Source organism: Echinops telfairi, unplaced genomic scaffold, assembly GCF_000313985.2.
Source record: "Echinops telfairi isolate 266 unplaced genomic scaffold, ASM31398v2 ScPeMD7_70;HRSCAF=299, whole genome shotgun sequence".
In the NCBI taxonomy this organism is placed as follows: domain Eukaryota; kingdom Metazoa; phylum Chordata; class Mammalia; order Afrosoricida; family Tenrecidae; genus Echinops; species Echinops telfairi.
Genome location: NW_022103968.1, coordinates 32993705 through 33044825, shown reverse-complemented (window position 1 = coordinate 33044825; position 51121 = coordinate 32993705). Strand labels below are relative to the sequence as shown.

Sequence of the window (51121 nt, the reverse complement as noted above, 5' to 3'; positions counted from 1 at the left end):
CTGCCCTACCAGGTCTCCCACACCCACCTCCCCACCAATTTGGATCGCTTGTTGTTCCCTTGTCCCTGGGTTTGTTATCCCCTCTTCTTCCCTGAGGGGGCCCCTTTTGACGGGAGAGATTCAGCTTTTCTCCAAGCAAGTGGACCTAGGGCTGAACATGATCAGAAAGTCGCCAGGGAGGAGAATGTTTAGAATTATGTCTAAAGGATTGCAGGATTATCTGTAAGTTATCTTATATATGATCTGGGAATGACAAACTGAAGACAAGTGGCATCGCATTCATCTCTAAAAAGATCATTCCAAGATCTGCCTTGAAGTATAAGGTGGTCAGTGATAGGTTAATATCCCTATGTCTACAGGGAAGACCAGTCAATATGACTGTTATTCAAATTTATGTACCAACTAATGCCAAAGTTAAGAAAATTGATTATTTTAACCAACTTCTGCAGTCTGAAATTGATCAAACATGTAATCAAGATGCACTAATAAATACGCATTGGCATTCAAACATTGGAAACAGAAAAATCAGTAGTTGGAAAATGATGGCATTGACTATAAAAATGTGAAGGTTGCTTGAATCAATCTTGCAAGACCAAGGACTTGAAAACAACTTTTTTTCCCCAACAACATAGTGACTATACACATGGACCTTGCCAAATGGAATACACAAGAATCAAATCGATTTCATCACTGGGAAGAAGTGATGGAGAAGCTCAGTATCATCAGTCAGAGCAAAGTCAGGTGTTGACTTCAGAACAGACTTTTAATTACTCATACGCAAGTTCAAGTTGAAGCTGAAGAAAATTAATACAGGTCAATGAAAGCCAAAATAATGACCTTGAGTATATCACACCAGAATTTAGAGACAATATTAAAAAAAGATTTGACACCGAACATTAATGATTGAAGATCATATGACTTGCACGATGACATCTTATTTGACATCATACATGAAATGAAAGGTCATGTAAAAGAAAGGGAGGAAATAAAGTCCAAAATAAATGTCAGAAGAAATACAAAACTTGCAAAAAAATATGAAACTTGCTTTTGGGGGTATAGTAGCAAATAGAAGAAATGGTGAAATAATAGAGCTGAGCATCCAGGTAAATATACTCAAAGGGCAGCTTGAGAAGACAGAGTATTTTAATGAAACTCAGCAAAGACTTGGAGTTAGAAAACCAAAAGGGAAGAATAGGCTTAGCATTTCTCAAGCTGAGAGAACTGAAAGAAAAAAAATCAAGTCTAAAATTTTAATGCTGAAGAATTGATGAAATGGGCAAAACACTCAACAACACAGGAAGCATTAAAATCAATTGGAAAATACAGAATACCAAAAAGAATTAGGCAATGTTCAATAATTTCAGGAGACAGCATATGATCAAGAACTGATGGTATTTTAAAAAGAAGTCTAAAAGGTATTGGCAAAAACAAAAGGCTTTAGGCATTGGCAGAATGACAATTGAAATGTTTCAACCAACTAATGCAACACTGGAGGTGCTCACTTGTCTCTATCAAGAAATCTGGAAGACATCTACTTGGCTAGCAGACTATAAGAGCTCCACAATTGTGCCCTCCCTTTTAAAATTAATCATTTCATTGGGAGCTCCTATAGATATAACAATCCATAATTGAATTAGATCAAGCATAATTGTACAATTGCTACCACCATCAGTTTCAAAACTTTTTTCTTTCTTCTTGAACTCTTTGACATAAGTTCCCCTTTATCCCCTTCCCCCGCCCACCTTACCTCCCTGGAACTCTTAGTATTATATCATTTATTATTATTGTTATTATTATTTTGCCATACCTTACACCATCCAATGTATCCATTCACCTACAGTTTCTGTTATCCGTTCTCCTCAAATAGGGTTATACAGTCATCATTGCTATCAGCTCCCCTTTCCCCCCAATTATGCCCATTTGAAAAAAAAGGTGATCCAACAGAATGTGGAAATTTTCAAAAGCTATAATTAATATCACACGCCCAAGATTTTATTGAAGATACTTTAAAAAGTGATTCAGCACATCAACAGAGAGCTGCCATCAATCCACTCTTCTGAAGCGGACTCAGGATGAGTGATACCATTGCTGACATCAGATAGCGCTTAGCCCAAAGCAGAGAATTCCAGAAGATGTTTACTTGTGTTCTTTTTAACTATACAAAGGCATTCATGGGCTACACAGATCGAAACAAATTACAGGTAACATTGCAAAGAAAGGGACTTTCAGAACACTTAGTTGTGCTCACGTGCAACGTATACGCAGACCAAGAGGCAGCGGTTTACACAGAACAAAAGGATAGTGTGTGATTTCAAATCAAGAAAAATGTGTCTCAGAATTGTATCATTTCACTATGCTTACTTAACCTCTATGCTGACCCAGTATTCTAAGAAGCTGGATGTACGAAGAACTTGCCATCAGGATTGGAGGAAGGCTTGAAATACACAGATGACATAACTTTGCTTGTTGAAAGAGGATTTGGGGTATGTAATCAAGATGTGCCCGGAGGACATCAAACGTGGTAGAGTACGTGAAAAAGAGGAAGACTTAATGCGACAGATGGACACAGTGGCTGCAACACTGGGTTCAAGCACAGCAATGACGATGAGGGTGGTGCGGTCCTGGCCATGGGGCGCGCCCTTGTACAAAGGTCTGCTCTGAGTTGGAACTGATTCGACAGCACCTAACAAAGGACAATAAGCAAACGCCTTGAAACTGCTCACAAATTTTGACCTAGCAATTCTGCTCCTAAGACATTATCCAAGGGGGGGGATATCTAGCAATAGGGAACTAATTAGATTATAGTACATTTATAAACTAGAATATTGTGCAGTCATTGAAGATCTTATCCGACTTATATGTACTGTCACTGGAAAACATTCATGATCTATATTTAAGTAAAAAAATAGGGTACAAAATAGTGCATGTACTCTGTAATTCTATTTTTATGAAACAAAAAATATTTAGACATGTGCACTTAGGCAAAAAGTCTACACGCCTACATGCCAAAAATGTAACTGAAGTGAAAAAATAAGCACCTCTAGCTTTTATAATCAGAAAAGATTAAGTGATATTTGAAGAATATATTTGTTCTCCAAAAATAAGCACCCTGCTTATTGTACGTAGGAATGCTGTTTATGAATAGCTTCTCTTTATTAATTTGCTTAGCCTTTTCTGTTGTTAAGTACCACTGAGTCAGTTTTGACTCAGCAATCCTATACACAACAGAACAAACCACCATCCTGCACCGTCCTCACAATTGTTCTTAAGTTTCAGTGTATTGTTGCAGCCACAATGTCAATCCTTTCTTGTCTAAGGTCTTCCCCTTTTAAGACGCCCCTCTCCTTTACCAAGCACGATGTCCTTTTCCATCGACTCTTCTCTCCTGATAACATGTCCAAAGTATGTGACCTGAAGTCGTGCCATCATTATATCCAAGGAACATTCCGGCTGCACTTCCAAGACCGATCCAGGTACTTTCAACATTCCTCACGAGCACAATTATTCAAATACAGTGATTCTTCTTTCGTCTTCCTTATTAAATGTTCAACTTTGACATGCATGAGGTGATTGAAAATATCATGGTTAGGTGACCTTAGTCCTTAAAATAACATCCTGTTTCCCCACACTTTAAAGAGGTCTTATGTCGTAGATTTACCAAATTAAATGCATCATTTGATCTCTTTCTTGACTGCGGGTTCCATGAGTATTGATTGTGGATACAAGCAAGACAAACGTCTTGACAACTTCAATGGTTTCTGCTTATCATGATGTCCAGTTGGGAGGATTTTGATTTTCTTTACATTGACTTGTACTCCATTATGAAGGCTGCAATCCATCATCATCAGTAAGTACTTCAAGTCCTCCTCACATTCAGCAAGCAAGTAGGTTGTTTCATCTGCACAGGTTGTTAATAACCCTCCAGTCCTGCTGCTGCATCCTTCTTCATTAATTGATTCTCTGATTATTTGCTCCGCAGACACATGAAGTATGCCGAGAGACACAACCCTGATGTGCACCTTTCTTGATTTTAAACCGTGCGGTGTTCCCTTTCTTTTTGCACAACTGCTTCTTGATACGTGGGTAGGTTTTGCATGAGCACAAGTGTTCTGGACTTCCCGTTTTTCTCACGACTCCCATTCTTTATAGTTTGTTATTGTTTCATACTCCCACTGCATAGCCAACAAAGTAGACATCTTTCCAGTATTCTCTGCGTTCAGCCAAAGTTCCTCTGACATAAGCAATGATATCCCTTGTTCCATGTCCTTTTCTGAATTCAGACTGAATTTCTGGCCACTCCCTGTCAATGTGGTGCTGCCACTGCTGTTGGATGATCGTGTGGCATACATGGCGTTGTTTTATAATTTGGACATTCTGTTGGGTCACCTTTATTTGGAATGGGTAAAATATGGATCTCTTCCAGTCGGTGGGCCAGGTAGTTGTCTTCTGAATTTCTTGATATAGATGAATGTCTCTAGGCTTTCATCAGCTTGAGGAAACATTTCAATGGCTATTCCTTAAGTCCTGGCCCCTTGGTTTTGGCTAATGCTTTCAGTGCAGATCGGACTGTTTCCTTTAATACCGTTAGTTCTTGCTCGGATGCTACCTCATGAAATGGTTGAATGTCCTCTAATTATTCTTGGTACAGTGACTCTAATATTTACTCTATCTTCTTTTGATGCTTCTTGCATCATTCAATATCAGTATTTTCCCACAGAATCTTTAATGTTGCAACCAAGTTTTCAATTTTTTCTTGAATTCTTTCAACCTACGATATTCTGAGTGTGTTTTTCCTTTTTGGTTTTCTAACTTTAGGTCTTTGTACATTTCATTATACTATTTTACTTTGTCTTCTTCAGATGCCCTTTGAAAAAGTTTTTCAGCACTTTGGCTTCATCATTTCTTCCATTTACCTTAACTACCCTACAATTTTGTCTTTTCTGCCATCCACGTTGACCTCTTGCTTTCTTCATGTATGACGAGCTACAGTTAGTTCATGAAGTCTTCTGTCATTAGTGTTCAATGCACCAAATCTGTTTTTGAGATTTTCTCGAGATTCAGATAGGAGAGACTCAAGGTCATCTTTTGGCTCTGGTGGACTTGAACTTCTCCATTATCTCTTCTTACAGATATAGTCCATTTCTATCTGGAGAAGTCAATGTATATAATAGCTGTTGTGTTGAAAAAGGTATTGTGATGAAGTCATTGGTCTGGCAAAATTCTATCATGTGATCTCCAGCCTCATTTCTATCACCAAGACCATACTTTCCAACTACTGTTCATTCCTCTTTGTTTCCAACTTTTGCATTCCAATCCTTTCCAATTCTATTCTAGGCCTCTTTTTTATTTTTCAGGATTTGGGAAGTTCATAAGTTACTATAAATCAACATCAGAAAACATTAAGGATACAGTCCTGTCTACAGCAGTGTCTCTTTCCAGCTATGCCATTAGCACCTCTCTTTCTGGTCCTCAGCCCCTCAGCCATGCAGTCCCTTGGCCTCTTCCTTGCTTGGGCAAGTGCTACAAAGGCTCCTTAGCACTGATAGATGAGTAAAGCGCACCCCACTCTGCAAGCTAACTTCCTGCCTGAGGACACTCAGCTTGACTCTGGCTTCCTGGTCTTGGCCAATGGTGCTTCTGTTGCTCCTGCCATTTCATACAGGACTTCCTGTGGGCTCAGTTGCCCTCATTCTTGATGATCATGGGATTCTCTAAGAAATTATTTTATTGGGGGCTCTTACAGCTCTTTTAACAATCCATATATCAATTGAACCAAGCACATTTGTACATTCGCTGTCATCATTTCCAAAACATTTTTTCTACTTGAGCCCTTCGCATCAGCTTTTTCCCTCCCTCCCCCACCCACGTGAACCCTTGATAAATTATAATTTTCATCTCGTATGCCACCCGCTGTCTCCTTTCACCCATGTTTCTGTTTGTCCCCCTGGGTGTGTGTGTTGTACATCAATCATTGTGATCGGTTCCCTTTTTCCCATCTTCCTCTTACCCTCATTGTATCGCTACTCTCATTATTGGTCCTGAGGGGTTTATCTGTCCTGGATTCCCTGTCGAGAGCTCTTATCTCTACCAGTGTACATGCTCTGGTCTAGCTGGATTTGTACGGTAGAACTGGGGTCATGATAGTGGGGATGGGGGAAGCATTAAAGAACTAAGGAATGTTGTTTCATTGATGCTATACTGCACGCACCCTGGCTGACTTTTCCCTTCCTTGTAACCCTTCTGTGCAAGGATGTTCAATTGTCTACAGATGGGCTTTGGGTTTCCACTCCTACCCAACTTGTGCACACTGATATGTTTTGGGGGTTCTGATGCCCCATACGTGACACCTGTGATCATACAGGCTGGTGGGGATTCTTTTTGTTGTTAGATGCTGTCAATTTCAACTCCCAGTGAACCTGTGTAAACAGAACAAAAAAACCACACAATCGTGACGTCCTCACAACTGTCATGTTTGCGCCCATTGCTGCAGCCCCTGTGTCAATTAATCTCATCGAGGGGCACATGTACAGCAGTGGTTCCAAATGGGAGTCCACCTTGCAGGGGTTATAAAAATACTGATTCCAGAGATGATGACTCACTGGTAAAAGGAGGCCTGTGATGTGGGGGTGCTAAGAAACTATTATCTACTTAATGGTTCCGAGGTGCAGCCTGGTTTGTGAAACCATAGCACAATCCTACATATTGTTAGTGTCCATTGAATGGGCTCTGAGTCATGACAACTTTACCTATGGGAATGAAATTTTGCCCGTCCTGTGCCCTCTTCGTGACTGTTGGTTTGTACTGATTTTGTCAACTGAGGGTTTCCCATGTTTCCACTGTAACTGATTTCATTGAGGTGTTTTGCCCAATTATCAACTCATATAATATACCCACCTTCTCAGACTGCTCCCTTTTCTCTGAATTCCCATTGGTCAGAGCTCTGTGACGGTGTAGACTGGATCTCCCTGTTCACATTATCTGCGTGACTCTCCTCTCCCAGGCACAGCTGGCTGGATCAGAGTGGACACCTGACCCAAAGTAAGCCATTTAAGATCAGCTCACCCAGGGATTTGAACTGGGACCAAGATGAGCAGTCAGTCAGGTGGTGATGTTAGATGCCACCGACTTGGTTCCAACTCATACTGAACTTGCGTACAACAGAACAAAAACAAAATATTACTTGGCCCGGTGCCATCCTCACAATCACTGTTATGGCTGACGCCCACTGCTGAAGCCACTGTCAGGCCCTCTCATCGCAGGTCATCCGTCCTCCCTCTCACTGACCACGTTTACCCAAGCACTTCCTTCCCGTGACTGCTCCCTCCTGATGTGTCCAAAGTACGTGAGACAAAGCCCTGCTATCCTTATTCCAAAGAGCACGCGAACGCCTTCTTCTAAGACAGTCGTTTGTCGTCCTGGAAACGCCTGGTCTACTTAATATTCCTCACCAGTAAAACAATCCAAAGGCATCAATTCTTTGAGCTTCTTATTAACTGTGCAGCTTTTGCATGTTTATGTGGTAACTTGAAATACCATAGCTTGGATCAGACACACTTCTGTTTTCAATAGAGATCTTCGGCGGAATTCCCCAGTGTCAGTCATTAGATGTAACAGCTGCTTCCGTGGGTATTGAGCATGGATGCAAGCAAACCCCAAAATCTTCAGTTATATTATTGGTTTAGTTGGATTTTTGTTTCCTTGATGTTGAAGTATCATCCATATTGAAAACTGTAGTCCTTGTTTCTTTAATTAAGTACTTCAAGTCTGTTTTTTCCCCCAAACCATTTTATTGGGAAGTCTTACAGATACCATAGCATTCCATAGTTCATTCACATCCAGTCCTTTCTGCTTTCAGCAAGCCAAGTGTGCCACCTGCATATCTGCATTAGTAAGTCTTCCTCCAATCCTGGTGTGGTGCATGCATAATAAAGGAATACCACTCACTCGTAACTGAATTCTTGATACATGCCACAATACGAAATTTACATTATACTGAGTGCAATAAGCACTAAAAGACAAATACTGTATGCCTTCACTTACATAAAAGACAATATATGTATATTGTATAACGACCCAAATTTATTATTTGTGTTTACAGGAATGGGAGAAAAAAGGAGTGGTTTATTGCTCATGGAGTATCAAGTTTCAGATTGTGGTCACGCTAAAGTCATATTAAGGTAAAGCTACTTAGCCGTTAATGTACTTGCTGTCAGTAATTTGTATACCCGTGAAAACTTGAAAAGGCACAAGTTCTGTGATAACGACTAAAAGCAACAAGTAGTTGCTGAGGCTGCTTGTGTCCGACCAAATACCTGGTGACTTTATTCCTTGGCTTGGAAGTTTAGGTTTCATGGGACAAACCAGTTCGTTAGCCTAATAGTATGTTATGTTATTCTGTTCTTCCTCCTCCTCTGTTGCACAGTCCCAGGGGTCTTCAAGCACCCATCCAAGGCACAATATAATACAGGAAGGAGTTGGGAATAGGAGGAAATAGAGCCATAGAGGCTGCAGGGACCCCCAAAACTATTGCCCTGAGAGACTCCTAAATCTTAAAATCAGCTCCTAAAGTTTTCTCAAAAACAAGCAATCGTAAAAGGTCTTCCCAGAGCTCTGTGCGCTTTTAAGATCTGTCCATAGGGGATCAAAATGATGTGCAGCATTCTGCAAGATTAGCTAAGCACCTCAGGGGTCAGGGAGCTTAGGACAATGGAGGAACCACAACTTGGGAAAGTAGAGCAAGAACGGCTGTGTGACCTGAAGCAGGTGACCCATGTCGCTGCCTTGTCTGTGTAGCTGCTGTTGGATGGGGGTATGCTTGCTGTGTGCCTGCTCAGCAACAACAACCAAGGATTTCAAAAGATATACAATGAAAAACAGTGACTGGCTTCAATATGTACTCTACAGATACAGCTTTATTACCACAACACGGAAAACGATTCCCAGATAGGATTTATCCAGATATGTAGGGGTTAGGATTTATGACATATTTCGGAGCAACACAGCTCAATCCATAACCAGGCCTACATCTTTTTATACTTCCTGCTTTGCAATTTTTCTGTTTTATTTCCCAAACAATTCTTCTCTACAAAAGAATGACCATGGGAAAGTACCTTTTATAGTAGTTTGCTCTGCAAGGCAGACTCTCGGAATTGGTCAGGCAGGCAGGGCCTAACCATGCCTGCCTGCATTGCCCTTTGTAAATGAGTTTTATCTTATTTAAAAAAAAAAAAGTCTTGCTGAGCTTGCTAATTAATGTTAGTGCCATAAAGTTGAGGCCCTCGGTGTACTTCTCAGGAAAAGAACCTAGGTCCCCTGATGTTAATGTTACATTATACTTGATAAAAAAATTTCTTGAAGCCTCACAGATAGCAGAGGAATCACATGGCTGACCACATGGCGGCTGACCTCTGCTCTGCTCCTGCACTCAAAGTACAAAGCTCTCCCAGTGTTCTCTCTTGGCACAATGGAGCGGAGGAGAGGGCAGAACTGGTGGCAGAGTCATTTGCTAGTAGAAAAGAGGGCTGGGATTCTACTCCACATTTGTTTTGGAAACAGGAGAAAGAATTGCTTTTCCGACTCAAGCCTGGGCAAAGGGGGTGGCCCAAGGTGTGGGGAGGAATCAGACAAAATATCCAGCCAGCAGTTTTCAATTCTGAACAGTCAGCTCTCATGTCCAGAGGGAAGCTATTCCTGAGGTGACCCAGCCTGGCAGCATAGGCATGTTCCTTTTTGTCCTGGGCACAAGGGTGCCTGTGGATGAAGACCTTCCAAACCTTTAGTCAGGCACCACGCAACCGGAAGGGCTCCTTGTCCTCTCTGCCTGAGAATGTATACTGCGTCTGGTCGGCAGAGTCCCAAACAGAGAGATACGACGAATAAAGTACTTTCTTATTGCTTTTCTAAATATCTTCTCCAATGATTCCTTCCTTCTGATCTTCTGTTTCTTTAAATGTCCTCCTCAGGTAATGAATCTGGTAATGAGCAGGTGAGCATCTGTTTAGCCAGGATAAGTAGGCTGCCTGGGAGTTTCCCATAGGGAAAATTGAAGTCTGAATATTCCTCCTTTCTTCACTTAGGGCCTAGGCTGAGAACCCAAAGTAGTAAGAGACAGAGTGTTAGGACGGGAAAGATTGAGCCTTTTTGAAAGTCTACTCCTCGGCTGAATGCCACTTTGAAGGGAAAGAAGAAGTCAAATGGTAATTTCCAGTCCATTCTGGGCTGGCCCCTTGGAGGCTCTGGCTTCTGGGTAATGTCCACAAAGGTCACAAGAGTTGTCAAAGATACTCCTACTGGTAGTTGGGAGTCCTGCAGGAAAAAAAGTCAGCGACAGGTCAGTGTTTGGCACTCATTCAGAAAGCCCTCCACCCTGGCTCTTATTGTTACTATTTCTTTGAAGAAAGACCAAAACCAAATTGCTTTAAGTAGCTATACATTTTCCTCATACTGGTCCAACATAGGTCCATTTGATGAAGCACTGGGAATAGGAGTTTCTTAACAACAGTCCATGAGAACTGAAAACAGTTATGCCTACCTAAAGACTGACTCCAGCATTCTCCAGTTGGAGAGCTGCCTGGTATCAGAGATGCCAGATGGCTAACCTACCGCTGTTACGCGCTTAACAGGTTTACCCTATCAGGTTGCAGGAAGCTTGGGAGTCTGAAACAGTAATTGCAAGTACAAGTGGCAGTGGCAGTTCTATCCCTTCTTAAATTGCAAACAGAAATATAAAGATAATCAAACAAAATTGGACTAATCAAAGAAAAACTGAATTATTGAAGAATTTTGGACTTTAACTCACAAAGCAAAAATAATGGTTTTGCACTTTACCTTAATACTTTGAGACTTTACTATTTTTGGACTTCAATTTACAAGGATTTACTTTGAGGATGGCATTCTCCCCAAGAACTTCATGATGGGGCGAGAACTTATATAAGATTTTTTGGAGCAAATCTTTATAGGTGACATTATTTCATTTAACCTCACTGCAAAATACCTGAGCTCTATTTGTCATGATGGAAAATAAAAGAGGATGGATTTTCAGTTGGGGGTTAGTGCTGCCTAGAATTATATGATATTCTGACTACATTCAGAGCCTTTGGCAGGGGGGTAGATTCTAAAATCCCCAACAGCAGTTCCAAGAAGACATTCGAAGAAGCTGTTAGGGCATGCGAGTCCAGATTCACTCCCTATTGAGCTGACTCCTAGCCATGGCGATACTAGAAAACCTCTGGGTTTTTGAAGCTGTCTATGTTTATGGGAGTAGAAACCAGCACAACAAGTAGATTACTATACCATGAGGGGTCAGTAGGGTATTTATTAGTGTAGTGGTCTCTTTATGAAGCCCACTGCAGTCCACTTAAGGTGCATTGGTTGGCCTAGCATTTATGAGTATTACATCTGATATTTTTCATCTCTCTCTAAGCTTTTTAATTAGTTTAAACATAGGGGGAAAAAGTGACACTCAACCCTACTGCTACTGAGTCCATTCTGTCTCACAGCCACCCTGCCTCCGGGTTCTGAGGCTGCAAATCTCCAAAGCAGCAGACAGCCTCATCTTTCTTCCTCTGAGAGGGCGCTGGGTTTGCACTGAAGTTCAGCAGTCCTTTTAGCTAAAAAGTGTCATCAGCCCCTCAAATGCACCGAAGCAAGGAATTTCTGGAGGCTTGAGGCTAGCCATATCTAGAACTGACAAACAAGGGTAGCTATGCATTAAGAAGATAGTCTGTGGACCCATGTCTACTCAAGTATATATATTTTAAGTCTATGCTACTACTTCAGTACCTGGGAAATTCCAAATAACAAATGTTCTTTGAACAAAGTTCTTTCAGATTTACCCAAGATATGTGGTGATAGTGCTACTACCAGACTTCAAGTCTTCTTTCTGTGTATCTCCAAAATCACGGAATCCAACAAGAAGCATATACAAGAACTTCAACTTCATGAACATGCCAAGAAATCAGCATATGTGAAAACAGAAAGCGAATGTAGGTATAGTTTTAAAGAAGGAAAGTGAAAACTAAAAGCCTTCTGAGATTAGAAGCAAGAGTTCTCCAGTGTCAAACCACGGAAAGACTCAGTGTGGTAGTTACATAATCTGTTGTCAAGATGAGACTTAAGAGTGAAGGGGTAGAGTTTAGCCTGTCAATCAGGTCACAGCTTGATGACTTCATTTGGAGGCCCTAGGGAGATAAATAGCTCACTGGAGGTGGGACGCAGGCACTCCCTGTGAGGTGGGACAAGACACATGGAGCTACACTAGAGCCCTGGAGCTGAAGGAGCCACGTGGAGATCTACACCAGCACTGAGATGCTTCCATTGCCACTGTACACACAAGACTTTCCACCCACTGGCCTGTGATCTTCCTGCATTCAGTGTCATTGCATGTGTTGCATGAGTCTGAAGAGGAATTCATAGATTGGTATCAGACATACAGGCTAATATTGGACTTATGGACTTGATCTGGACTGGGAAGTTTTCTCAATAATTCAGTTGCTCTTGTATATAAAGCTCTTTCTTAGACACATGAGTGTCTCTATGAATTTGTTTCTCTAGCCTACCCAGACTAACACACTCAGTAATCAGATATAGTAGAGAGGCCAGGATGAAGTGGGGGCTTAAAATTGGTATTGGATAATACCCATAATCCTACAAGGCAACCAAGCAACTACCCTTCCCTCACTTCAACGAAAGACTGGATCATTTAAACCAGATGAATTCTAGACAAAGGGATACTGGACACAGCAAATGGCACAGTGAAATACAACCTAAAAAAGAGGTGAATTAATATATATAATGAAATTTCTTCTTTCATCCAACTCCAAAATGTTGGTAGAAGGTTCTATGCCCATGCCTTTCATTCAGGAATGTGGAGTATCCTTTATAAGATAGAATTAACAGTCTCAATGAAAACAAAACAAAATAACCAAAGACCGACACATAGCAGTTCCACAATCCAAAAACAACTATACCCAAGTGTTTGACAGTGAAGACCACCCACCACTAAGTCTTACCCATGATCACAAAACTTTTTTTACCCCCAGCAAGCTTCTAGCTTACTCTTAGATCTGAGGACAGCGATTGCTAGACACTCGAAGGAAGCATGTCACATTAAAGAGATAAGAGTATAAAAGAACCAGGAGGAAAAAAGAGAAGGAAAGGTGAAGGAAGAAAGTTAACACCTCCAAACATGTATGGGAACAGGATACAATTGGAAAATACATTAACAGATTAACAGGATTATAAAAGGAAGATTAGACAATACGATAGAGGAAGAAATGATCAAGAATATAACAGTTTCTTATAACTGCATTTTCAGAGTTAAAAAGCCAACCAATTATCTGTTATATGAATGAAGAAAAGAACCGTCCATAATATTAGGGAAACTTCACACCTCTGGGAACACAAAGGGGACTAGAATGGCTACCAAACAACAGCAGTGGAAACTAGAAGACATTGGGAGAATGCTGTCAAAAGTGTGTGGAATAATTTTCAACCTATATTATCATACCGACACTATCAAGCATTATGATGACTGAAAAATTGTTACCTTTAGATAAATAAACTAACGAAGCAAAAAAGGTACTTTCCACGCTCCTTTTCCCCAAGAGGTTACTAGAAGTTGAACTCCATCAAGACAAGAGATACAGATGGGGATAAGCGTCTGCAGCTCCTTGTGGGTAATTGCTGGATCTGCAGGCGAGGGGGCCAATTTGAGGGATTCTGACCTAGCCCTGATCTCACACTGCTCTGGGGACCTTACAGTGGTCTTCCCATGGTCAGCACAGCTGTGCTTGCCATGACATGGGTCCCCCTGGGATTCCCCTGCACCATGGCCCCTGTTGTTTCCTAGCACAGCAGCATGTACTGGCACTTCCTGGCTCTCCCCAGCCCTGGAGACCCCTGCCCGCCCTGTTTCCCTACAACAACCCCCCCTCCCCCAATGTGTCGTGCTTATGACTGGCCTGGGGTTGCTGTGCATGACTGGTGCCTGTAACCAGTTCCTGCGATCAGCCTGTGAACAGGTCCCCTGAGTGGCTCCCTTTCATGCCGTGGACCCTGAATGCTGGTTGAGTACAAGGGATCAGCCTGCCAAGTGCCATCCCCACTGCTCATGACTGGCCTGGCCCTGATGCTCTCAACTAGCACCTGCAACTGGCTGGTACAGGATCCCGAGTAGCTCCCTCGCCTACTGTGTACCGGTGAAAGCCAGACTGCCTGTGGATAATTGGCCTGTCCAGTGCTAACCCCCTGCTCATGAACAGCCTGGTGCTGCAGCACATGAACGACGCCTGTGAATGGCCTGCGCACAGGTCCTCTGAGTTGTCCCGTGCACCCTGTGGCCTGTGAGTGGCGGCCTGCACTGCATGTGCACGGCCTGTACAGTACAATCCTCATTGCTCATGACCACCCTGCCAATGCTGCCTGAGAGCACCACCTGCGCTGCCCTCCTAATAGATAACGCCGGCTGCCTAGGGAGAAAGTCAACCCTAGTGAGACAGAAACACAGCTTGAACTAGCAGTGCAGCTGGCTCCAGGAAGTCCCTAAAACTATTCTTACTAGCCTCCAAGAAAGGGCTCCTGGAATCCCGGGAAAATGGCACCAAGCTCTACTAAAATGCCACACAGACAACAACTCACACGAGCAGCCACTACAAGAAAGCAAAACGCAATGTCTGAGGATGACCTGAACATAATCATGTACATAGAAGAAGCAGACTTTGAGCCACCACAGAAAGAAATCTTTTGAATGCTGCTTAGAGTCACACAGGATATGAGTGAATTAATACAGAAAAAGGATGAAAAAATAGAATAGAGGCCACATACCGAACGGAAATAAGAAGTTATAAGAAGATGCAGCAGAAACAAAGATGGTAAAAGGCCTCACTAATAGGCTGGAAGAAGCAGAGAACCCTATTAGTGACCTCCAAGATATCGAAGCAGATTTCAACAAACGTGACTCAAACAAGATAAATAAAGAAGCTGAAGAAAACCTGAGAACAACGAATGATGATATGAAGAGAAACAATATTGGAATAATAGAAATACCAGAGCAAGAGTTAATGACTAAATCAACAGCCAAAATAGCAAGGGAATTCTTGGAAGAAAACTTCCACGGAGGACATGGCAATCATCCAGGTAGCGGAGAGGACACCAATTAGACTGAATCTCAAGAAGAATACACCAAGGCATATTGTAGGCAAAGTACACAACTTTAAGAAAAAGGAGAAAATCAAAAGAGCAGCTAGAGGGAAAAAAAAATACAGTTACCTATAAGGGCAATCAGATAAGAATATGCTCAGACCTATCAGCAGAAACCATGAAGAAGAGCAGAGAATGGAGTAGCATCTCCCAAAAGTTGAAAGAGAATACCTAACCCGTGAAGCCTCTATCTCACCAAACTCTCCATCAAATAGAAAGGGAGGTCAGAGTTTTCTCAGATAAGGAAAAATTTGGAGAATACAATAAAAAAAATCCAGCACTACAAAAAACATTTTCCAGTTCACTTTGGTCAGATGACCAACATTCACAGAACACAAACATGAGACCACCGCATAGTGTCACATCTTCCAGAGGTCATCACACCGAGAGACATGCCTAAGGCTTTTTTGACCCAATGGAGAAAAGAAGGAACCCCCCCAACTCATACACAACACACAGCTAAGGAGGAAGACAGGAAAATATCTAACACAAAAGAATCCACAGATGGAGGTAATTCCTTGGAAAGTCAATAGTCAGAACTCACCTATAAAAAGACAAAGACTAGCCGACTGCATTAGGAAACCAAACCCATCAATCTGTTGTCTGCAAGAAACATATCTCAAGCTCACAGACAAAAACAGGTTGAGGATCAAAGGCTGGCAAAAAGTATATCAAGCTAATAGCAATTTAAAAACAGGATTTGCAATTCTAATCTCTGACAAAACAATGCCAGGGTGCAGGACATAACAAGAGATAAGGATGGGCACTGTATAATGCTTAAAGGATCAGTAGATCAAGGGCCAGCGAACATAAGGTATACACACCGAACTAAAGACCCACAAAATTCATCAGTCAAATCCTTCAAAAGATGAAAGAAATCAAAGGACCAACAATCATAATGGGAGACTTCAATACACCACTCTCCAAGAAAGACTATCAGTGGGAAAGAAGCTCAACAAAAAGGCTACAAAACTAAATTCTACAATTAGACAATTTGACCTGATAGACATATTTAAAATAAAATTCACATTTTTTTCACGTTCACATGGCATGTATTCTAAAACAGACCAATGCTGGGACAAAAATGAAGTTTGAATAAATTCTAACATAAAGGGGTCACTCAGACTTTCTTCTCTGACCACCATGCCATAAAGCTGGAAATCAGTAAAAGAGTTTTTAAAAAAGGGGCAAATATTTGGAGGATGAACAACTTTCTTCAAAAGGAGTGGGTGCTGGCCCAAATTTAAGACAAAATTGGTAAGTTTCTAGAAACTAATGAGAATACAACACACCAAAACCGATGGGGCACACTACAGCAAAGGCAGTTATCTGATGACATCTGACCGGGCAATGCACCTACGAATAAGGGAGAGAGAATTATGGTCGATACTCTATCACAAAGCCTTCAGCAGTTGGAACAGAGGCAACAGAATAATTCTTCTTATAGCAAAAGAAAAGAAATTATAAAATCAGGGTGGAGATAAATGAGTGGGAAAACAAGAAAATCCACGCAGCAGAAAGCTGGTTCTTTGAAAGGATTAACAGAATCCACAAACTGTTGGCAATTCCAACAAATGATAGGAAGGAGCAGACATCAGTATCCAGGATGAGGGATAAAGCAGGGGAAATTACAACGGACCCTGATGAAATTAAAAGACTGATTACACAGTACTATGCAGGTCTATACTCCAATGAATACAACTTGGAAGATGTGGACAAATACTAGGAACAAACCCTCCCCAGATGATCTCATATAGATGTCAAGAACCTGAACAGAGCCATAGGGGAAAAAAAAGAAACAAATAAGGTTATTAAGGACCCACCAACTAAAAAAAGTCCTGTCCCAGATGGCTGCACAGGAGAAGTCTACCAAACATCCAGGGAAACATTGACACCAATTCTGCACAAGCTCTTCTGGAGCACAGAAAAGGATGGTAAACCCCCAAACTCGTTTTATGAAGCTGGTATAATATTGACACCCCAACCAGGCAAGGGTCCCACAACAGAGAACTGCAGGCTATATCTCTAATGAACACAATGCAAGCATCCTTAACAAAATTTTGGCCAATAGAATAAAAAGTATATAAAATGAACAATCTATAATCACCAAGTGGGATTCATACCAGGGATCCAGCGATGGTTCAAAATCTGAAAATCCATCAACATTATCCATCATATTGACAAGAAAAAGTATAAGAAGCAATAGACACAGAAAAAAGTATTTGACATTCAACACTCATTCCTAATTAAGACACTCAAGAAGACAGGATTGGAAGGAAATTACCTCAACATAATACAAACTACATATGAAAAACCAACTGCCAGTGTTACAATTAACGGAGAAAAGATGGAACCATTCCTACTGGAAAAGGGGACCAAACAAGGAGTCCCCTTGTCCTCAGTTTTATTCAACATCATTCTGGAGGTCTTCATTAATAACTTAAGGCAACAGAAGGGCATCAAAGGTATTTTGTCTGAGGGAAGATGTGAAACTATTGTTATTTGCAGACGATATGATTTTATATATTGAGAACCCCAAAGGCTCCACAATAGGAGTGCTGGAAGCGATAGAGAAACATTGAAGAGTGGAAGGATACAAGACCAACAAGCAGAAGTCAACTGGATAATTATATACAACTTATGGGATTACAGAAAAAGAGATCAAGAAGGTAGTACATTTTACAATAGCCAAGCATAAATTGAGATATCTAGGGAATATACCTAAACAACAACAAGAGAGCTGTATGAGGAAAATTACAAAACATTATTACAAGAAACCAAAAGGGACCTTCACAAATGGAAGAATATCCCACGCTCGTGGATCAGAAGACTCAAAATTGTAAAGATGTCAATCCTACCCATGCACTATATAAATTCAATGCTATCCCGATACAAATATGCATCTTTTTTCAAAAAATGGAAAAACTGACTACCAACTTCATATGGAAAGGGAAGGAGCCCAGAATTTGCAAGAACTGAAGTAGAAGAATAAAGTGGGAGGGCTTGCATTACCTGACTTTAAAATGTACTATATAGCCACAGTTGTCAAAACAGCATGGTTCTGGTATAATGATAGATACCAGGACCAATGGACAGGAACAGAAAATCCAGAAATAAAATCAGTGGCATACAGACAACTGATAAGGGTCCCAAAAAATATCAAATGGGAGGTGGATATCCTTTTAAACAAATGGATATCTACCTGTAGGAAAATGAAGCAAGACCCTTACCTCACTCCATACACAAGAACAAATTCAAGGTGGATCACAGACCTCGAGGTAAAACACCAAACTATCAGGGTCATCAATGAGAAAATTGGGACAAAGCTAAGCATCTTAGCACTGGGAATACATGGGCTATCAAAAATTAGGAATGGTACACTCTCAGAGGAAGATAAAATAGATAAGTGAGACATACTAAAGATAAAACACTTGTGTACATTGAAAGGCTTCATCAAGAGAGTAATAAGAGCCCACAGACTGGGAAAAGATATTTAGCAATGACATATCAGACAAAGGGCTTATTACTAAAATTTACACAATCCTATATATTTCATTTATAATATGAAAAAATGAATTGCGCACTGTGACAGTTAGGTTTATTGTGCCAACCTGATCAATGTGGGATGAGTTAGGTCGCAGTGTGATTTGAGGGCAAAGAGCTAAATGGCTCTGCAAGACCTGTCCCCTCTTTCTTGCTCTCTGGTGATCGGAGCGTGCCTGAGTGTGCTGCTGCTTTTACTAGTTCTCTGCCTCAACCTGTGAGCTATACTACCTGTGGGCCAGGCCAACCATGGATCGTGTTGCTAGAGCTTGAGGGTCCTTCAAGACCTGCTGTGCCACGCTGCTGGTGTGTACATCGCTTGAGCTGCAGGCTGTAGCTATCTTGTCTCCTTGCATTGCTATCCCATCAGGGCCTGCTTCGCTCAGCTCCTGAGCTGCTGACTGTTGGTGACACCCTGCTGCTTACTGCCTGTGGGCCGACTCTGTTTGCCTTGCCTGAGGGTAAACTCCGCTGTCTGCTTCCTTGACTTTGGACCCGGCAGCCCATGTGAGTTGAAGGACTTCCAGTATATTAACTGTTCCATGGAAGTGAGTTGAACTGAACCCTGAGTGGACTAAGTAGCTGTTATATTCCTTCTCATTGTATAAACCCATCCTCGAAGTGTCCTGGTTTTGTTTCTCTAGAGAACCCTGCCTAACATACCCAATGAGGAGGTGGGCAAAAGACTTGAACAGAAGATTCACAAGGGAGGAAACCAAATGGCCAATAAACATATGAGAAAATGTTCCTGATCATTAGCCATCTGGGAAGTGCAAATTAAAACAACTATGAGATACCATCTAACACCACAAAAATGGCACAATTACAAAAATCAGAAAGAAACAAATGTTGGAGGGGGTGTGGTGAGATAGGAACTCTCATTCACTGCTGTGGTCTTATAGATACATACAGCCACTTGAAAGTGATTTGGTGATACCGGAAACAGATGGAAGTTTAATTACCTACAACCCACTATTGGGCATATCCCCAGAACAAATAAGAAATAGACCACGACCAGACATCTGTGTTCCAATGTTTATCGCTGTGCAATTCACAATCACAAAGAAGTGGGAACAACCTAAATTTCCATCAATAGAAGAATGGATTAAAAAACTAGTATATATACTAAGGTGACCAGATTTTAACATTGGTAAAGCAGGACAAAAGCGGGACACCATTGATAAAACTCATATCCTGGAGAAACAGCCACATGGCAGCCGAAAACCATCTACCCTAGCTTGTCGTGCATTCTTTCCAAAAATCGGGACTTTCTTAAAATGCCATGGGACGCGGGACAAATTGTTAAAAATTGGGGCTGTCTCACCAAAAGTGGGACGTCTGGTCACCTTAACATACACATAATAGTGATGAAAAAATGAAGCACCTCGTCTCCTGTACAGAGTTGGAGGATGTTATTCTGAGTGAAGTTAGCCAGGCACAAAAGGACAAGTACAGCAGGAGTCCACTGAGGTAAGTTCAAACAGCAGACCGGGCATAGGGGAAAATGCACATATTGCACAGTTCCCGGCGAGGACATTCTGGCAAGAGCCAGACCACACCCAATGATTCATACATCATCAAATAAATAAATAAAATGAAAAAGATGCAAACAGCTCCAGGGCTTCAAGACACCCCTCCCCTTCGCCCCATAGGTCTTTATGGACTACAGAGGGGTGGAAAAGATGGCAGTGGGGGACCAGGGCACTAATCCACCCAAGGGGAGGGTGTTATGTGTCCATAGGAAAGGGAGAGACAGTGTAGACCTCATTCTGGTGCGCCAATCCTGAGGGTGGTGTTCCTTCTTTGAGCAGCTCATTCAGAGAGAGCTGCAGAGCCGGCCGCAGCCTGAGACATGATGTCCCCTCCTTTGATGACAGTGTTCCAGAGGACAGCACTGAAGACAGAGGTCGGGGAGAGTGGCCAGTCTGACCTGCCCACATAGGGGCAAACCAAGAGGGGAGTGCAAGAGACCAGTGATGGGAGCAAAGCCACAAAGTCCGTGAGGAATCCCAATTGTAGACTTCTGACTCAAGGGGCAGCACTTGGCATCTCATCTGAACTGGTTAGGGGTTATTCACAAGGGGCCACACTGAAAGTCTAAAGGTTTAATGGCGTTGGGGGTGGGGGTGGGACGTGAGTTAGACTGCTTCATCATTGACTGCAGGAAGAGCAATGTGGACTTGTAGGAGTCGCATCTGTCAGTCACAAATGCTGAGGACTGAAAGGGTATAAATGCTGTTAGGTGAGGGGGTCCCTATTTAACAGGACCAGCTTGCTATTTAACAGAGATATTCATCCATTCTGGGTCAGGATAACAGACTTAGAACTCTTTGTATGGCCTTTCCTTTTTAAAAAATTTCCCCCAGGACCGATGGTTCTGGGAGGGGCCATTGGAGGAGAGGAGGCAGGGGAAGTGAAGGGTGAGACAATAATGATGGGACAGGGTAGAATAGCAAAGGGTCTAAAATTGATGGTGAGGTTTTAAAATTGATAGTGTTCTTGGTCGTGTGATGAATTGAAAGGTATCGGAGAGGAATTACTGATAGGTAACAATGGGTAAACATGAGAGTGGGGCAGCAGGAAAGAAAAAAGAAAAAGAGGAAATAAAAAGAAAGTAAAAAAATATATAGGTATAGATATGTATATATGTAAATATATAAATATAGGATGATTTGTCTATGTGTGTGTGTATATATATATATATATATATATATATAGCAATACTTAAATATTACCTCAGTACTAGAAGGGCTTGTTCTAATAATGTGGCCCTGTATGATACTCACCTTCCCAACAGGATCACTGAAGACAAAACAGGTGCATAAGCAAATGTGGTGCCTGGCTATTAAAAGATATAAGAAAGCTGATGGTGCCTGGCTATTAAAAGATATAGTGTCTGGGGTCTTAAAGGCCTGGCATTAAACAAGCAGCCATCTAGCAGGGAAGCAACAAAGCCCACATGGAAGAAGCACACCAGTCTGTGCAATCATGAGATGTCGATAGGAATATGTTATCAGAAGTTCAAAAAACAAGCAACCAAATTGACATGCAGGACATGGACAAAGTGGAGACCCCAAACCCACCTGTAAGATAAGTGGACAGTCCCTCACAGAAGGGCCACATGGAAGGGATGACCTATCCAGGGTGCAGTATAGCACTGATGAAGCACATAACTATCCTCTAGTTCTTTAATATATCTTCCCCTCACTGTTATGGTCTTAGTTTTACCTCATTAATCTTGTTGGACCTGTGTATGTTCATTTGAATAATAAAGATCACTTAATGCATGAAAGCCAAGATAGATAATCCTTCAGAAATAGTAATGGGAGTAATGATTCCCTGAGGCACAGGATGAGGGGGGTTGGAGGATGAGGGGAGCTGACAGCAACAATGACTGTGTAACTCCACTTGAGGGGAATGAATAACAGAATTGTAGGTGAACAGAAACAATGGATGGTGTAAGATATCACCCAAAATAATAACAATAATAATTACAATAATAATAATAAGGGTTTCTGCGGGATAGGTTGGGGGAGGGAGGGGATAAAAGGCGATAAAAGCTGATATCAAAGAATTCAAGAAGAAAGAAAATGTTTTGAAACTGATGGTGGCAGCAATTGTAGAGTTATGCTTGATCTAACTTAATTATGGATTGTTATAATATCTGTAATAGCTCCCAATAAAATGATTAATTAATAATAATAATAATAATAAGACAAGAGATACACTAAAATCAAATAGGGGTGTCCAGTAAATCTAACACAAGAAAGAAGCACAAGGCACTCAAACGCTGACAGGAAATTCCATGACAAAAACTAGACAGCACCAGGCCTACATTACATGTGTGGAGGTTTCCATGAAGAAAATACCTAGAATAACGGAACTGAGACTATCTGGCAAATTTGACTAGGAAAAATACTTTGAGAATATATATGTATGTATTCAGATATATCTGTATGTTTATATGTGATGTTTCCAACCCCTAAAGATACAACGATCTCAGATGATAAAGATACTGATACTGAAAGGTATAATAATGAAAATAAAAGTTAAAAAAACAAGATATTAAACTCAGTAAGAACTGACATAACAGAATCGTTGCAACAGAACTCCATAGGTAAGTAGAGGACCTGTATTGAACATTGATTTAATGGAAGATTTTTATAAAAGTACGTGCGAGGGTGGCAGGAGGGGCGTTAGATGCTTCAAGCTGGCTCAGACTCCAAGGCAACCTATGTTCGACAGAACAAAGCACTGTCTGAACCGCACCTTCTTCCCAATAATCCCTGCTAGGCGTAAGCCCATTGTCGCAGTCACTGTCAATCCGTCTCCTTGAGCATTTTCCTCTTTTTTTGCTGACCCTCTGCTTTACCAAGCACGACCGTTCTTCTCCCGGGGCTGATCCCTCCTGGTGAAATGTCCAAAGTAAGTGAGACAGAGTCTTGCAACCCTGTTTGTAAGGCGCCATCAAGCTGTATTTAGTCCAAAGCAGATGTGTTTCGCTGGCAGGCCAGGGTATATTCGAGTCTTCTGTGCTTTCAGCGAGGAAGGCTGTGCCACCTGCAGACTGCGGATTGTTCAGGAGTCTTCCTCCAGTCCTGATGCTGTGCTCTTCTTCCTGCAGACCAGTCTGTCAGATCACTTGGCCAGAAAACAGAATCAGGTGGTAAAAGGAGACCTAAGGAGGCCCAGCTGTCTGCGGGGTGGTTGCAACAGCCGGGACAATCGCCCAATAGTCCCTATAGCTTTCTTCACTCTGGTGAAGAATTGTTGTAGCTGAGAAAATACGCCGATGGGAATAGAGTAGGTTCTTAGCATATGTAATGGAGGGCCACAGACAGGGAAAACACCACCTGGGGAAGGGGAAAAAGTGCCACCGGCTACATGTCCCAATGGAGATTTTTTTTCAGCTGGAGAAATGCTGAGTGTGTTCTTCCTGGCTTGCTTTCTACTCCAGGTCTTTGCACATGTCCACACACAGCCCTCTCTATCCGTGGGTTATGCATCCATGGATTCAATCAACCGTGGGTCCAAAATAATCCGGAAAACAAACTGCTCAAAGTTCCAAAAAGCAAAACTTGGGCTGTTTCTCTGGTTGTGCACAAATGAAGTAGGAGCGATATTCTTTTTCAAATGTGAAAACTTCTTTTAAGACCTGGGGGCACTGTGGGCTAGGTGCCGGGCTGCTAAACCACCTGGTTGTGGTTCAAACGCCCTACCAGAGGCGTGGTGGGAGAAAGATGAAGCTGTCTGTTTCTATCAAGCTTGACAGTCTCTGAAAACCTGTACAGGGCCACTGGGAGTCGGAACGCACTTGATGGCAGTGCGTGGATGGCTGTTGTTGTTTCTGACTCATAGTGATCCTGTGGACAACAGAACAGAACACCGCCTGGTCCTCAGCCATCCTCACAGAGGTTCTTATGTTAGCCCTCATGGATGCAGCCACTGTCTCACTCCATCTTGCCAAGGGCCTCCCTCTTTTTCACTGCCTACTTTACCAAGCATGATGTCTTTTTCTAGGGACTAATATCTCCTGACAGTAGGTTCAAAGTACATGAGAGGAAGTCTCACCATCCTTGCCTCTAAGGAGAAGTCTGGCTCTTCTTCCAACACAGATTTGTTCTTTTGGTAGTACATAGTACTTTGAACATTCTTCACCAGAACACCATAATTCAAACGCATAGGTTCCTCTTCAGTCTTCCTTATGGAACGTACAACTTTCACTTGATACGAGTTGATTAAAAATACCATGGCTTTGAGTCAGGCACACATTAGTCCTCAAAGTAGCATCCTTGCTTGGCAACAATTTAAACAGAGATCTTGTGCTGCTGATTTACCCAATGCAATGCATCATTTGACTGTTGACAGCTGGTTCCATGAGCATTGGCTACAGATTCAAGCGAGACAAAATCCTTGACAACTTCAATCTTCTCTCCATTTATCATGATGTCATTTACTAGTCCATTGTGAGGGTTTTCTTTCTCTCTTCTCCCCCCCACCAAATCTCCTCATCCTCCCCAGCTCTCACCCCACCTCCACATCTCCGATAAACCATGCATCAGTTATTGTCTCTATGCAGCTCCTCTTTCTGTGCTTCGCAAACTGGGAAACCCAATAGAAACAATAAAAAACAAAACAAAATGGCAAGAAGGAAATAATAACGTAAAGACAAAAACACAAAAAAGGAATAAGAAAGAAAAGAGTACCAACAATATTTAAAAAGCCAGAGAAGAAACTTCTGTTGTGGACCAAGTGAAAATACTTGCGCCTAGAGCAAATTCAGGTTGGGTCAAGAGGGAGGTCAACTGATTATATTATATCATGGCTCCATTCCAAGTTTACAGTAATCTCTGATGACAAAGCTGTTCAAAGGTTTTACAGTGATCTGTAATTCATATTGAAGGCCGCAATCCTTCATTTTCATCAACAAGTGCTTCAAGTCCTTCTCACTTTTGGCAAGCACAGTCGTTTCACCTGCAAGTTGTTCATAAGCCTCCCTCCAATCCTGATGCCACACTCTTCTTCATATAAACCAGCTTCTCTGATGATTTGCTCAGCACACAGATTGTGAGAGGATTCAACCCTGATGCATACCTTTCTTGATTTAAAACCATGCAGTATATGCAGTATTCCCTTCCTTTGTTCTTACAACTGCCTCTTGATCCATCTTCAGGTTCTGCATGACCACAATGAAGAGTTCTGGAATTCCCATTCTTCTCAAGGGCATCCAGTTTGTTATGAACTACACAGTCACATGTCTGTCAGTTTGCTGTACTGTGGTGACTTGTGTGGCTGGCTGTGATACCAGAAGCTATGTCACTGGTATTTTAAATCCCGGCTGAACCACGCACAGTGAACAGGCTTCAGCAGAGCTTCCAGACTTACAAGAGACTATGAATAAGGAATGGCCATCTACTTCTGAGGAATTAGGCCGCTGAAAACCTTATGGGTATCATTTAAACAGTGTTAGTGAGTAGAACAGTCTGAGGTTATGAGAGTTAAAACAATAAAAATAACAACAGCAACAAACTACCATGACTACCAACACCACCAAAATAATCCTAGTGGGGTGGGGTGGGTGGGAAGGATAGACGGTAGATTATTTTCACCAAAGCAACATGCCAAATTCAGTAACCAGGCAGTAAAGATAGAGTTAAAGGTTAATTTTGTCAGCTTCATTCTGAACAAGCATTGGTTAATATAAGGCTTAGTGATGCGCTATGAGCCATGACTTACCTTTATAGACTGGCATTGGTACAGGAATCGGGTTCCTGATACATGAGCTTGTGGGTTGGACTGGAGGCCTACGTAAGCCCACAATACCTGGATCTCTAGGGAGACTGGTAGCAAACAGCAGGATGTACAATTCGTAGCCTGTAAAAGAGTCAAGAAGCATCTTCTTCAGTTGCCTGATGATTACTTTCGTCAGTTAGCATGTATCAAATAAGCATTGTTTCTTAAGGATAACACGAGGCAATGGACAGCAAACATGCTTAGAGACAGAACACAAAGGCTCATAGCTTTAGATTCTATTATTGTTCTTGACTGTAAAACATTAGCATTTAAAATGGAAATCACCAATACACAGACTAATAAACGTGAACCTATACAAAAGGACTTATAAGACACCCTCAGTGAGTGACTGTAGTGGACGAAACACCAGAAGAGATGGCAACTGCTGCCTGGGGCATGATTCATGGAACCAGAATAACTGAGTGACAGTAGAAGAAGGGAACTAACAGAGAAATTCTGGTAGAGCGATGGCATATAAAAGAGGGTGCATAAAATAATAATTTATAAATTATCAAGGGCTCTGGGGGAGGGGGGACCGGGGAGGGAGGGGGAAAATGAGGAGCTGACACCAAGGCCTCAAGTGGAAAGCATGTGTTGTGAGTGTGGGGAACAGAAGGATTTCTCTTAAGCTGTCTCCCCAGTAATATGTACCAGACTTAGCTGCTTGAGTATGACTGTACACTAGGCGGTCAGCGAAAGTAGGTCAGAGGTTATTCTCCTTAACATCAGCCATCTAGAGCAACCCGACTGTATAGTCTGACTCACCCTAAGTAGGGCCCACTCCCTTCTGATAAGGATAGTAGTTGTCTGTTTACTTGGCGATACCAGAGAGGTCAAACCCGCCCAAGGATGACCAAGGTTAGGTGGCTATTATGAATCTAGAGTCCACCCATCTTGTCACATGTGTAACCCTAGACCTTCACATTCCTATGGGCACACCCCTAGGTCATCCCCCTCCTATTGATTGTATTGCCTATGTTCCTATCCTTCCCCATTACGTAGGTTATCGTCTGCTATCAGGGGGCTTGCATGCCTCCCAGAATAGTAATTGTCTGTTTTATTGTATGAGACACCAGAGTGATCAAACTTGTTCAAGAATGAATTGTATTGCCCCTTTCTGTGACTCTGTAATCAGATCCCCCTAAAGTGATATGATGTGTGGTTAGCAATAAGTAAGGAGGCTCCCTGGTTCTCGGGAGGGTGGTTGAGGAGGACGAGGCAGCTGCTTCTACTCTGGCGGCTAAGTCCCCCCCATGAGGACGACCGAGCGGGGCTGAGGTGAGCAATGCTACCATGAATTGCGTCTGACTCCATTACTTGACTCCATCTTTTAACTCTCATGTTCTCTATGACTTTACTATAATCTCTACTTATTATCACTGTATAATTGCGCCTACCGAATCTGTGATGTTTTGTGGGGTTCCCTCTCCCCTTTAACCCCAGTGAGAATGATGAAGTCAACAAATGTACTAATGTGCTGGACACAAATGATGTATGTACGGATTGTGATGAGTTGTATGAGCCCCTAATAAAATGATTATTAAAAAAAAAGGGGTGTGTGTGCAAAAGCCCATAGTACCATGAAGGGACATTCAATGACTCTTTGAAGTAATAGTGAGTGCCTTCAGTGTGCCAGGCATGTGCAAGGCACTGACCTTGAGCCGACTTCTTGGCCAAAGCAAAGGATTTGGACACAGGAGCAGTGAGAGGTTTAGGAAGAACACAATTTAGGGATACTTTTTGAACTCCAACCCATAGTCTCTTCTGAAGACATTCATGGTTTCTAGAGTCGTGATGGTTTCTAGACTGGAAACATGGACCACATCAGCAAGACAATTAATTGTAAGATGAAGAAAGGACTAGTGGGGAAGACAGTGGTAGTATGGCCGTCAATCAGGAGGGTACCATAACTTAGAAGATACAAACAAGCCTGTGCTTTACACCTTCATTTGGATAGAGAATATAAGGAAGAAAAATGAAGCAAAAGTGATGCCAAAGGTCAAAGCTTACATGATTGAAAGGACAGTGCTACCTTTAGCCATGCCAGCTACAGGAAATCTAGAAAACGGACTAATATGGAGGCAAAGGGTTTCTTTTAGACACGAGAATTTTATGAAGATGGAATTCTAGAGTGGAAATTCTAATCGGCAAGTGAACATGGGAAACTGGAAGTTCAGTAGAGAAGTCAGGGGTTGAAAGTAAATGTGGAACTCAGATGCATAAAGAATATGTTTGAAATACATCCGGAATGGGGGAAATGGAGCTTTTCTACAAACTTTCTGAAGCCCCCTCATCTAAATCCTAGAGAACAAATGGTTCAATTCAGGAAACACGACCCAAGGAAGCAGCAAGAAAGTTCCACCTAATTTGAATGAGACAAACAGTTAAAAGCACTGAAACCAATGCAGTCAGCCTGTTAGATGATATTGAAACTGTTAGAAGGAGCCCCGTTATGGAGTGAGAAGCCACAGGGGGAGATGAATGCTCATGGAACAACACGACTTTAGTCGCAGCATGTATGATTGGACTACAGATGAAAGAATCTGGAGATAGAAAGGTCAGTGCATCTCGTGGAAGTAACTCCATGGCAGTGAGGCTGATTTGGTAACCACGAAATGTACTACTGAGTCAGAAAAGCAAGCATAACTAAAATTTTAAATAAAAATCATGCTACAGCTGACTGACATCGGGAGGTAGGACAGGCAAGAGAGGAAGTAGGCTACAGAGGGGAGCTGATGGCCTCATTTCACTTAGAAGGGAGTCACAGAAACCCCTGATGTGGACCAGTGACTACACTAGAAATAGAAACTGTCCAATGCGGTTACTTCTGGGATTGGGGATATGTGAGGGAGTTTACTTTTCATTCAATGTTATCTTTTACCATTTAATATTTTAAACTTATAAATGTGTTATTTTCATAACAGCAAGAACATGATTTAAATTTCACATGAGAAGAAAGTTATATGCTGATCAAATATTTAAGAATAGAAGAGAAAGAAAAAAAAAAGAAGAGAAAGTTTGGGATTCAGGAGTGATTTTGAACCACAAAGCAATCTTTATAAATTTCATAAACCTAGTTTGGAACAATGAATTCAAATAGGCATGCTTTTTAATATTCTTTCTCTAGCAACCACACTAATAGTAGAAATTGGGCTGGCTTTAAAGTTATTATCCATCATTTACAAGGGGTAGAAATGAGTCTTGGTCAGAAAGCATTGTGTCTCTCCTTACCAAACTACTGCAGTTTCTATGGAGGATCCTGGTCCACTGTCCTCTCTGGCCTGGGTCAGCGTTACCAAAGATGGCGACATGCTCTGGTCTGGGGCTTCCGTGAAGAGTCTGATACATCTCCTGCTGCCAGTGGCTACATCCTGCCTTCCTCAGCCTATAATTAAATACCCAGGAGCCTGGAATCCAATGCCAATACCAGCCAAGTGTGTATCAACTATTACATTGTCTAGTAAATGACATTTCAGAAAATAAAATTAGCACCATCAGTCACGTAACCGTATTAGTCCACTGATCCAACTATTATTAGAAACTTTAAGATAATCCTACATAGCTAGTAAAGGACTATTTTCAGAAATCGATGAGCGAGATTAAAATAACATAAATCACATGACTATTTCTAACTAGCTTTCTCTAAACTGCTATTTAAAATGTAAAACTTGCTATATATATATCAATGTATACCCTACAGAGAGAGGAAAATGGTGGGGGCAATGGAAAAGGTTACCTGAGCTTGCACCCAGACATTGCATTCACTCCAAACTGTACTTTATGTCTCTGAGCAGAGCAGGCTCCGTCGCCCTGACTCTGCAGGAGGGTCATCTGCGATGAAAGGTCAAGGAGATTACGAATTAAAAAAGGAGGCAGGACTGGACATACTATGCTCTAATGCAGCAGTGCTCAATCTGTGGGTCACAACCCCTTTGGAGTCAAACGACCCTTTCACAGGGGTCACCTGATTCACAACAGCAGCAAAATGACAGTTATTAAGTAGCAACGAAAATATTTTGATGATTGGGGGCTCAACACCACATGAGGAACTGTAATGAAAGGGTCCCGGTGTGAGGACGGTGGAGAACCACTGCTCTAATGAGTCTCCTAACGTCCTTCCTATTTTCTAACTTTCATAGTTTCCTATTTGTTACAGATTTGTGCTGCCCCATACGCCCCGGCCCCAGAGGTTAATAACCAGGAGAAAAGCATTGTTTTCCCAAAAATGATTAGCCAGCACAAGAATTTAATTATCTCATTGACAAACAAAATAAATCAGTCGAAATCCTTACTATGAAATGAGACTAAGAGGAGTAGTAAATCTTGTCTAACTGCAGGGTGGATAATGGCCAGGATCAGCCCAAAGCCCATTATTTCAAGGCAGAAATCGAATATATACCAGATTACCACTCTCTCTCTCTGGAATCTGCCGTGTTCCCGCCCCTAGGCACTCTTCTCGTTCTGAGCGCGGCAGTTTGCTGCATCGTCTCACAGAACTCACAAACTGTTCTTACACAAGTGCTTTATTAGGAAACAAGATCAAGATCTAGAGCAGTGTTTCCTAAAGTGTGTGATACCCTGGGGTGTATGTGTGTGTCTGTGCTGGAATAATCAAGGGGGGCTTGCAAAAGCAGATACCTATACTTTATCCTGGACTACGGTACAGAGGTTTTTAAGTGCCAGGGGGTTGCTGAGTAATTTTTTTCCTGAAAAGGGGTAGTACATCAAGTAAGTTTGGGAACCTGTGATCTAGAGGATAGAACACAAGACCAGGAACAGGAAGCACACAGGCAAAGGCTCCCTCCCTCAGTGAAGGATAGTTCTCTCAGTTCCTCACCGGCTTCTCTTCCCTCCCTGAAGAGATGCTCCTCTTAGCCCCTGCAGGTCAGGCACCTCTTATTGCTACTGTCTGCCACTGCTGCCTTTATCACTTGGCCCCTTCCAGGCTTCTTGCTATCATCAGCTCTGGCCCTTGGCCATGTTACAGCTCTTCTGTGTTACTTCCTTCAGCCTGTGTCTGCCTATAGCTTCACCTCCTACTTCTATCTCTAAAACCTCTGTGGGGTTGGCTGTTTATGTACTAACCTCTTGTCAGTTTCAAGGCATGGCACTCCTACCAGAGCTATGAACTGACCAATCCCATCTTGGTAGACCTTCATTTGTATAATAGGTTACAACTCACTTCATTTACCTAGAGTATTGGCTAATCCCTTTAAGGTCCATTTCAATGGCAGGACCATATCAATGCAGTCCAGGACCAAACCCAAAGCACCAAACCAAGTGTTTACTGCTCACCAAGGAAATGTCAATTAACCTGGCAAAATGAACAGGGTTTCTGGAGTAGGTAACTCCTCAGGGCTTAGGGGTAGCATTTCTCAAGCTGTTTTTCCAAAGAACTGAGGAAGAAGGCCACATAAAGGGTCTCACACTTACCTTCACTCACTCCAACATAAGCTCTAAAACCGATGTCATTAGTTTTTCAGAACATAATGTATTAATAATTTGGTGATGAAAATTCAGAATACCTAAACTATCTGGGCACCAACTATACACTCAAAGTGGCTGACACTGCATCTTTTCTCATTAGGCTGTAACAGACCAAAAAGGATACTGAGTGTCTTACATCACCAGTTAAAGCCAAGAGTGGCTTCCCAACAAGATAGCCAGGATTCCCACTCCGAGGACTTGGAAGAGAAGCAGCTGCCCTTTGTTCAACAGTCTGCAGAAAAGAATACAATTCAGTTAGTGAGGAAAACATGCTCTCCCACCTCCACCGTCTTGGCTTGGTAACCCTGCTTCAGGCAGTGCAACAAGTCAGCCACCCCGAATGGTCTGGCTTCCCTCCATGGTACAGCATTTTGTAGAGGTTTCCATTCCAGTGTTTGTTTATTTTTTAACTCACTGAAATAAACGGAGTGATTTTCATATGAGGGGGCTTCAGAAAGTTTGCGGGAAAATAGAATGAAAAGAAAATGAAACTTTGCCACAAACGTTTGGAAGCCTTTGCATATTCAAATTCACTGTATACTGTTTCTATAGATTACAACCAAGGATCCTTCAACCCTGTTCCTCAAACATTACTATCAATTTAGAGATGTGTTTAACCTGGCTGAATGCAGAGGAAATGAAATGTAACTGAGTTGTAGGTGTGCCCTAAAATGTATTCATGCATTAATAATACTCAAAAACTCTTAAACTGACTGCCATTGAGTCAATTCCTACTCATACTGAACAAACAGGACAGGGTGAATTTCCCCGGTGCATTACCACAACTGTAACTCTTTACTGGAGTAAAAAGCCTCTTCTTTCTCCCTTTGAGTGGGTGGTGGTTTTGAACTATTGACCTAAGCATGCCACCTGGGTTCCCTACTGTGGTATATAATCTGGTGTCAATTTAAGACTCTTAAGAGTGAAGGGGTGGAGTTTAGCCTGTCAATCAGGTCGCAGTTTGATGACCTCATTTGGAGGCGCTATGGAGATAAATAGCTCACTGGAGGCCAGACCCACAGTCTCTGCTTCATCTTCCTGCTGTCAAGACACATGGAGATAAGCTGATGAAGTCAGAGCCCTGGAGCTAGAGGAGCCACAAGAGACTCATGTGGAGACCCATGCCAGCGCTGAGATGCTTCCACCACCACTGGATCTACAAGACTTTCTACCCACTTGCTTGTAATCTTCCTGTATTCAGCATCATTGCATGTGTTGGGGGAGTCTGAAGAGGAATTTATAGAATGGCATTGGACATATGGGCTAATATCAGACTTACGGACTTGATCTGGACTGGGCGGGGATGTTTTCTTAATATACAATTACTCTTTTATATAAAGCTCTTTCTTGTACACATGAGTGTTTATGAATTTGTTTCTCAAGTCTACCCAGAGAGACATGCCTACATATTGATAAAGATGTCTCAAAATTAAAGTGAGGCACACAGGAACTTGGTTGGTCACCAGAAGGTAGAGTTGCTAAAAAGAAAAAAAAAATTAACTCTTCTGTTGGGTTCAAAAGAGGAAATGTCAAAAAAAGCCAAAGGTGGTGATAAAGATTTGAAACTTAGATCATATGGAAAATAAAATAAAATGCTAAATATCTAGAAATATGAGAAAAGCTAGTTAAAGAATTTCTGTATGATGTTGGCTTATTTTGTCATCCAAAATTAGTATTTTTAAAAAAGTTTTGATTTGAGAGTTAAAGTCTTGCTTTGCTTGGGGTCAGATGGAGAATCGGAGAAAGTATTAACAAATAAACACTGCTGATTCCTTATCATGTATAGCTTAATAATGGAATACTTTGCGCGTTTCAAATGCAAGGGAATGACGTCTATTTCTAGCCCCGCGTTTCCCCTGGGTCCTCTCTAGGCAAAGCACCCAACCTTGAAGTGAACGATGAAGTGCTGTTGTAAGGAAGCATCTGGCTCGACTGTCAGGCTGGTTTGTCCAAAACTGACAGAGACTCTCTGGATTCCAGAAGTCCCATTGGTCTCTATCTCATACATCACCTAAAATACAAAAGGAGAATCAATTAAGAAAAAAAAATTAATGGGCTGATTGTGTATGGTACAGAAGATTTTCAATCTTTACAAATTTTTATTACAACCGAGTGAGGGAAACTAAGAGAGCAATCTTTAAAATGCCAAACCCAAACACCAGGAGAAGATCACTTCACACTAACATCTAGCCATAAGAGAAAAGACTGGCTAGAGCTTTTTGACAGGGTTCATGGACAAGGTGAACTTCTGGTAAGAAAGAGAAGAAAGGTAAGTCTGACTGTGGATAGAAAAGGGAGCGTAGAAACCAAGGCAGAGGTGACCAGGGATGGAAACCTGGTTTACTGAGCTCTAGTAAGATCTGCTCCACAACAGTTACTGTCTCAGAAACCCATCAGGGGACACTGTGAGTCGGCATTGCCTTGGTGGCAGTGTGGCAGTGAGAGTGCTATCTGAGGATGAGTAAAGATAGACAGTTATCTGAGGATGAGTAAAGATAGACAGTTATCTGAGGATGAGTAACGATAGACAGTTATCTGGGGTCAGGAATCCCAGCAATTGAAGGTACACTTAGGCTTCCGAAGCACACGATTTATTTGTTCAGGTCATTCATGCACAAGTTTATTTCAAACAACAACAAAATTTAAATATTTCTTCAATCAGTGGATCGCTGCAGACAAGCTTTCTCTATAGTACATTTGTCTTAGTCTTAAGAGTACCTTCGAATTAAGAAAAAAAGGTTCAATCAAAACAGGAGCTTCTGAGCAGATCCACTGGGCTAGTTAATTCAAGGCACTCTGAGGACCAGCTCAGTCTTTACCAGACATTCAATCGCTCTTCCTCTCTAGACTGGGTTTGAAGAGACAATAAAGAGACAGAGGAGCCCAGTTTTCTCACAGTCTTAAACGATACCGTGTCAACGGAAGGAAACGTGGACAGTGAGAGCCAGTCAGAGACTTCGTGTGAGAAACAGAGGAGGAGTTACAAACACACACGGGCACTTCAAAAAGCTTGGGGCAAAATCAGAATGAAAAGATCATGGAATTTTGCCATGAACTTTTTGAAGCTACGTGGTAATTTTAATGTTCCGGACCTGGAATACAGGAGGACAGTGACAAAGGAAAAGAATCAAACATGGCAGAAAGGATGTGGATGGACTCAATTCTTGACATGTGAAATTCCAGGTAACACATGAACATGCATGTAGAGGGGGTTGGCTGAGCACCATGGGTAATAAAGATCAAAATCCATCTGTCCAGAATCAAGTCCTATGCCAAGGTGAGCATGCATACCTGGGAAACAACATTTTGACAAGTGTTTCCGGACAACAGAGGAGAATCAGCTTGTGAAGTAACTGTTACAGGCACCTGGAAAGAGGAAGGGAAGGATGAGCATCAACTGAGGAAAGCAGCATTTTCTCGGCTCTCCTAACAACATATGCTAAAATGCTTACTTTTCCTCATTAACCTTCCCATTCTCTAGCCTTCCATAGCCAGCCTACAACTTAAGTTATTCTGGATCAGTGCTTCTTAGAGCACTAATTCTATTAGATATAAAATAAGTATTTCATGGTTGGGTTGAACACATTTTAGAAATACTATACTCAAAAAAAAAAAAAAAGAAAAAAGAAATACTATATTCTTTACTCCCTTACAGAGGAGTCAAAAAGTTCACAGGAAAATAGAATGAAAATACAATGGAATTTTTCCATGAACTTTTTTGAAGCACACACTTGGGAAAATGGGTCTAAATCCATTCTTAATTGTTTGATATATCAGGGAGGATATTAGCTGCTACTTCTCTAAGCGCTGACAAAATAAGTGGCATAGCAACAGAATATAAAGACTTTAATCCACTGAAGCAATAGATTTGCTCTTTTATCTTTAATGATTTCTAACTGATAACAGTGATATTTATATTTTACTATAGAATGTAATTAATAGCTTTAATTTTGAAATGATCTTAGGAAAAATTTTAAGATCATTCAATGTGGTTGAATTGTGTTCTTTGGAAGACAAACATATATTCTAGGTGTGCACATGATTTCTGATCAAATTTTAGAGCACCTACTGTTGTCATTATGCATAAATCTATATAATGTTAAAAAAAATTGTTTGATATATCACACGCACATTTTCCCTTCTACTATTACAATCTAGACCAGTGGTTCTCAACCTTCCTAATGCCGTGACCCTTTAGTACAGTTCCCATGTTGTGGTGTCCATCCCAACCATAAAATTATTTTCATTGTTACTTCAAAACTGTAATTTTGCTCCTGTTATGAATCGGGCGACCCCTGTGAAAGGGTCGTTCGACCCCCAAAGGGGTTGCGGCCCACAGGTTGAGAACCATGATTTAGGCTAAAACTGACTCAGATGCAAAGAGGAAAAAGAATCTTTCTATATTCTTGATAAACAGTATCATACCTTCATATTCTGCAGATCAGCCACACCTCTTGGAACCTAGAACAAGCAACGTAAGTGGGCATGTCACTGGAAGTCACCAGAAGAGCTCGCCCTTTCACAGTACTACCAATAGTCTTTAGGTTGCCAGGAGCCACACATAGTAATGATTCTCTTTCCCTTGCAGCCCTGATTTTTCCTTATACTAGCATTCAGGCTCTGGAGCTGGAGGGAAGGTTGGTTTGAGAAGGTTGGTTTGAGAAGCCCACTAAACTACAGAACAGTAAAAACCATGTTTTGGTGAAAAAGAGATTTCATTTTTTAAAACTTTTCCAAGCTAATCCATTACCCTGGTGATATATGCTTGAGGCTTTATATTTCAGTGGAATGTAGGTTTTCCTATCATTTTTCCACAAGCTACCAACAGACAAAAATCCTCCCATCTGGACCATTAGCTAACATGATAAATGGAGAAAAATTGCCAAGAATTTTGTCTTGCTTGGATCCACAATCAATGTTCATGGAAGCAGTGGTCAAGAGATCAAAAGACACGGATTGGGTAAATCTGCTGCACAAAACTCTTTAGAATACTGAAAACCAAGCATGTTACTTTGAGGACTAAGGTGAGCCTGACCCAAGCCATGGTTTTTTCAACTGCCTCAGATCCCTGTGAACGTTGGACACTGATTAAGGAAGACCGAAGAAGAACTGATGTTGAATTGTGGCGCTAGACAATTCTATTCAAATACCACGACTGCTAAAAGGACAGACAGATATGTCTTGGAAGAAGTACAGCCAGAGTGTTCCTTAGAGGTAAGGAAGACAAGGCTTCATCTCACATCCTTTGGATATGTTGTCAGGAGAGACCAGTCCCTGGAGAAGGACAGCATGCTTGATAGAGGGGCAGCAAAAAGACAAAACAAAAAGGAAGGTCCTCAATGAGATGGACTGACACCACGGCTGCAACAATGGGCTTATGCACAGGGATAATTGTGAGGATGGCGCAGGACTGGGCAGTGGTTTGCTCTATTGTGCATAAGGGCACTATGGGTAGGAACTGACTTGATGGCACCTATCAACAACCAACAGTGGGAAGCATGCTGTTGATTTCAAATCCATGTTGGTGGCAGAGCAGAGAGGAAGAGGAAACACCTACCTTTAAGACTGTGAAGTTATAATAAGAGGCAGCATCCAGGGCTGGATCCAAGGTACAGCTACTTGTCAAGTTCTTAAAGAAACGAGTGCAAGCTGTACTTTTACTCTCCAGGAAACCTTAGAATACAGAGAATTAAGGAAAAGGTAAATGAGAAAGCCTATCTTCAAATAAACAAAAGGTTGATGCTTCTGTCCGGGACTCACCTGCAGGATTGCTGTCGGCACAGAGTCCTCCAGCTCCCACACTTGCAGGCTGTCTCAGCAGGCTGACCACAGACCACTGAGAAAAGTAAGTCACAATGGGGTCCCCAGCCTAAACACAGTGTAAGAGAAACATGCTTCAGTGAGACTGGTCACAACTACACCAGAAAAGGAAAAGACAAAACAAGGGTTAACTTAAGTCTGTTACTATGGAGCAGATTGCATTCTGAGATAGCCCACAGTGGCTTACCAAAACCTAACTGCACCGAAGGTACCTCAGAGACACCTAGTCAACTGCCTTGCCTGAGGGGGAAAACAATTCCATTCCTTCCTGCAGGCTTACCTTATAAAAAGGTGGCGGCGAATGTGACTGGAATGATGAAATGAATGCTTTGCCTCCAAACTCTTCAGCCAGGGCCTGAAAGTTGGTTCTATCAACCTCTGGGAGCTTCTGAAAATAGTTTAATTTTGCTACAGTGTTTTTCAAAAAGAAAAGAGTTTAGAGAAAAGAAAGATGTATTTGAGAATACCAAATAACTAATTAAAACAGACATTTTAAAGGATGCGTGCTATACATAGAGTTTGCAAAGGCACTGGTCTTAAGTTTTATATACTTGTGTTACCACCACCCAGAAGGTTCTCAATCAACACTCCACCTCCAGCAGTCAACACATTTTATCACCTCCCAATGTATTTGAAATGTGAGTTGAATTATTGCTTTAAGATCCAGTCAGCAAAAGAGGAAGACTCTGCAGGAGATGGGTCGACACAGTGGTTGCAACAATGGACTGGGACATAACAACCCTGGTGAGGACGGTGCCGGGCTGGGCAGTGCTTTATTCTATTGTCCAGGGGGTTGCTGACCCTCTGCTTTACCAATCACGATGTCCTTTTCCAAGGACTGGTCTCTCCTGATAACCTGTCAAAAGATGTGAGATGAAGTCTTGCCCTCCTTGCTTCTAAGGAGCGTTCTGGCTGTAGTTCTCCCAAGACAGATGTTTATTCTTCTGACAGTCCCTGGTGCATTTAATATTCTTCATCAACACCATACCTCAAAGGTATCAATTTTTCTTTGGCCTTTATTCATTATTAAACTTTTACATGTCTATGAGGCTATTGAAAATACCCTGGCTTGGATCAGGCACACCTTAATCTTCAGCTGGACATACTTGCTCTTCAACACTTTACAAAGGCCTTGTGCAGATTTGCCTATGCGATGCATCATTTGACTTCATGACTGCTGCTACCATGAGCGCTGATTGTGGACTCAAGTAAGATGAAATCTGTGGCTACTTAAATCTGTTCTGTTTATTATGATGCTACTGGCCCAGTTGTGAGGATTTTCATTTTCTTTAAACTGAGTTGTAATCCACACCTGAAGGTTATGGTCCTCGATCTTCATCATCAAGCGCATCATCAGCAAGTCCACCTTTTAGCAAGCACAAGTTTATGTTATCTGCATATTGCATACTGTAAATTTGCTTTCCTTCAATCCTGATACTGCATTCTTCCTCATACAGTCCAGCTTCCTGGACTATTTAGTCAGCATGCAGAATGAACAAGTATCTCTCCTCCAGATTTTAAACCAGTGTTCCCTTGTACTATTTGAATGACTGCCTTTGGCCTATGTACAGATTCCACATGAGCACAACAAAGTGTGTGCTCTTCCCAATGCTATCCATGGTTTGTATAGTTAATAAAAGACAAACATTTTTTTCTGGTATTCTCTACTTTCAACCAAGATCCATCTGACATCTACGAAGATATTCCTATGTCTTCTTCTGAATCCAGTTTGAATTTCTGGCAGCTCCCTGCTGATGTACTCTTGCAGCTATTTTTGAATTGTTTCCAGCAAGATTTTACTTGTGTGTGATATTCATAATGTTGTTTGGTAATTTCTATACTCTGGGGTTACTTTTATTTGGAATGGGTTAAAAAAAAAAGGATCTCTCATAATATGGACCCCTTCTTGGCATAGATAAGTGCATCCTGGGTTTCATCAGTTTGTTGAAATATTCCAATTGATATTCCATCCATTCCTGTCAAAATCTGTCAAAACCTCATTTTTTGCTTCTTCCTTCAACACTATTGGTTCTTGATTCTATGCTCTGCTGAAATGGGTGAAAGTTGATCATTCCTTTTGGCATGGTGCCAGTGTATTCCTTACATCTTCTGATGGTTGTTGCTGTTTGGGGCCATTGAGTGACCTATAATGACCTTACGCACAACAGAACAAAACACTGCCTAGCCCTGCGCCATCCTTACAATTGTGCCTGAGCCCACTGTGGCAGCCACAGTGTCAATCCATCTCATTGAGAGCCTTCCCTTTTTTGCTGCCTCTCTACTTGACCAAGCGTGATGTCCTTCTCCAGGGACTAGTCTTTCCTGACAACAGTTCTAAAGTATGTAAGACAAGGTCTTGCCATCCTTGCCTCTAAGGAGCATTCTAACCATACTTCTTCCAAGACATATCTGTTTATCCTGTTAGCAGCCCATGGTATTTTCTTCGCCAGCCACAATTCAAATGCATTAATTCTTCTTCAGTCTTCCTTATTCAACCTCTAACTTTCACACATATATGAGGCAATTGGAAATACCCTGGCTTGGGTCAGGCGCACCCTACTTCTCAAAGTAACACCCTTGCTTTTCAATGGTCTTGTGCAGATTTACCTAATGCAACACGTCTTTTGATCTGACTGCTGCTTCCACTCTGTCACTTTGCTGTACTGTGCTGGTGTTGTGTGTTGCTGTGATGCTGGAAGCAGTATGTCACTGGTATTTCACATGCCAGCAGGGTCACCCAGAACGAACAGGTCTCAGTGGAGCTTCCAGACTAACAACAGACTGTGAAGAAGGAATCGACTGCCCATTTCGGAAGAAGTCGTTGCTGAAAAACTTATGCATAGCTTTTGATGGTAGGGATTATGAAATGCAAAGACACGGAGGAACACTGGCGTCAAGGAGAAAAGCAAGTGCAAACTTGGGGAGACAATGTAGCTCTTGAGGACAATGGGTAGATGCGCCTGGGCAAAGCAGAGGGTCAAGGGAAGAGTAAAAGGAGAAAGCATCCAGAAAGGTAAGTTGTAGCCACTGAGAGCATCTGGATTGACCAGCTAAAGAAGCCGGGTGTTATTTGGTAGGTGGCACAGAGTCACTGGTGTTTCTGAATAAAGGAGCAAAGGAATACAATGTTATGGAAAGATGAATATAATAAAGTGATTCTCCATGGACATGACTTTTAGAAGTATGCATGCTGTGTGTGTACAGTTGAGGTAGGTAGGTAAAAATCAGAATCAATGAGAAGTGTCTGCCTTTTTAATACTAGACATGAGTCCACTCCTTAGTCTCATTCAGGGAAAATTCATTTAATTATCCATTGTGACTGTTGGAAATTAACCCTAGTGATACTATCAGGTAAGCAATGGGCTGCTAAACTCAAGGTTGGTGGCTCAAACCCACCAGCTGCTCCACGGGAAAAAAGATATGGTTGTTTCAGAAAGGTCACTATGAGCTGGATTCGGCTTGATGACAGTGGTTTTCTTGGGGGTTTACTCTTGGGAGTGGTTATATTTCCCAGTTGGTGGTGGGACAGAAGAAAGCCTAGAACCATGGTTCCAGAAGCAGTATGCACAGGATGGTATTGTAGGTAGGAGGGGACATCCAAAACTGGGAGCAGCATTGGATAGTATTGAAGTAATCATGGAGAGGAATCATAAGATCTGAACTAGACTAGCAATAGAATGTCTGGACAGTCTGATTTTAAAACAAAGCATTCACCTGTTTCTTTAACTTCTCAAAACCTGGATGGCCACAGTATTCCTGAAACTGCTTCTAAGCACAAATTCCTCCAAACGACAAATGAGCTATTTTCTGAAACATACAGTTTTTCCATTTCTTTCCTAAGTCAGATAACATCAGAGTGAGTTGGTTTTTAGGTGTAAGGCATAACTAAATCTATTTTGTGAGAACATTATTTTGTTTCAAAGACATTAAAAACAGGCTTCAACATATCTTTAGCTTTTTTATCTTTAGAAATCTTAGTCTTTACTGACAAATTTCTAATCCCAATTAAAAAAAACCCCAATAATAACTATCTCTTTTTTTGTACTCTATAATCACTTTTATATGCAGGACCAGTGAAGTAATTTTTTTTAATAGTTGAAGAAATGTTAAGGTGTTTTCCCAATGCTGTGTAACTGGCAAGTACATGGTAGCCTTGAGCTCTCAGTGTAATGTTTTCCCTTACATTCAACCCCATGAAAACAAAACAAACAATGCTAGCATAGAGTCATTTGTCAAAGACACTCATTAAAACATTTCTTGCCAGTTATGCATCCAAGGGAGAAAGATGAGGCGTTCTGCTTCTGTAGAGAGTTATGCCTCAGAAATCCACAGGGACAGTTTTACTCTGTGCTATACTATACAGTCGATGCAGGAGCCCTGGTGGCTTGGTGGTTAAGCGTTGGGATGATAACCATAATAAGGTCAGCAGTTGGAAACCACCTTCTGCAGGAGAAAGATGAGGATTTCTACTCCTTTAAAGATTACAGCCTCAGAAATCCATAGGGGGAATTCTACCCTGTCCTATAGTGTCACCATGAGTCGAAATCAACTTGATGGCAGTGAGTTTTTTAATAGGGTTAATATGAGTTGGAATGACTCAATGCAGTGAGTGTGACATTAGGCACCAGGCACTGTGGGATCAGTGGGTAACCACATGGAGGTTACAGTCAAGTGGGTAAGATAACCTGTTATGAACTGAGTTGAGAAATAATAAAAATATTGAAATTAAAGTTCTGGTTTTTTTTTTTTGAAATTAAAGTTCTGTATGAGCATCTTGATCCATAGTCCAGGCAGAAGAAATATAAAATGTTCACTCACCAAACTGCAAACACCAAACTCAATACTATTGAGTCAATTCTGACTCATAGTGTGACCCTATAGAACCAGGTAAAACTGTCCCTTTGGGTTTCCCATGCTGTACATCTCTATTGGAGCCTCATCTTTTTCCCTAGGAGTGGCTGGTGGTTTCGAACTGCTGAATTTGTAATTAGCAGCCCAACACATAATCCACTGCATGACTATAGCACAAGAATAAAAATTTACAAGCAAGAAAGGAAAATTAGGCAAGAATAAAACTTAAAACAAAAATTAAGCCAAGAACAACACTTTAAAAGGAGAAAAATGTTTAGAAGAATCAGGCCAGAGACAAAGGTCATTTTCCATAAATGATAGATGATAATGTTTCTACATTATTTAGCAGTCAAGATATCGCTACTCACAGTTGTTCACATGGATGCAGAATTGCTTAATTCCATTTGAATCGATGAAAACTCTAGTAGGAAATGGGGAATTACTTCTGAAGATAAGAGAGTTGTCCACACACACCCAACTTGAAGACCTATGAGGACAGAGGATAAAGTACACCTGGAAGTAGAAGTTTAGAAGCCCTAGTTATACAGAGGATTACGCCTAGGTTTGTTAACCACGTGGTCAGCAGTTCTAGAGCACCAGTTGCTCTGTGGGGGAAAGATGAGGCTTTCTATTCCGGTAGAGTTGCAGTCTTGGGAGGCAGTTCAACCACGTCCTATAGGGTCTCTATGAGTCGGAAGCACGACAGGGAGGTCCAGAAAAGGGCACCTGCCTTCTGGAATGTAAACCAGCTGCCAAAACGACCTTGGGTAGCCATGGAATAACACAAAGGTTCTAGGAGTGTATTGTGGGGGCGAAGGCACCCTCGTCCTCTCTCCAAATATTACCTATTCCCGAATCTCAATGCCCTTTATGATGAAACCATCTGCGATCGCAGCTCACCTTACACTCCCAGGAAGGCAGAAGGAGAAAACCGTCCTGGGATGGAGAAGAAAGCAGTCTCTGTCGCAGCAGCAATTTACATCACAGGTGCCGCGCGTCAAGTCACAGACACAGATCGGTAAGACTATGCAAGTAAAACATAAATCAGAGCGAATGAGACGAGGATTCCTGAACTCTTCCAGGGAGAATTTTCCCTCTTCCGGCAGTCCCACCCACTCCCCCATTTAGTGCCAATTCAGCTTTCTTCACAGAATTAATTGTACATCCGAGAGGCCAATAGTTTCCCCTCACCCGGGAAGAGATCCACCGTCCTGTTCTCAGGCGCCGAAGGGGTGACAGCTGTAGGTCCCACCGAGGAGCTCTGCGTCAAAGCCCGAGGGCTTTCAGGGCCATTGGAAGGCTGGGGGGTCCTGCCTTGCGTCGTGGGCCCCTGGCCCGAAGGGGTGGGCGCTGACCCTGTCGGAGAGGAAGAGGGCTGAGGCCAGGCACCCCGTGGGCTCATCAGGAAGAACGCCTGCAGGAGCACGAGCCACCGGGGGCACATGGAGCACAGGAGAAATCCAGTGGGGTCCTGGATTTCCTTCCTCGGCCGTCGCCCAGACGCGTTGCTAGCGCTGGGAGGGAGGAGTCGCACGGCGTCTGACGTCACAGACGGGCTCCGGCTCATTGGCTCCTGGTGATTGCTGACACCGCGTCAGCCAATAGAAAACAGGGTTCTTCCGGCACGTTCAGCCTCTTGCAGTCGGAGCGCGCTTCTTTGGACCAGGCGGGGCGCTGCTTCCGGCTTCCGGCCAGCCGCCGAGCCGGCGAGGGAGCGCGTTCTCCGTCGGTCCGCCAGATGCCAGTAGACGTGCGGCGAACAGACCAGAGCGGCGGCCTCTCTGATAGCGTCCAAACCCCTAGAGGCCACAGCTGGAATTGATATCTTCTTCATCCCGTATCGAAGGGGTAAGAAGCCGTTTCCATTTAACAATAATGGTCCCAGGGAAGAAAACATACAGATGGCCATACACATAAAGGGTGGGAGTCCCATGTAAGTGTCTTACATGTTAAAAAATATGCTTCACATATGTTTCGTCTATACAGTTCAGATATAGGAAATCACATTCAAAGCATGTTCAGCCCTTGCAGTTTTTGCCTTGAGAAATCAAACTAACTCAATAAATTAATTACATCATTAAACACGAACTGTGTACTTTATTGCTGGAAAATGCAGGGAAAGAAAATGGGATAAGCAAATATGTGAGGAAGGAAGATGGGGAGGTAAAGATTAAACAGATTTTCTGAGCAATGAAGAGAAAATATGTTGCAAGAATGGAGAAGGATGGTCTTAAGACTGATTCTACTCCTCCTAGTGATTGTGAAGTGATATGTCATTGTGATTTTAATGTGTATTTCTTGGATGACATATAATGAGCATCTTTATGTGCTTATTGGCCATTTCTGTACCTATATATCTTCTTTGGAAACTTGTCTATTTAATACTTTTGCCCACTTTTAATTGGATTTTCTTTTGTTTTTGACTTGTTACATTGTTTGGGATAAAAGTCTTTTAAAGAGATACATAATTTGTAAACCTGTTCTCACATTCAGTGTCCCAACACCATTTGTTTTCCCATTGAATTATTTTGACACGCTTGACTAAAAAAATCATGTTTTATTTCTGGACTTTCAATTCTGTTCTGTTGCTCTGTTTGCTTCTCTTTGTGCCAGTACCCTATGGTCTTGAATGCTATTGCTTTGTGATAAGTTTTGAAATTGTGAAGCATGAGTCCTTTTTTTTTTTTATTAAGTGCTTTTATTGGGGGCTCTTAAATCTCTTATCACAATCCATACATTCATCCGTTGTGTTAAGCACATTTCTACATATGCTGCCATCATCATTTTCAAAGCATTTTCTTTTTCTTGAGCCCTTGATATCAGCTCCTCATTTACTGCCCGCCTTCTCTCATGAACCCTTGATAATTTATAGATTATTATTTTCATATCTTACATCATCCTTTGTCACCCTTCACCCACTTTTCTGTTGTTCATCCCCCTGGGAAGAGGTTGTATGTTGATCCTCGTGATCGATCCGTCCCCCCCCTCCCCTTCCTCTTATCCTACTGGTATCTCTATTCTCATTGTTGACCCTGAGGGGTTTATCTATCCTGGATTCCCTGTGCTGGGGGCTCTTATCTGCAGCAGTGTGCATCTTCTGGTATAGTCCAATTTGTAAGGTAAAATTGAGGTCATGATATTGGTGGGAGGAAGCATCAAAGAACTAGAGAAAAGTTGTATATTTCATCAGTTCTATACTGCACCCTGACTGGCTCGTCTCTTCCTTGTGACTCTTCTTTAAGAGGATATCCGATTGTCCACAGATGGGCTTTGGGTCTCCACTCCACATGCCCTCCCACCACCATTCACATTGGCATGATTTTCTTCTGGGTCTTAGATACCTGATCCCATGGACACCCCATAATCCCACTGGCTTGGTGTGCTTCTTCCCTGGGGTGGGGGTGGGGTTGTTGCTTCTCAACTAGATGGCTGCTGGTTTATCTTCAAGCCTTCAAGACCCCAGATACTGTATCTTTTGATAGCTGGGTACCATCAGCTTTCTTCACCACATTTGCTTATGTGCCCATTTTGTCTTCAGCGATCATGTTGGGAAAGTGAGCATCACAGAATGCTGGATTATTAGAACAAAGTGTTCTTGTGTTGAGGAAGTACTTGAGTTGAGGCCCAGTGTCCATCTGCTACCTTAATTGTTAACATATAGATATAAACCCCTCATTATATATAAATATATTTACGTATATACAGAAGCATGAGTTCTTTGTGCTGTTCTCCAAAATGTCTCCTGTGCCCTTGAGAACAACGTATATACTGTTATTTTTGACTAGTGTTCTATAGATGCTTGTTAGATCCACTCGGTTTGTAGTGTTATTCATCTTTTATTTTCTTGTTGATATTCTTCCTAATTGTTGAGAGTAGGGCATTGAAATCTTCAACTTGTTGAGTTGCCAATGTCTCCATTAATGTCTGTTTATTGTTGCTTTATGGATTTTGGTGTTCTGTTATGTGATGCTTATCTATATGTTCTGTTATCTGTAATTATTATCTCATCGTGCTTTAGGAACCCTGATGGTATAGTGGTTATGCTTTGAGCTGTGTGTCTATGGTTGGCAGTTCCAAACCATCAGTAGCTCCAGTAAAACAGTTACAGTCTCAGAAACCCACAGGAGGTCACTGTGAGTCAACATTGACTCGATAGCAGCGAGTTATAATTTATTGGCACTTTCATCCTTATAAAATCTCTTGAAAATGATGATGGCAACATATGTACAAATGTGCTTGACACAGTGGATGGATGTATGGATTGTGATAAAAGCCATGAGGTAGTTAGTTTATTGTGCCAACCTGGCCGATAAACACATGTGGGGTTAATTAAAGGGTGGAGGGATAAATGGCTCAGTGAGCCTCACCTTTCTAGTTCTCGGGTCTCTTGCTTTCTGATGGTCAGACTAGGGTACAGCTGTTTTAGCCAGTTCCCTGCTTCAGTTGGCAAGGGTCACTTCCTGCAAGACATCCCTGAGGAGAAGCCACATGGACCTTCACTGATGCAGCCCTGGATGCTGGACCATCCGTGTGGAAACCCCTGCCAGCGCTGAGATGCTTACACGTTCACTGATTTGGCTTTCCTCCTGCATCATAGTGTGTGTTTTGTGAGATGGAGGAGGACTTTGTGGATTGGTGTCAGACATATAGGTTAATGTTGGACTTGTGGGCTTGGACAGCACTGGGTTGGGATGTTTTCTTTCTTTTAAAAAAATCATTTTATTAGGGGCTCATACAACTCTTATCACAACCCATACATACATCAATTGTGTCAAGCACATTTGTACATATGTTGCTATCATCATTCTCAAAACACCTGCTTTCTACTTGAGCCCTTGGTATCAGCTCCTCATTTCCCCCCCCCTCTCTCCGCTCCTCCTCCCCCCTGAACCCTTGGTAATTTATAAATTATTATTATTTTGTCATATCTTACACCATCCGACGTCTCCCTTACCCACTTCTCTGCTGTCCATCCCCCAGGGAGGAGGTTATATGTAGACCTTGTAATCTGTTCCCCCTTTCTCCTTCACCTTCCCTCCACCCTCCTGATATTGGTACTCTCACCACTGGTCCTGAGGGGTTCATCTGTCCCGGATTCCCTGCATTTCCAGTTCCTATCTGTGCCAGTGTACATCCTCCGGTCCAGCCACATATGTAAGGCAGAATTGGGAGCATGATGTTTTCTTGATACACACTTAACCTTTATATAAAACTCTCTCTTATACATGAGTTTCTGTGGATTTGTTACTCTAAAGTACCCAGACTAGCACAAGCTGTAGGAGCCCCCAATAAAATGATTACAAAAGAAAAAAAATCTCTCCTTTAAAGATCCCTCTTTACCTCTGGTACTCTTCTTTTGAAGCCTATTTTGTCTCATATTAATATAGTCACTTGCTTTCTTGTGGTTGCTGTTTGCATGATACATCTTTTCCTATCCTTAATTTTCAACCTGTTTCTAGAATATAAAATCTGCCTTATGTAGACAGCATGGAGTTGGGCCTTAATTTTTAACTTAATCTGAAAGCTCTGCCTTTTGATTGGATTGTTTAAATCATCACTTGATTTTTTTTAGGTCTAGTTCAATTTACATGTCCTTTTGGTTTTGTATACATATCACCTCTCTCTTCCTCTGTTTCTCTTTGACAGCTGTTTTATTTTTTATTGGGTAAATTCTTATGTAGATGTTAATTATTTTTTCACTATTTGCATTTTAGTTCTTTAGTGGCTGCTCTAGGGGATTACCATATACATTTTTACGTTTCAGATATCGTATTCAGGTTTACATTAACTAAATTCTAGTGAAACATAGGCATTGCTTCTATATAGCTCTCTTTCCCTTGCTGTTGGTGGTATTATTGCTAAACATGAATTCTGTTGATGTTTCAAACACAACAATACATTGTTTTATATTAACAGATTTTATTATTGTATTTTAAAGAAGCTCAGAAGAAACAGTGATAGAGTTTTCCAACAGGAGTAGTGTTTTAAAAGTTAAATTATTTTGATCTGCAGTATCTCTAGGAGATATGGAGACAATATAACTACATGCTTTGCTGTCTTTGATGAACTGAGTAACAGATGTTTAGTGACAAACTTCAAAAAAAATAACATGGTTGGTCATTGATAAGTATACACAACCATTATTTACATAGTGGTTTATGGACTGAATAGTTAGAAACCAATTTTTTATTTTGTGAAATTATAGGTAACACACTACCGTAACTGAAATTTGAGCTGAATGTTTTCTGGTGGCTCTGTGGGATAAGCATTGTACTGGGTCTGCTAACAGAAAGGTGTCAGCCACCAGAGAAAAACTAGGCTGCTTGCACTTGTCAAGATTCACTGCTTTGTACACCTTATGTCGGGTTGCTCTCAGTCAAAACTGACCTGCTGGCAGTGAGTTTGGCTGGGTTAGTATTAGTTGGAATCGGCTTGATGGCAGTAGGTTGTTGGTTTTGTTAGTAGCAATAGTTAACTAAACTGATAGATAAAAAGCATGCATATGAAAACTGTGAAGCAAGGACTGCCTATATTTGTTTGTTTGTTTCAAATAATATTTTTATCAACATATCTTATCCATTCCAATATATCCTTTCCCTTCCCTTTCCATGCAGTTCTGTTATTCAGTTCCATCGGGTGGGGCTATACAGTCATCAATGCTATCAACTCCCCTATTGCCCTCTTCCGCTTCCCTGCCTCCCCCCCCTTCCCATACCCTCAGGGAACCCTTTACTCTTGTTAGTGTCTCTGAGGGGTCATCTATCTTGACTACTGTGTACCAAGCGATCTGAAATGTATAAATGAACATACCCAAGTCTAACGCAACCAATGAGGTATATCATGTCCGGACCGTAACAGTGAGGGGAAGAAGTCTTAATAGAGAAGAGTTATGTGGTTCATCAGTGCTACACCACACTCTGAATTTATCCTTCATTTGGTGAGGCCCTTCTATGAGGGGCTATCCAATTGTCTTGCTGGTGGACTTTGGGTCTCCACTACATTCACTACCTTTCATATCAGTTTGAATGAGTGGTTTTTGAAATCCTGATACCTTTTCCCGCTGACACCTCATTATCACACAGCCTGGTGTGCAGCTTCCATGCAAGTTTTGTTGCTTCCTTGCTAGATGGCCGCTTGTTTAACTCCAAGCCTTCAAGACTCCCAGATGCTATAGTTTTTGATAGCCAGACACCATCAGCTTTCTTTACCACATTTGTTTATGCACCCATTGTGTCTTCAGTGATCATGTCAGGGAGGTGAGTATCATATAGTGCCACATTATTAGAACAAACCATTCCTGTACAGAAGTAAGATTTAAGTAGAGGCCCAAAGTCCATCTGCTTCCTTGTTGCATTTACAGATATGTACATTCATAAACAAACATATATATGTATGATTTTTCCCTCCTACCCCACTATTATGCTTGCCTGTCATTCACCTCTCAGTAATTCCTTTCAGATACAATTTGATTGATAAAACATGTCCAGAAAAGCTACACCCTCCTCAAAGCTCATCTTAGAACTCTTACAAGGCTGATCCTAAGGGTTCAATGGATAGTAAATGTCTGGAAAAGAATGGTGGAGTATATGTATGAATATGTCAGATACAACTGATGTATGGATTTTAACAAGAGTTGTAGGAGCTCCCAATAAAATGATTAAAAAGAAAATGTACATATGTACAAATATGTTTGATACAATTGAAGTATGCAATGTTATAAGACCTGTAAGATTTAATTTAAAGAAATAAATTATTTAATTTTTTATTTGAAAAAACCCCACCTCGTATCATTCCCCTGTATCTGCCATTATTGGCTCCCCGCTTACCTTCCCCACCCTTGTCCCCCAGGAACCGTCAGTCCAGCCGCTGCCTCCATTAGGCTGCCCCTCCTGCATTTCTTGTAAAGATCAACAACAAAACCCAAAACCAAATAACCATCATAATAAAGAGAGAAACAAGAACATACAGGGATCATGACAGAGCTGCATTTGTGTTCAAAAGGCGAGTTTCCCATAGGTCCCTGTTGCTGTTCCCACGTCTGTGATGGAGCCGTCTCATGCTCCTCTCCCCATGCCCCCCTTTACACCTTAGACTTTCAGCATGATTCCCTTGTGAGAGACCCCCAACACGTTCTGGTGGAGTGCCAAGTGCTGCCTCCCAAGTCAGAAAGGACTGCCTATCTTTGAATTCTTCATAGGATGAAGATACTACTATTATTCATTTGAAAAGCCCTTGTACCTCCCTTCACAGTTCCCTCGAAAATTATTTTTTTCTCCTGTTTAGTCTCTTTGACCTCCACATCAACTTCTTTCATAAAGCTCAACAATGGGATTTTTAAAAAAGGTATTGTATGATAAATATCTCAATCATGTTATTTAAAATTTTTTTGATAGTTTAAAAATGTTGCTTTCAAGCATTCCCTTCTGGTTAAAAAAACATTCATGTAGAAGTGAGTAGATTGTACATAAACATATATGTATGAGGGGTTTCCAAGAAATGGACTGAAAATTGGAATGAAAAGATAATGAATTTCAGTCAGTGGTTGGTGTAAGACATGAAAAAAATGATGAATTATCAATAGTTCATGAGGGAGGGAGGGTGGGGAAGGGGGGAAATGAGCTGATACCAGCGGCTCAAGTAGAATGAAAATGTTTTGAAAATGATAATGGTTGGCCCTCTAGTTGAGAAGCAACAAAGCCCACATGGAAGAAGCACACCAGCCTATGTCGATGGGATCAGGTATCAGGCATCAACGACCAAGAACAAAAAACCATATCCATGTGAGTGAGGGGGAGTGCGGAGTGGAGACCCAAAAACCATCTGTGGACATGGACGTCCCCTTTCAGAAGAGTCACAAGGAAGAGAAGAGCCAGTCAGGGTGCAGTGTAGCACCGATGAAACTCACACCCTTCCTCTAGTTCTTTAATGC

At 41.7% G+C, this 51121-nt stretch overlaps 1 protein-coding gene across 2 annotated transcripts; it reads right to left on the bottom strand.

Annotated features, from left to right (window-relative positions):
• Window positions 1–8894: 8894 nt before the first annotated feature.
• On the bottom strand, window positions 8895–43681 carry TCTN3 (tectonic family member 3). Of its 2 annotated transcripts, none has more exons than XM_013004211.2 (14): window positions 43384–43681; window positions 43093–43216; window positions 42561–42679; window positions 37622–37749; window positions 37282–37390; window positions 37079–37194; window positions 35947–35982; window positions 34813–34887; window positions 33407–33532; window positions 31646–31753; window positions 29771–29865; window positions 29266–29419; window positions 25978–26115; window positions 8895–10305 (listed from the first exon to the last, which is right to left on the bottom strand). In XM_013004211.2, exons 1-14 carry the CDS (start codon window positions 43634–43636, stop codon window positions 10069–10071), a joined length of 1818 nt encoding a protein of 605 aa, XP_012859665.1. In that variant the 5' UTR covers window positions 43637–43681; the 3' UTR covers window positions 8895–10068. The 2 variants fall into 2 exon arrangements, with proteins under 2 accessions (XP_012859665.1, XP_045147277.1); XM_045291342.1 differs by having other exon boundaries at window positions 31658–31753.
• Between the last annotated feature and the right edge of the window lie 7440 nt (window positions 43682–51121).

What these genes read in the sequence shown, in the direction of transcription:
- TCTN3 (XM_013004211.2), bottom strand. Translation starts at nt 43,636, where the DNA reads ATGTGCCCCCGGTGGCTCGTGCTCCTGCAGGCGTTCTTCCTGATGAGC. An exon ending in CTGCATCCATGTGAACAACT is followed by an intron (nt 37,750 to 42,560) that starts GTGAGTAGCGAT and finishes AAAACACTGTAG; the next exon opens with CAAAATTAAACTATTTTCAG. An exon ending in ACCAATGCCAGTCTATAAAG is followed by an intron (nt 10,306 to 25,977) that starts GTAAGTCATGGC and finishes TTTTTCCTGCAG; the next exon opens with GACTCCCAACTACCAGTAGG.